Consider the following 72,089-nt stretch of genomic DNA (forward strand, 5'->3'; position numbering starts at 1 on the left):
ATAAAGACAACTTATATAGCATAAATCATGAGTCTCAACACATGGTTTCTAGTTTTGTTCCATCATTCCTCTAGAATTAAGATTTAGTTCATAATAATAAAAATAAAACAACAACACATAAACATTAAACAAGACATATCAAAATAAGAGTAAAAATAAAGAAAGAACTTAGAACAAGAGTTTTGGAGTGTATGAAGTTTTTGTCCAAAGATGTGCAAGAACTTGTTGATGATGATCTTCTTGATCTTCAATCTTCTTCCTTGTAGCCTCCACCCTTTTCCTAGCTTCTCTCCATACCCTAGATGATGAAAAAGAGATCCCTTTTATAGTATAGACAAGATATCCCACGTAGCACACCATTCTCCCCTCCTTTTCCTCAAAGTCTACAAAGTTTCACAATTTCCGGAGGAATGTTTGTGCATGACCGCGGGTGCGGTAGTGTAAGCACCGCGGGTGCGGTGTCTTTTCGCCAAAAATTCTGTTGCTGCATAGGTGACACCGCGGGTGCGGCGCTTGCATGACCGCGGGTGCGGTCATGCCTCGGCAGTTGGCGCGGGTGCGGTAGCATAGGCAGCGCGGGTGCACTGTTGCTTCGTGTATCTTTGTCCTTTGCACCTTCTAATTCATCACTATATCACTCCAAACTCTCATTTCTAAGCTTCCAAACTACAATAACAAAAACAACAACATATCAAATAAAATCTGCTCAAGAATCACAAAATTCCAAGTTAAAAACAAGTAATAAAAGTACAATAAATTGCACTTATCAAACTCCCCCAAACTTAAGATTTTGCTAGTCCAGAGCAAAATAAAACAACAAAAACAAACAAACAAACAAATAAGTCATGAAATATTTTAAAGAACTTGGCCTCAATATAAATTCAAAATCCACCATGCATTTACAATTCAAATCAATTCAACCACTTGTTCATCCAGATAAAATCATATGATTGGTTCGTTCTCTAACTTCAAATCTCTCAACCATGTTTCAAATCATTATCAATTGATTTCAAATTTTTACAAACACATATCACAAGGTCTTTTTCGGTAAAAATTGGGTTCAAAGCAATATTCATTCAAGAAATGGATACCCAATAAATATTTGATGCAATGAGGTGTGTGAAAAATTGATCAAAATTCTTATTCAATGACAGTGTTTATCGATTGTCCATAGGCTAGATCCTCCCAATCACTCTCCACTAGTATATTGGACAACTATGACTAGGTTAATAGGATTTTCAATGGTTATAATGTTAGGCCTCGGTTCATGGCTACAAATAAAGTTTAGGAGTTCAAATAAGGGGGTTCTTTTGATCTCCATTTTTTTTCTTTTTCTTTTTCTTTATTCATCTCATCTCTTTTTCTCCCTTTTTTCTCCAATCTTCAACAATGTATCATTATTCATTTTTTCTTTTGTAGGAGAAAATCAATTTCTTTCGAATTCTTACTCCCTTGAGAAGGTAGAAATTAATTGTATAAGATATTCAAAAGGTTGGTAATTGTGGGATTCTTGAAAAAAATATTTGAATGGGGGTCTTTTTTACACATATTTACGTGTGCCATTCAAATTCATATAAGCTCAAAGAGGTGACAAATGATAAATTAATTTATTTGGTAGCTTGAAAGGCTCAATCGATCCAAAAATGCACATACACTGGGCAACGACCGTCAGTGGTCATTGCCATCATCCTCATCATCGTCATCGTGGTGGGGTGGTTGGAACTCTGGCGGGTGGTAAACAGGTGGCCACTGTGGAGGAGGTGGAAACGGATGCCCAGTGTATGTGCATTTTCCTATTTATCATGCTTATTCACATCGAGGACGATGCACATGTTTAAGTTTGGGGGAGATTTATTTTATTTTATTTGGTTTGTGTTTTATTTTATTTTATTTGGAGTTTTTATTTGTTTTCGTGTGTTTATTTATTTAGTGTATTTTTGTGTGTTTAAATTTTTGATTTATTTTGTGTGTTTGTAGTATTTTAGTCATGAAATTTTTAATGAATTGGCCAATGATGAAAATATTTTTATGAAAAAGAAATGTCATGCATTAAATTCATGTTAATTGATCACTTTGAAAAATTTAGAGAATAATCATGAGATTTGGTGAGTTTGAGACTTACAATTTCTATAAAACTTTGTGATTTTTATTTGACATTGAAATAAAATTTTTGCAAACACATAAATGATTGAGGCAATCTTTGAATTTATTTGGGCCATGTATATTATTCATAAACATTCATTTGAAGCCCTTTTGAGCCTATAAGAGAAAAGAGTTGTGTTTTTGAAATTCCTTGGAAGCCAAGCACATTTCTTTTTGAATATATATGTATTTGGTTGATGCATTGAGACACCATTTTCACGATGATTAGATTCTAATTTTTGATGGTGAATTGAGATTTTGTCTAGAACTATCCAAACATCACTCGAGGCGAAATACAGACAATTTATGATTTAGGAATGATTTAGGTGATTTTTTGGATCGATTGAGCCTTTCAAGCTACCAAATAAATTAATTTATCATTTGTCACCTCTTTGAGCTTATATGAATTTGAATGGCACACGTAAATATGTGTAAAAAAGACCCCCATTCAAATATTTTTTTCAAGAATCCCACAATTACCAACCTTTTGAATATCTTATACAATTAATTCCTACCTTCTCAAGGAAGTAAGAATTCGAAAGAAATTGATTTTCTCCTACAAAAGAAAAAATGAATAATGATACATTGTTGAAGATTGGAGAAAAAAGGGAGAAAAAGAGATGAGATGAATAAAGAAAAAGAAAAAGAAAAAAAATGGAGATCAAAAGAACCCCCTTATTTGAACTCCTAAACTTTATTTGTAGCCATGAACCGAGGCCTAACATTATAACCATTAAAAATCCTATTAACCTAGTCATAGTTGTCCAATATACTAGTGGAGAGTGATTGGGAGGATCTAGCCTATGGACAATCGATAAACACTGTCATTGAATAAGAATTTTGATCAATTTTTCACACACCTCATTGCATCAAATATTTATTGGGTATCCATTTCTTGAATGAATATTGCTTTGAACCCAATTTTTACCGAAAAAGACCTAGTGATATGTGTTTGTAAAAATTTGAAATCAATTGATAATGATTTGAAACATGGTTGAGAGATTTGAAGTTAGAGAACGAACCAATCATATGATTTTATCTGGATGAACAAGTGGTTGAATTGATTTGAATTGTAAATGCATGGTGGATTTTGAATTTATATTGAGGCCAAGTTCTTTAAAATATTTCATGACTTATTTGTTTGTTTGTTTGTTTTTGTTGTTTTATTTTGCTCTGGACTAGCAAAATCTTAAGTTTGGGGGAGTTTGATAAGTGCAATTTATTGTACTTTTATTACTTGTTTTTAACTTGGAATTTTGTGATTCTTGAGCAGATTTTATTTGATATTTTGTTGTTTTTGTTATTGTAGTTTGGAAGCTTAGAAATGAGAGTTTGGAGTGATATAGTGATGAATTAGAAGGTGCAAAGGACAAAGATACACGAAGCAACAGTGCACCCGCGCTGCCTATGCTACCGCACCCGCGCCAACTGCCAAGGCATGACCGCACCCGCGGTCATGCAAGCGCCGCACCCGCGGTGTCACCTATGCAGCAACAGAATTTTTGGCGAAAAGACACCGCACCCGCGGTGCTTACACTACCGCACCCGCGGTCATGCACAAACATTCCTCCGGAAATTGTGAAACTTTGTAGACTTTGAGGAAAAGGAGGGGAGAATGGTGTGCTACGTGGGATATCTTGTCTATACTATAAAAGGGATCTCTTTTTCATCATCTAGGGTATGGAGAGAAGCTAGGAAAAGGGTGGAGGCTACAAGGAAGAAGATTGAAGATCAAGAAGATCACCATCAACAAGTTCTTGCACATCTTTGGACAAAAACTTCATACACTCCAAAACTCTTGTTCTAAGTTCTTTCTTTATTTTTACTCTTATTTTGATATGTCTTGTTTAATGTTTATGTGTTGTTGTTTTATTTTTATTATTATGAACTAAATCTTAATTCTAGAGGAATGATGGAACAAAACTAGAAACCATGTGTTGAGACTCATGATTTATGCTATATAAGTTGTCTTTATTGTTCATTTGTGTTGTTCCAATCTTAATGCTTTCATTTTATTGGCCATATCTTGAATGATTTGTATGTTTATAAATTATCACTTGAAAAAGGGAATTTATAATCAAGAAAGGGAAAAATACATCGATGGTATTTATATAGTTCGAGAGCACATATATTGCTATGGAATCCATTAAAAGAATTTAGCGCTTGTTGTGTTATTTAATTATCGATTGTTGACGGAGACGTTGCAATCCTTTGTTAGATAATTAGTATCTACTTAGCACTCGAGAGAGGGAGTAGATAATTATGGAATTCTTGGTTAATGAATAAGAAGGACAATTATAATATAGCTACACAAAATAACACATGGTGGATAGTTGCGTGAAATCGGACCTCTAGATCTTTTATTCCATTGTTGTTCAACTCTATTTGGTATTAAAATTAAATTTATTTACAATTCAGTCATTGATACGAACAAATCTGTTATTTGATTATTCTAAATAAAATCGAGACTATTCTAATTACAAGCATTAATATAAATTTAGAAATTACATTCCTCGTGGGATCGATACTTGTACTCATAATTACATTTTACTATAACTCGACGCCGTGCGCTTGCGAGCATTAAAAAAACACGCAACAAGTTTTTGAAAAATTCCAAAGGTAAATGAAAAGCTTTCCCAAAGACCAACCTATAAGGTGACATCCCGATAGGTGTCTTGTATGCAGTCCTGTATGCCCATAAAGCGTCATCTAGCTTGATTGCCCAATCCTTCCGGTTTGTCTTCACTGTCTTTTCCAATATTTGCTTAATCTCCCGGTTGGATATTTCTGCTTGCCCATTAGCTTGCGGGTGGTATGCCAGTGTCACCCTGTGCTTCACATCATACTTGGCCAATAGTGAATTAAAAAATTTTGTTACAGAAATGTGTACCTTCATCACTGATAATGGCTCTAGGTGTTCCAAATCTCGTGAAGATGTTCCTGTGGACAAACTTAACAACAACTCGAGCATCATTAGTTTTGGTGGCAATTGCTTCCACCCACTTTGACACATAATCAACAGCAAGTAAAATGTAAGATTGACCAAAAGAGGATGAGAATGGACCCATAAAGTCAATACCCCAGACATCAAATAGTTCCACCTCCAAAATATTTGTTAGTGGTAATTCATGTCGTCTAGAAATATTGCCAACTCTTTGGCATTTATCACATGACTTTACTAAGGTATAGCTGTCTTTAAACAAACTGGGCCAATAAAAACCGGATTGCAATACCTTAGCCGCTGTTCGTGACGCTCCAAAGTGTCCACCATAAAGTGAGGAATGACACTGCTCTAGAATTATACCCGCTTCTTCCTCAGCTACACATCGTCTGATTATCTGATCAGCGCATCTCTTAAACAAGAACGGATCGTCCCACAGGTAAAACTTAGCATCATGAAGAAATTTCTTCTTTTGATGATACGTTAAATCTGAAGGCAATTCTCCTGCAGCAAGGAAATTAGCTATATCTGCAAACCACGGATGTGTAACACTTACCTTGAAAAGTTGCTCATCTGGGAATGACTCGTTGATAGCTCCACCTTCAGTTCGTTCTTCCAGCTCTAGTCGTGACAGGTGATCAGCCACCTGGTTCTCACAACCTTTTTTATCTTTGACTTCAAAGTCAAATTCTTGAAGTAGGAGTATCCATCGTATCAATCTGGGCTTTGCATCCTTTTTGGCAAACAAGTATCGAAGAGCTGCATGATCAGTAAAAACGGTTACCTTGGTGCCAATGAGATATGTTCTGAACTTGTCAAATGCAAACACCACTGCTAGCATCTCTTTTTCAGTAGTTGTGTAATTATGTTGGGCTGCATTGAGTGTACGACTTGCATAGTAGATAGCTTTAAACATCTTGTCTCGTCTTTGTCCCAATGCTGCTCCTACAGCATAGTGGCTAGCATCACACATGAGCTCAAAGGGCTCCTTCCAATCAGATACTATCATGATGGGTGCTGAAATCAGTGCTTTCTTGATCCTGTTAAATGCCTGCAAGCAATCATCGTCGAAAATAAATATCGAATCTTTCTCTAACAAATTACATAAAGGTCTTGTAATTTTAGAAAAATCTTTAATATAACGACGATAAAACCCGGCATGTCCCAAGAAGCTTCTGATTCCTTTCACATTTTTCGGCGGTGGAAGATTTTCAATTGCCACAACTTTGGCCCTGTCAACTTCTATTCCTTTAGCTGAAATTTTGTGGCCAAGCACAATACCTTCGGGAACCATGAAGTGACATTTTTCCCAATTCAGAACTAGATTCTTAGCTTGACATCTCTGCAAAACGAGCATTAAATTTTGCAAACAATGATCAAAAGATGTACCAAATACAGAAATGTCATCCATAAAAACCTCCATTATTTCCTCAACCATGTCAGAAAATATGGCCATCATACACCTCTGAAAAGTAGCAGGTGCATTGCATAGTCCAAATGGCATTCTCCTGAAAGAAAATGTACCGTAAGGGCAAGTGAAAGTAGTCTTCTCCTGATCCTCCGGTGCTATGACAATCTGATTGTAACCTGAATAACCATCTAGGAAGCAATAATAATGATAACCACCAACTCTATCAAGCATCTGGTCAATAAATGGAAGTGGGAAATGATCTTTCCTAGTCGCATCATTCAGTTTCCTGTAGTCTATGCATACTCGCCAACCAGTCACTGGACGAGTTGAAATCAATTCATTGTTCTCATTTTTCACTACAGTTATTCCTCCCTTCTTAGGCACTACTTGTACTGGTGAAACCCATGAGCTATCAGATATAGCATAAATAACACCAGCATTTAACAATTTTAACACCTCAGCCCTCACAACCTCTTTCATTGCAGGATTAAGCCTTCTCTGATGATCAACATAAGGTGAATATGATTCCTGCATCAAAATTTTATGCATACAAACAGTAGGGCTAATTCCCCTTATATCAGCAATTGTCCATGAGCAGATTTAAATTCTCTCAACACCCTCAACAATTTTTCTTTTTCAGTACAAGTACGAAAAGAAGAGATGATTACCGGATATGTTGAATTTTCACCTAAAAATGCATAACAGAGGTGACTTGGAAGTTCCTTTAATTCAGGGGATACTTTTGGTACCTCTATAATTGGATCTTCAAGTAGTTCTACATTATGCACATCAATCTTTTCTTTAGGCAATGTATCGAGAGCAAGTAACTCCTCTTGCACGTCTCAATCATCTTCATCCAATATAGACGCCGATTCCAACAAGCATCTTTCGTCAATCTACCTGCACCAACATGATATACACATGAATCAATTACATCAATACTATTACAAGTACTTACCTCATTTGGTTCCTTGATTGTGTTGTAGATGTTGAACATGACTTCTTCTCCACCTACTCTCAATGTAAGCTCACCCTTGTGCACATCGATCAAAGCTTTTCCAGTGGCCAAAAATGGCCTTCCAAAGATAAGTGGGGTGTCCTGATCTTCTTCCATATCTAGAATGACAAAATCAGCAGGAAATATAAATTTGTCTACCTTTACCAGAACATCCTCCACTATACCCCGTGGATATGTAAGTGATCTATCCGCCAGCTGCAGGGTAATAGTGCTAGGCTTCACCTCGCCAAGCTCTAAAGTCCTGTAAATGGAAAAAGGCATTAAATTAATACTGGCACCCAAATCACATAAAGCTTTATTTATTCTAGAACCACCAATAACACAAGGGATAGTAAAACTCCCTGGATCTTTGAGTTTCTGTGGTAGTTTCCTTTGAAGTATGGCGCTACACTCTTCTGTCAATTTCACTGTCTCAAACTCATGCAACTTTCTCTTCTTTGACATCACATCTTTTATAAACTTTGCATAGTTTGGCATTTGCTCTAAAGCATCAGCAAATGGAATGTTGATGTGAATCTTCTTGAAGATCTCCAAAAATTTGGCAAATTGCTCATCCAATTTCTTCTTTTTAAACCTCTGCGGATATGGAAGTATTGGCTGAAATACCGGAGGTTGTTCAATTTCAGCTTCAGCTTTGGAACCCTCAGTTTCGACTTCTTCAACAGTTACCTCCTTTTCATCCTTATCATTGGAATTTTTACCATCAAGTTCTTTTCCACTCCTCAAAGTTACTGCCTTGCACTGCTCTTTTGGGTTCACCTCTGTGTTACTGGGAAATTGCCCTTTGTTCTGATCTTTTAGAGCGTTGGCCAACTGTCCGATTTGCGTTTCCAAAGATTTCATTGTGGCACCCATGTTTCCCATGTGAGTCTCCATATTGTCAAGACGAGATTCAGTTCTCGCCATCCTTTTTCCAGATTAGCAACAAATGTACCTACCAAATCTTCAAATGAAGGCTTTCCCTCCCCCTTTGATGTATTGAACCCCGGTGGAGGATTCAACACATTCTTATTATTAGCATATGAAAAATTTTCATGATTTCTCAAACCAGGATGATACGTGTTAGAGGGAGGGTTACCTCGATATCCTCCGTATCCACCAAAATTCCTATTGTTGATATAATGAGCCTCATCAGGAATATGTGGTTCTTCGGTGACAACAGATGCATTTTCAACCTCTGATGAACTAGCCTTGTTCATTGCTGCAATTTGAGTTGTTAAAGCTGAAACTTGAGCTGTGAGTGATGTAATAGGATCTATGGCATAAATTCCAGCTTGCTTCTTCACTCTTGATCTTTCAGTCGGCCACTGATAACTGTTAATGGTCATCTGTTCAAGCAAATCATATGCTTGATCGGGTGATTTGGCAAATATTGTGCCACCAGCTGCTGCATCAACAGTACCTCTTGTTTGTCCATTCAAACCATTGTAAAATAATTCAATCTGTACCCAATCTTCAAAACCATGGTTTGGACATCTCCTCAACAATTCCTTATACCGTTCCCATGCCTCATATAGTTGCTCAAAATCAGTCTGCCTAAAAGTACTTATCTCGATTTTCAACTGTGCAGACTTCGCAGGTGGGAAATATTTTGCAAAAAACTTAGTTGCTAAATCCTGCCAGGTAGTGATACTCCCCAAAGGAAGCGATTGGAGCCATCCTCTTTCTTGGTCCCTAAGAGAAAAAGGAAACAAACGCAATCGAATTATATCATCAGAAACACCATTTATTTTTACCGTGTCAGTAATTTCAAGGAATGTTCTGAGATGTAAATGAGGATCTGCAGTAGCGGCTCCCCCAAACTGATTCTGTTGAACCATGTTTATCAACGCAGGCTTGAGCTCAAAGTTGTTTGCATTAATCGTTCCTCGTGCTATACCAGAATAATGAGCATTCAATACTGGCCTAAAATGATCTCGGATGGGTATTGCAGGGGGTGGATTTTCATTGTCTCTGTTTTCAGCCATTGCTAGAATCTCTTCTCTTCTTGCCTTTCTTAACCTTCTTGCGGTTCTTTCGATCTCAGGATCAAAGATAAGCAAGTCAAGATTTTGCGATCTTCGCATGCACTGTCAAACAAAAACAATAAACAAATCAGTGTTTAATGTGGTATAATAAAAATAGCTCTAAATTAAAATCTAGACTAATTGGTAACAATACTAATATAAATTCAAATTTTACAGTCCCCGGCAACGGCGCCAAAAACTTGTTGCGTGTTTTTTTTAATGCTCGCAAGCGCACGGCGTCAAGTTATAGTAAAATGTAATTATGAGTACAAGTATCGATCCCACGAGGAATGTAATTTCTAAATTTATATTAATGATTGTAATTAGAATAGTCTCGATTTTATTTAGAATAATCAAATAACAGATTTGTTCGTAACAATGACTGAATTGTAAATAAATTTAATTTTAATACCAAATAGAGTTGAACAACAATAGAATAAAAGATCTAGAGGTCCGATTTCACGCAACTATCCACCATGTGTTATTTTGTGTAGCTATATTATAATTGTCCTTCTTATTCATTAACCAAGAATTCCATAATTATCTACTCCCTCTCTCGAGTGCTAAGTAGATACTAATTATCTAACAAAGGATTGCAACGTCTCCGTCAACAATCGATAATTAAATAACACAACAAGCGCTAAATTCTTTTAATGGATTCCATAGCAATATATGTGCTCTCGAATTATATAAATACCATCGATGTATTTTTCCCTTTCTTGATTATAAATTCCCTTTTTCAAGTGATAATTTATAAACATACAAATCATTCAAGATATGGCCAATAAAATGAAAGCATTAAGATTGGAAAAACACAAATGAACAATAAAGACAACTTATATAGCATAAATCATGAGTCTCAACACATGGTTTCTAGTTTTGTTCCATCATTCCTCTAGAATTAAGATTTAGTTCATAATAATAAAAATAAAACAACAACACATAAACATTAAACAAGACATATCAAAATAAGAGTAAAAATAAAGAAAGAACTTAGAACAAGAGTTTTGGAGTGTATGAAGTTTTTGTCCAAAGATGTGCAAGAACTTGTTGATGATGATCTTCTTGATCTTCAATCTTCTTCCTTGTAGCCTCCACCATTTTCCTAGCTTCTCTCCATACCCTAGATGATGAAAAAGAGATCCCTTTTATAGTATAGACAAGATATCCCACGTAGCACACCATTCTCCCCTCCTTTTCCTCAAAGTCTACAAAGTTTCACAATTTCCGGAGGAATGTTTGTGCATGACCGCGGGTGCGGTAGTGTAAGCACCGCGGGTGCGGTGTCTTTTCGCCAAAAATTCTGTTGCTGCATAGGTGACACCGCGGGTGCGGCGCTTGCATGACCGCGAGTGCGGCGCTTGCATGACCGCGGGTGCGGTCATGCCTCGGCAGTTGGCGCGGGTGCGGTAGCATAGGCAGCGCGGGTGCACTGTTGCTTCGTGTATCTTTGTCCTTTGCACCTTCTAATTCATCACTATATCACTCCAAACTCTCATTTCTAAGCTTCCAAACTACAATAACAAAAACAACAACATATCAAATAAAATCTGCTCAAGAATCACAAAATTCAAAGTTAAAAACAAGTAATAAAAGTACAATAAATTGCACTTATCAACTGTCGAACGAATTAAGTAATTGACGAGGAGTAGGTGAACCAAGATTCCCAAATTAATTTCTCATTGAACTTTAATCAACCATTATAGCTTATTTATTCCATCATTTAATTCTTGAACTATTTCATTGAGCTTTTATTTAAATATTAAAGTAGTAAACAATCATCCAAATTTTCGTTGCTAAAAACTTTAACAAATGAGAATAAAAATTACGAAATACAGTCTCTAGTGGAACGAAACTCGTACTCTGGTACACTATATTATTAATTGACATCGTACACTTGCAATTATTTCGAGCTTGAATTTTATAAATTTTACTAAAGATTTTACAGTGCAAGTTTTGCTCGATCACATATGTCCGATTTTTCTGTACCGTAACACTGTTAAATTTTTTTCTTGAACCAATCGATGCAACGCCTAATCCCCGCCTCTTTTGTGTTTTCCCAAAAGTACTTACAGATTTACAACAACTTTTTGTACTTTCATAACCACAAGCGCGTCCTTCACAATTTTAATGATCTCATTCTCGATACGATTTTTTGCACCTGATATCCTCCAATTGCCATAAGGACAAAAGATTTTTTTTCAAGCCCCTTCATATGTCGTATCTCTTGTATGGTACGAAGAGTGCCATCAAATAATTTTTATTTTGATGGTACCAACACCAGCGATTTTTCAATGCATGATCATTTCTTATGAATATAGAACCTCCTAAGATTGGTTAATACTGATCGAGTCTTCTCTCCGAGACTTCATGTGCCACGTCACTCTTGACTTTGGTCTACCTCGTCATCGGTTAAGCGTATGCATTCTTCAAAGTTACCAACATATCTTCCTTATTCTTGCGTCGAATTTCTTCTCCAAGAACCGGAGTTAAGACATCGTCGAAGTTTAAAAAATATGTGAGGATGTTGTTTGTTAAATTGATGATAAGTTGATCATATGAAGTTGGTAGACTTTGAAGTAGAAGTTTCACACGTCCTTTTTCCTCTATTTATGTCTCCATGGAGGTGAATTGGACAAATGAAGTATTTAGAATGTTGATATGATCGGTCATTGATGATGATTCCACCATCCAAAGAGTATAAAATTTTCTCTTAAGAAAAATCGTATTATGTAGAGAATTGACTTCGTACATTTTTGTTAGAGTATCCCAGATATTTTTTGCCGTCTTTATTTCAGATATACTTGACAGTACTTTGTTTGATATAGCCAAATATAAATTGATAACAACATTATCATTCAAATTCTTCCACTTTCTATCGCCTATAATTTTCCTCAGTCTATCTCGAATAGCTGCCAAGTAATTTTTCTTTCTTAAAACTGGTTGTATCTTTATTTTCCACATCACAAAATTGCTCCCATTCAACCTTGATATCTCTACATACCGGCCATTATGTCTACAATAATTTAGTAGACTTAACAAAATAATCCTGCCATAATAAAAAAAAAACTTTTTAAAAAAATTCTGATATGAAGATCAATTTAGGCTGCAACTACAGAGCATACTCAGAATTTATAGAAATTTTAAACCAAAGTTCCGATAATACTTGTTGTTCTCGGGTGCTTCATCTTGAAGATACAAATACGAAAACAAAAAATAAAATTGGACATCGAGATTTAAGTGAAAACCCTTAAAAATTATTAGAGTAAAAACTACGTAAAAAATGAAAAGAATTTCATTATAATATTCTATAGATTACAACCTTTCAATGTGCTTCCAAATAAAACATATTATTTAGTACATAAGGACAAACACTTCACTAATATTATATTATATAATAAAAAACTCAGATAAGAATGTTATGAGATGGAAGAAGAATTTTAAACCAGATGTACTCTACTGATGGAGGATGGCTTGTGAACCTGAGAAGGAAATTCTCAATTTAATTTGCCTTTACATTTTACTAATGTGAAGTCTTTCAAGCTCACTAAATGCACCGAAAGAATATTCTCCATTCATATTCAATTTGTCAACACGTTCGAGATGAATTCCTAGAGAAAAATACCCGAGTATTGTAAAAAACATTAATTCTAATTTATGAGAAAATATTTCAAGAAAATCCGAACTTCAAATATTATTTTTGAGAAAAAAAGTAAAAATTTGATTTTTATTTCATGGTTAAATCTTCTCAACTGGTGTGTGAAAAAAAAAAAAAGAAGCTACGCAAAGATGTGTATTATTTCGGGAGAATGTCAACCTAATATGAATATTTGGTTTTCCGATTTGAAATATTCTAATGTTATTTTCGTTTTAAAACATTTTTCAAAATATTTAGCTTCAAGTCCCTTAGAACAGAGAGTTAATACTTGGCTTATTGCATTTATATTTTACCAATGTTTTGCTGGTTCAGATCTTTAAAGTATTTGGACAGCATGTGTAAATTTTAAAATTTGGGCAGAACAAGTATTTTATTCCGGCCGTATCACATAGTTGTGAGAATGATGAAAAAAATTTAAGATTTTTTTATGATTTATGGCGAAGTTATGACTAATATTACATGCTTTGGATATCGGTCTTTGAGTAGGAGTGTCTCTACCAACTTGACTGATTAAAAGGGTATGAGGATGTCGGTCTTTGGGACGAGGTGTCATGTCGAATATGGATCTTTGTATGTTGATCAAGTGATTATTACTGATGATTGTATAAAAAATTTTGAAAAAAAATTATATGTTAAAAGTTTTGAGGAAAATGTTTAATACATGTCATGTTTTATTATGTATTATTTTGTATCTCTGGAACTACTTGTTGGGCTTTTAGGCTCATCAAATTTCATCGATGCAGGTAAGAATGATTGATATGATTCTGTTTGGCTAGGATGAGTGTTCGTAGTCGAGAGCACTTAACTGAGCCTTTTAATTCTTCGCAAAATAATTGATTTTTATGGATTTTCATGATGAGTTGATTTTTGCTAACTAGATTTTTATTGATTTTTTGGGTTGAGATTATAAATTTTTATGCAGAAATATTATTAGATTTTGTTGGTTAAACTCGAGGTTAGGTTGAAAAATAATATTATTATTATTTTATTGTAAATGATGATGTATTTTATTTATGATAGAGGAGATGAAAATTTCAAAAGTTATGTTAAGCTAAAATTTATTATTCAATTTTTATATTCTTTTGAGATTAAATTTTCGGTCTCTTTATTTAAAAAACGATGTAATTTTATGAAAAAATTTAGAACGTTTTAATACAAGTATTATTTATTTGTTTTCCATGCATATCACTTCTTTTTAACTAAATGCAAGTAATTATGAATGACTAGTGATTTCAAAAACTAAAATGGAGGAAACAAAAATTCCTTTCTCCGAGGTGAGAAAAATGAGAACCGGAAAAACCCTATTCCATCCTAATATGAAAATCCATCCATTTTTTTAGAACCATTTTTAAAAAATACATATATGGTCTAAGGAGAATTATATTTATGTGATTTTTTAGTTTTATGGTTCTTTTATGTGTGATTTTTATATAAAGTGTAATTTTAAGTACAATAAGGTTTTGTATAACCTGTAATTATGATAAATAATTTTTTTTCAATAAAATATATTTTACCAAAAGTTATAGTTGATAGTAATGATGTAACTCAAATATTTTGAATTATACAACAATTAAAGTGTCACACTTAGAATTTCTTCTCCAGCTGGACCAACTGGATAACTATTGTATTTCAACAATTCATCTCTCAGTAATTATACTACTTGCAATCTATGCGAATAGAAAAATATGACATTGACTATGATAATAATTAAACATCAAACATTTGTCACTTTATAAAAAATTATAGCTAGTGATAATGATACTGCTCAAATATCTTAAAACTAACTAATTTTTTGTGTCATTGTATGTTTTAATAATTATATATATTATTAAAGTGTTTAAATTTTAATATAAGTCATATGTAGCTCAGCGGATAAAATTTTTGTTTTCTAATAAATAAGCTGTAGGTCCAATTCTTACTTGGTCTTTTTTGTTTTTCCTTTATTTTTCATATTTATTTTTTAATTCATATATGAAAAATACAATGTAGTCCCGACAATTTCTTACGATTATATTTTTGATATTCATTTAAATATAAACCAAATTAATTATAGTGTTGCATGCATCGGTATATTAGTTATTATTTAAGTGCTAGGTCTTCCGACTAAAAAATTCATTGCTTGCCAATAAAATAATTTTTTTTAATAAAAAATAATATAATGTATTTGTTGGTTATATTTATATATAGATAGGTATGGATATTCAACCACGACCAACAAAAGTTCCATCCGTTTCCATGGCCATCTGCTTCTCCTATGCTTCACTCCCGATCCTCAAAAAGCGGAGCTTCACCAAATCAACTCCAAGAATCCTCCCAACGAAGAAACAGCTTCTCATAAGCTGCCAGTCTGGGAGTGATCCCGATGAGGTATTTGGTACACCTTATGTTAAGACAATCGCCAAATTTCATCTAAAAACGTTGGTGGTTTTTATTTTTCGCATTGCTAAAATTGACTGGTTGTAGGGCTATTTGTTGGATGCTCCAGCTTCAGTGGGAGATGGGTTTTCCTTTAGTGGAGGTTACAAGTTCTTATCCATGGAGATTTTCTTTGTTTTGACATTTATTTATGGGTTAATCTGTAAATTGAAGTTTACTTTGTTTGGGACAGGTAAATATTCAGATGAACCAAGTCCTGCTGACCAATGGTTTGAGCAAGGGAAGATTGTACGTTTCTTGATCTTCTCTTTGTTCCTTCAGTGTATATGAAGGAATGCTATGTTCTGTGTTATTTAAGTTTAAACATCTGATTGTAAGTCTCTTGTGAGCCAAGATTGTTTTGCCTTTTTTGATCGGTCCAAGATTGTTTTGCTTGAAGTGAAATGAGGTCAATATTTCTTTAAAATGATTCCTTTTTTTTTGTTCCTTCACCAGAAATCCCGGATCAAAAAGTACTAAAAATATCTTTTCTTAAATTTGAAATCCGAGTATTTTGATGAATTTGAACTTATTCTCTTTCGGTAATTGAAAATTTTCATTCGTGAAGGTAAAAGCGCATTCAGTTGCTGGTGGCAGTGGGGAGAAAGCCAAAGAACCGATTTTCGGACTTGCTTTGGCTAGTTCTTCACAGACCTCATCTGATTTGTTCAGGTAATTAGTGTAAAGGTTACAGATTTTTGAGGTGGCGACAGAGTTACCAGTTGTGATTTCAGATATTGAGGATGCATTATTTGCAGGGATTGCCAATTGAAACATGCTCATTTTGGTTAATAGATGGTTTTATGTTGAAAGCGGAAGCCCTAGCAATCCTCCAATTGTTTTAATTCACGGTTTCCCATCACAAGTAAGAATGTAAGATCTTTCAGTAGCAACTGTTAGTCCTATGTGCGGAATTTGAGATAATAAAACCCGAAAATAAATAATAAACTGGACACCGATATTTACAGTGGAAAACCCTCTAAAAAATATTAGGGTAAAAACCACGGGAAAGATGAAAAGAATTCTACTATAATATTTTGTGGTATACAACTCACTCACTGTGTTTCCAAAGAGAGCACACTCTCTTAATACAGGAGAATAAAACACCTCACAAATATTATAGAACTAAGCACTCAAATGCTTATAAGATGATAGAAAACTCGAAGAAGAGATGATTTCAAAATGATGGGGGAGCTTTATTTATAGAGCCACTTGACCGTGTGAATACGCTTATAAAAACGCGTATTCATTCTACGAAATTGCCAACCCACGTTTTGCTGCCTGCTGCCTTTCTTGACTGGCCCTACCTTCTTTGAATACTCTTGCCGACATTTCTCCCACTTGGATATTTGATTGAGAATCAAACACATCTCTACACATCTTTTCAATCTTGTCATTCCCTGCTGCTTACGTTACGCTAGACCACTTGAGGATCTACACCACTCAAACTTATTAGTGTTTACTGGCTTGGTCAGAAAATCTACTCCTGGTTATGTGTTTACACTTGCAGGAGGAGCAGTAAGCTGGGTTTCAAAGCTGCAGACAGTTGTGGCGTTATCTACAACAGAGGCAGAATATATGGCAGCTACTCAAGCTTGCAAGGAGGCAATATGGATTGAAAGGTTGTTGGAGGAGATCGGGCACAAACAAGAAAATGTTTCTTTATTTTGTGACAGTCAGAGTGCCTTGCACATTGCAAGGAATCCAGCTTTTCATTCCAGGACTAAACACATTGGAGTACAATTTCACTTTGTGCGGGAAGTAGTAGAAGAAAAAAGCGTGGATACGCGAATCAAATCTCCAAGTGGGAGAAATGTCGGCAAGAGTTTTCAAAGAAGGTGGGGCCAGTCAAGAAAGGCAGCAGACAACAAAACGTGGGTTGGCAATTTCGTGGAAATATGAATACGCGTTTTTAACGCGTATTCACACGGTCAAAGGGCTCTATAAATAGAGCTCCCCTCATCATTCTGAAATCATCCCTTCTTCGAGTTTTCTCTTATCTTATAAGCATTTGAGTGCTTAGTTCTATAATATTTGTGAGGTGTTTTGTTCTCCTGTATTAAGAGAGTGTGTGTTTCCACAAAATATTATAGTGGAATTCTTTTCATCTTGCCCGTGTTTTTTACCCTAATAATTTTTAGGGGTTTTCCACGTAAATATCGGTGTCCAGTTTATTCTTTATTTTCGGGTTTTATTATCTCAAATTCTGCACGTTGGACCAACAACAATGACTATTCTTTTATGGTTTTAAAAGTATATTTCGAAAATGTGAACATTTTATTGGAGTTTTAGGGAAGTATGGCTGTGCTGTAAGATAATAAAGCTTAGGATAAATCATCGACTCTGTCAAAATACAGGACTTTGTTTGATCTTTTGAATGATGTTTGGTGGGTCTTTGATTCTTCTCCAAAATAATTTATAAGCTACTGAAATAATACTATTTTGAAGATTTCAAGTTCATTCCCTTGATATTTTTTCAAGCACCCCACATTGACTTGTAATCTACCTCATCAGTAACTTACAAGCTAAGTTCGTCATATGCAAAGAAACTTAAGCGAGTGCTGTCTTCATATCCAAATGGGACTTGCTAAACTTGTTTTTTTTTACGCTGAAAAACAGGGCTATTGATTTCATTCAGATCTAAATGAGACTTGCTAAACATATAGACAAGTTTGATTGGTACTTCGCAATGGCCTTGAGTTAGGTGCTGAATATGATGAAATATGAAGAAAAGGACCAATATGCTAAATTGTTAGATGGTTCGCAGGTCCAGTCAAGGTTAATGAAAAGTAGTAAAATATGAATAGCGTACTTCCGTGCTCGATGTGAGTTCGTGATTAGTCCAAGGACTAAATAACAATTCAAGACACATGTATCACTTTGAAAGATGTTAATTATCGAAAAAATTTCTTGCATTTTTTTCCAGTATAAATTTCTATGGTTTATCAGACAATTAACTACTGCCCACAATTTAACATGAGAAATAGGGAAATATTTTCATTATGTTTTTTCGTTGCTGTAACGAGAATAGAGCAATAATGCTGTTCCATTTTCTTTATTAGGCATATTCCTATCGCAATGTTCTACCTATACTCTCAAAGACTAACCGTGCTATTGCTTTTGATTGGCTAGGTAAGATTTATCCACTATTGTTGATAACACTTGTAGTTACCTCATGGTTGTGGTCAGACCGAAGGATTTTGTTATATATTTGAAGTTATTTTTTGTTCCATTGTTCCATTAATGAAACATATAAACGTTTCATGGAAATAAAGTTATGTGGAGAAAAATTATCAGTGCCTGAGTAAATTGCTGGTATTATGATAAAAGATTAGGACTTTTGACTGGCTTTGAATTTTTCTTCTAATTTCTATAATGACATCTTGCTCGTGGTTTGATGTACTCATAATCCCCATGTTGCATTCTCTGTCATTTGGTGGTTTAAACTAACATTGTGAAGTTCTGTTTCCTAAGGGTTTGGATTTTCAGATAAACCTCAACCAAAATACGGATTTGACTACACTTTGGATGGTATGATGCACTTACCCTGCATAATAGTGTATGAAGTTGTTATGCCAATTTTGTGGAAAAAGAAGAATATTTTCAATACCAGAAATTGTCGTCTGATTTTCAGAATATGTGGCATCGTTAGAGTCTGTTATCAATGAATTCTCGAAAGATAAGGTTACCCTTGTTGTCCAGGTACATGCGTTTTAATTATTTTCAATAAATCAAAGTTTTCTGCCTTGTGTCATGAGATGGTGAATAATAATTTCGGTTTATGATATTCTGTAAAGGGATATTTCTCTCCGGTTGTGGTCAAATATGCAAGCAATCATCAAGAAAAGTTAGATAATGTCATTCTCCTGAATCCTCCGGTATGCTCGCGAACTTCACAATTATGCGTATATTTTTTCCGCTCTCATTTTGATATTTTATCTCAGATCCAGATTTACCTTTATGTTGAGCATTAAATGTGCCTAAATTTTGTTTAAATCTTGTTGCTACAGCTGACAGCAAAACATGCCGAACTTCCATCGACGTTGGCTATATTCAGCAACTTTTTGTTGGGGGAAATTTTTTCTCAGGTGGAAATTGTGTCTTTTACACTACCAAATTTGTAGATCTCAACTATCTTTCGTTATTTCACATCACTTCTAAGCACTTAACTTTTTGGTTTTCTCCCCATTGATTTGAATTTCACCTACATCAGGATCCTTTAAGAGCCAGTGATAAAGCCCTGACTAGCTGTGGTCCTTACAAGATCAAGGAAGAAGTCGCAATGGTTTACAGAAGACCGTACCTCACTTCCGGTTCTGCCGGTTTTGCTCTTAATGCAATTAGTAGATCGATGAAGAAGGAACTAAAGGTACTACTTTCTGTAAAGATGAGGAATTAATAGTTGCATCACATCTGAACATTATCTGTTTTAAGTGCCTACTAATAGTTTTAAATGAATAGTAGTTTTTCATAGTTGGTTAAAGTAAATTCACAAGAAATGCAGATACATGTTGAGTTACAAAACCATGTATTTTTTTAGCTCGAATATCGTTTCCTATCCTAAACCACTTACTCTAAGTTTCTGAAATTTCATTATTTTCATTTATTTGGCAGGGCTGTGTGGAAGAGATGAGAAAAATACTCATGGGAGCAAATTGGAAAGTTGAGACTACTATTTGTTGGGGTCAAAGAGACCGCTGGTTAAGCTATGACGGTGTCGAAGATTTCTGCAATGAATCTAAACATCGATTGATCACACTTCCTACGGTGATCTTAGCTTATCTAACAACTCATTTGCGTTCAAAAAAGAAATAACTATCATCATCCATTGCTGCTGAGTACTAAGTCGTGCAAATTATCTCATAAAGAACAGTTTTAACTAATCATGTTCAACATATCATCAAGGAATTTATTGCATTGGAATATTTTTTAATATGCACGTATTAAAACCAGGCTGCATTGCTGATGTTTTTTCAGGCAGGGCATCATGTGCAGGAGGATTGCAGCGAAGAAGTAGGAAATCTCATTGCTGGAATCGTTAGCACACGAGGGCGTACATGATATTATTTCCATAATGGTTCACCATTCGATCAAGTGCCATGATGTGGTTCTTGCTGATCGAATGTAGCAATTTTTTCTTTTGGTCATATTATCATTTTTACCATCTTTATAAAGACGGATTTTCACAAATAATGAAAGTAACTACAATTTGTAACCTTTTACGATGAATTGTCAAATTTCTTGCTTCATCGAAATTTCTGCGATAGGATATAGATTTCTCCCATACATCGACTGTCAGTGAACTTTATAGTTCAATCAAGTAAAACGATGGTCTCAAACAAGTGCTCATCCACTGATAACCAAGACCGCAGCAAAGTCACTACAAACTAATCTTTTTTGTGGCTTGACAAAACTCAGGCTCAAAATTAACTTAAAACAACTACATTGAAGCAACCTTGTAGACTCAAAAAGAAGCAGAAATGAGGCTCGACCAACACATTTCAGCCAAGAAATTGTTCATAGACGCCCAAAATATTTAACATCAGTCATCAGTACACTATTAGGCATTGATATTCTCAATGGAAGCACCTTTATCCATCCTTTTTACGATACCAGCTATAACCTGATCATTATCAACAAATGTCTCAGAAGAAACAAAGAGCTTTTTAGCACTAAGCAAAATTCTTCATGGTAATGACTCGTACCTTTCCAGGTCCTAATTCGTAGCTCTTTGCCAATCCACTGCTTAATAGAGTCTTCATTGTCGTCTCCCATTGAACAGGAGAAGTCACCTGAAGATGCAGAATAAAAAGGAATAATTCGGATAGAATCCAGCTCCTAGGCTCAACAGAACAATATCCATAGGTGCAAAAACCAATTTGAGATTTTTTGCACCAGTGAGGAGTGGGGAGGCGAGGGACAAACTGCACTACTCATCAATAAAATAAACAAAATTGTTTTTACTGAGTAGGGGTGGGTTCATCTCTGAAGTTGCCAGTTTACCTGACGAGCAAGTATTTTCTTTATTGTTTCAGGATCTGCATGTGGTTCTGCATCAACGTTAGATATGACTGGTATTCTGGGAATGCGAATTTCTGTAGATGCCAAAGCAGCTTCTAGTCTTGATACAGCTGGTTCCATAAATCCAGTGTGGAAAGCACCAGCTACAGCTAATCGGACCTGTTAAAGGAAAACTTATGTGGTCAGACATTAAGAGACTAAAATTATCTAAAGAAAAATATGTCGAGGTAACTAAGAGAGAATTTACCGCCATTCTAGCCTTGAATGATTTTGCTTTGCTTCCACAGCTTCAATTCCTTTAAGTCCTCCAGATACAGCATAATTTCCCTATGAGGACAATGCATCTTAAATAATCATGTAATACATTCCACGGGATCAAATTAAGAAAGTATCAGTCTAAAATTATTGCATAGCCAAATATATGCAGTCTGATGAGATCCAAAAGTGGATTCCAACTTACAGTACACAAGAAATTTGCGATTCTAACTTTGTTTGCTTCATCTACTTCCTCATTGGCAGCATCACAAAGCTCTTGCACCTTCGCAGAGTCTAGACCAACAATACTAACCATTGAACCTTTAACAGCATCAGAAGCATCCTGAAGATGGCAAAAGAAGTGGCATTTCAGAGAGTTCTTCAATACATTTGTTCACATATAGATGAATGGGATATTTTTAGAAGTACCTGCATGGCTTCACCCCTTAATTTAACCAGTTTCAGCCCATCCTCAAAGCTGCATCATGAAAACAAACCATCAGAAACAAACTTCATCATAAGTTATTGCGATGTTGCCATAAAGTATATGAAAACCAATCCAAGGCTGTATCCACAATGCAATCATCACAAATTCGAGCTTTAACATAACATTCCTCAGAAATTTCACCTGTAAGCTCCAGCAAATGCAAGAGCAGTGTATTCTCCCAAACTCAATCCGCATGTCACATCCACAGAGTCAATTATTTCCTGCCCACCATCACGAGCTCGGAGCACCTCAACTGCAGCTAAACTTGTGACATAAATAGCTGGCTGAGCAAATGGATAAAAAAAAGAGTCAATTATAACTTAACTTTTATATAACCAGAATTATGTCCGCAGTTTGACAGGTATAATTATGAGGATGAATTTCCAAAGCAAAATGTCTATGATCATACAAAAGTGGACTGGTGTTTGTGTTTAAATGAAGGGGGTTCAAGAATCACATCAGATAGGACTATATCATGCAACTAAATTTGAAAAAATCATACTGCATAAGAATATTTCTTCAAAAAGTGTTAATTAAATGCCATTTTACTTTTATAACTAAAACCAAATGTTTCACGACATCATTTTCCAGTAATTTTCTGATCAAAAGTAACTCAACTTAATTGGATTAAAATTTAGAATTTTATATGTAGGAAACTATAGTATATTTCCATAGTTACTTCATACTAACAGAGCTTTTCTATTGTTTGTTGCACTTTTTGAAAATGCATGATAGGGTTTTACGAAAAGCATGACAATTCCCATAATGGAGGCATACCTGGCTTAGAACAGTGCTGTCAAGCTTTTCCTTTGGTCCATTGATGCAAATATCTAAAATGTCGAACCTTGACATGATATAACAGTTAATTACAAATGCATATTAAAACTACATATAAAACACCTCACTACAATTCAATTGAATTTTGCTTTAAAATGTATCAAAAAAATATATATTTGCTTTAAAAAGAAATGCTATAGCCTATATGTAAATAAATGAAAGGATTAATCCACAGTCTAACAGCCTGGGAGTGTAGATTTATTCCATGAGCTGATTAAGGGAGTTCTATCAATGCTGTGTCTTAAGGCACACTATTATTACCACCTATACATCTCCTACAAATGGAAATTCATGATGAGTGCAGATTTCTCAGAAAGAGAATAGATTGAGCTCAAGATGTTAAACAATGAAAGATTAAACAGATGTCTTATTCTTTGATTTCCTAAAGATATGCAGGACTATCAGAAGTTATGAGCTCTTATACTCCACATTTCATATTTTCTTAAAGCATCAGGATTTGAATTTTAAAAAGAGTTCATAACAAGAAGTATGATATACCCCAAAATATCATTTGCTCTTTTGTACAGTTCAGCAGCAGCAGGCACTTTTTGAGCCTCCACACCCATTCCAACTGCTTGTGCACCCTTCACAGATGAAATATAGATACAATTAATCATGTCATACAGTCTACAGCCAATGCGATCAATTATTATATCTTACTAGGTGTCGACTCCGAGTTCAAAATTCAAGAAAATAATATCATACTTTCACATTTCCAAATTTAAAAACCTGACAATCGTAAAATTCACTCTTCCAAGAGATGAAACATTTTGATTCTTTTTCGCCATTTGAATCAAATTCTTTCATAAATTACGAATAAATGATCAAAAATCATAAAAGTGCGCAAATTTCCAAATTGTCAGCAACTAAGATGGACTTCATTTCCTATGTCGACTTGGATAAAAACAACACATACTTAAAAAAGAGATTTCTAAGCTAAACATTATTATCCAGTCATTCTACAAGGAAACAAAATCCAAATTTGGAAAATATAAGATATGTAAAACAAAAATGATATCTTGTTCTGCCTTATCCACTATAAAAGTGGCAATTCAATCAGAATCATTGAAAAAGTATATAAAGCTTCCACATTAATCCGTGATCAGCACATAATCAAACATCAATTGTACAAAAATATGTAATAATACAATTCAATTAGCACTAAAAAGTTTACGAGGCTTTAAAAAAAAATTAACCAAGCAAAACGCAATAACGTGCCATGCCATAGGCAACCTCGATCCACCAAAAATATAAATTGTTCAAAAATGTAATCAAAACATACCTTGTTGAAAGAGAGCAAGAAATAAAGACTGGAAAATTTTCATTCAATTCTGCAATGTCTGTACAAAATGAAAAGGAAGCACATATATACATCTCTATCCTCCTAACCACTACAAACTAAAAAAACCGCTTATAAAATGCAACTTCTTTACACTCCCCCTCAAGCTTGGTATAGATTTATCGCACCAAGCTTGCTCAATAAATATCCATGTTGGCTCTTCCCAAAGCTTTTGTGAATATGTCCGCCTGCTGCTCTCCTGTGCGAGTGCGAAGTTTTCACCAGTTTTGTTGATTTTTTTTCTCTTATCAAGTGACAATCTATCTCTATATGCTTGGTACGCTCGTGATAGATTGGATTTGTGGTTATGTGAAGTGCAGCTCTATTATCACAAAAAAATTTACTGGCTCCAGTAGCTCTATTCCCATTTCCTGTAAGATTCCAACAATCCAAACTATCTCACATACTGTGGTGGCCATTGCTCTATACTCCGCCTCCGCAGATGATCGTGACGCTGTGCTTTGCTTCTTTTTCTCCATGAAATCAGAACAACACCCTGTGATAGATCTTCGGAACCTGGGACAAGTTCCCCAATCTGAATCACAAAAAGCTTCCAAACTGAATGCACCTTTAGAAGACAGTAAAATTCCCATCCATGGTGTAGCTTTCAAATATCTCAAAATCAGCTTCCATGTGCGAGTTTTGGTGCATGCATAAACTCGCTCAGATTCTGCACAGCATAGCAAAAATCTGGTTTGTTATAGTTAGGTATATAAGTCTTCCCAATTAATCTTCTATACACTCCAGCATCTGGAAGCAGGGCATCATTTACAGTTTCTTCTCCCAGACTCACATCATATTCTTTAGAAGTTAGTCTCATGTTTTGTTCCATTGGAGTGTCACACGGCCTTGCTCCTGATACAGCTCCCTCTAACAACTCCGCCAATGCTTATTTCCTTTGGTTTAGATAAATTCCTAACTTGGATCGAGCCACTTCAATGCCAAGAAAGAATTTCAAAGTTCCCAAATCTTTAACTCGTATAACAGAATGTAAGTGATCTTTCAACGCTATTATGGAGTCCATGTTATTCCCTGTGATTACTATATCATGCACATAAACCAGTGACAATGTGATTTATATCCCATCCCTTTTTACAAACAGGGAGTGGTCATGCTTAGATTGCTCAAAACCACCTAGCATGATAATGTGAGCAAATTTTTTGTTCCATTGGCGTGAAGCTTGCTTTAGCCCATACAAGGATTTGAGTAATCGACATGCCTTAGACTCCCCCTGAATACCAAATCCTTGTGGAAGAACCATATAAATTTCCTCATCCAACTCCCCCTGCAAAAATGCATTATTGACATCCACTTGAAAGAAAGGCCAATATCTGAGAGCTGCAACACCAAGAAGGCTGATCACGGTAACAATCTTAGCAACAGAAGAAAATGTGTCATGATACTCGAGATCTTCTGCCTGTGTATAACCTTTAGCAACTATCCTAGCCTTGAATCGATCTAGACTGCCATCAGCATGGTATTTCACTTTGTAAACACACTTATTACCTGTAGCCTTCTTTCCAGCTGGTAAGTCAACCATTTGCCAAGTTTTGTTGGCCTCTAAAGCCTCAAATTCTTGATGCATAGCTAATTTCCAACTAGGATAAGTTACTGCCTCTTGGTAAGTTGTAGGCTCCTTGATGGCTGAAATAAAGGTTAAGAAGGCCTGGTAGGGGGTCGACATATGGGAATAGGTGATAAAATTTGATAAAGGATGAGAAGTAGAGGCCAAGGGAAAAGAAATGGTTGGACAAATATAAACTCGAGACCAAGAGGGAGGCAAGTGATTACGAAGAGACCTTCTGGGGATTTGAGTCGGAGGGATCACAGGAATTAGAGGAGATGAACCTGTGGATGGAATATTTGCTGGTAGAGGATCAAAAATATTTTGAGAAGGTGGAGGGAGAAATACAGAAGATTGGGAAGGGGTAAGGGAAAAAGGGAAGATGGTTTCATGAAATGTGACATCTCGAGAGACAAATCTGCGCTTGTGGATGGGATCGAGAAGATGATATCCTTTTTGAGAAGGAGAATAACCAAGTAGGACACAAGCAGTAGCCTGAGTGGAGAAATGATCAACCTTGGGCAACAATGAAGCATAACAAAGACAGCCTATGATGAGAAGGTGATTGTCAGGAGGTTGGCCAAAAAGCATTGCAAAAGCAGTTTTATTTGATAATAGAGGAGTAGGAGTTCGTTTGATTAAGTAGCTAGCTGTGAGAATGCAATCGCCCCAATATACTTTTGGGAACTGAGCTTGAAACACAAGGGACCTGGCAACATTCAAGATATGAAGATGCTTACGTTCCACAACCCCATTTTGTTGTGGAGTATATCAGTATAAGCACAAGAACTTTGATGAAGAATGCCTAAGGTTGAGAAGAACACTGTACATTCTGATTTGAAAAAATCAAGCACAATGCCAGTGTGAATGATTTTAATGTGGACTGAAAATTGATTTTTAACAAGGATCGCAAAGTTCTTGATCATTGGCAGAACACCAAGTTTGGACTGCATATGATACACCCAAGTTATGCGTGTGTAATCATTGACGATAGTGAGAAAATACTCACCATGGTGTAGGAGCATGGAATGGACCCCAAATGTCCATGAGAAGTAATTGAAAAGGGGTAGTAGAAGTTGAAACACTCTTAGAAGGGAATGGCAACCTGGTATGCTTAGATTGTGGACAGATTTGGCAATGAGACAAAGTCAAAGTTTTTTGAGAAAAAAGGTAGCATTTGCATTCGTGAAAAAGAAATATCTCCAAGCCTTTTGTGCCAAACATTACAGTCAGTTTCATTTGCAGCAGAAGACAAAGTATTACAAGAAGTGGTGTTACAATTGCTCAAGGAAGAAGAACAAACAGTACCATTTGAACGAAAATTGAGAGACTCAAGATGATACAAACCATTTCACTCCTTACAAATCCCCATTATCCTCCCACTCAATTGGTCCTGAAAAAGGTAAAAAAGAGGGGAAAATGTGATTGTTCAGTGGTGTTCTATAGTAAATTTGGAGATCGAAAGTAAGTTTGAATCAAAGATAGGAATATGAAGAACATCGTGCAAAGCAAGTTTATCAGTAAAATCAACTGAGCATAAAGCCGTTACACTTTGTTGGAACATTTTATGTTTGTAATCTTGATTTTGATGTTAACAAAACTTGTTATTTTGTTTCTAACAAGCTTATCTAGTGCACAGAAAAGCTGAAACTAATCACGTCCTGAACTGATCAGTTCCTGAGCCAAAAATGAAGCTATCGAGACGCCAACTGATTGTCAAAACTAAATCAGTCCAAACTCGAGTTCACCATACCAGTTCAGAACATCAGTTGTAACTGATCAATTCGCATATCATAACAAGAATATCAAATGGAATCCAGCTAAGCATGAATATACAAGGTACAAGCTACAAGCTACTTCACAGACGAAAGTACAATAATGGACATTGCAGCAGAGCTAAAAGAGGAAAGCTTCCAAAACAGTTGTCAAAATGAAGAAACATATAATATGGAAGCGCATGCAAATACAACGCACTTTATTATTGAGTCTTCATGCACGGTCAGCTAAGCAACTATAGATACCAGATCAAGACCATCGAAGAAATGAGAGGAACTACAACAAAATACTAGTGTGTGAGAACACATTCGTGTTGTATTGATTAGATCAGTCTCACACATTCACACACAATCACTCACATATACAGAGAGTTGAGCTTATTGTTTAGCTGAGTGAGTCTTCACACAAAAACATTAAACATTGTGTTTGTATTCTTGGCATAAGAGACGTTAAACATTATACGGATTGTCAGGTGCTGCCTGCAATCTTGAGTGCTAAGAGTTCTAGTTGGGTACTGCCCTTCTGGAGTGGGTTTGTCAAAGGTGTTGTATAAATCAAAGTCTTCTAGTGGATCCTACCCGAAATGGTAGAAGGGGTGACGTATGAGCAGTTAAAGTCTCCAAACATCCATAAACATATCTTGTGTCTTTAACTGTTTAGCTATTGTTTTAAAACTGAATTGATCAGTTTGACTGATATCAGTTCAGTTCTTCCATTATTGAACTGATACAAGCCCAGTTATTCAGTTTACACAAGCTAAAAGCTTTAAACTGTTCAGTTCTCTTAACGAATGATTATTTCGAGTGTCTTCTGCTTGGTTTGAAAACCAAACTCGATTTAATTCATCGGTATATTCATTCTCAGAACACAAGCTATTGCGGCTTATGGAGAATATTGTGTTTGAAGCACTTCCAAAGGTGTCAAAACCGATCCTTCAATTGGTATCAGAGCTAACTATTCTAAGAAGTACATTTGAAAACTGATTAAAATTTGTTTTTTTAAAAAATATTTAAATATGTTATTTAAAAGTAGAAACGTCCACTACTTTTTAACTTTAAAATCCTGCTGAAATATTTTTTTCTTTTTGAAACATAAAATTTCGAACATCCCATTTAAATTAACTCAACATTTCCATAACCAAAAACTTAATTTAACATTTAAAATCTCAAGTGCATAAAATCCCTAAATCGTCAATTAACAAAAACCTACGTCAACTTTTAAATGATCAAAACTAAACTTCACTGAACTCACTCTAGACCATCTTGCCTTACTTTTCAAATTTTGCAAAAACTTTAGCTCGTCTCCTCCTCCTAAACTATCACCATCTTCTTTTAGTCCTTGATTTTGATTATCGTAGATTGAAGCTAAAATCGAAGAATAAGTGTATATTTACGAATCTAAGTATAAGGTATCCTACTCACCAACCCATCAGAGAATCACTGCCTCCTACCGCATCGCTTGGGTCTAGGACGAAGGTGTTAGAGTAGGTGCGTAGCTAGCCAACTTGTGGTTTGAGCTTTATTGACTTTATGTAAAAACGACCATTATTTTCATAATGTTTTACAATTTTATCTAATTATGACATTTACTTTATCTGTATACCAATGCAAGCTACATAGATAAAGTACTTGAATATATAATAGGTAGAACGAGGTATATCTCTCAACGTAAAACCATAAAACTAATTAGGAAGTGCATCACATATTCTAAATAAGTTTCTAGTCGAATCAGCCTTCTAAACAAGGATAAATGTCGCTTGATCTTGAGGCTAACATCTGTGATATAAGTGTCATATTTCATTGGTAAAGGCATGGAGATGTCCATTGACACGAGTGATCATTTGACGATTCACTAAACAACTTTCCCTCGGACTATCCAAGTGATTATTACTTGTGGAGTGGAATAGTCCGCGGTTATGGTCGAACAACATTAGTCCTTTGACCCGGTACAATGTAGAGGTTCTACGTAATAGCATGCAATTTGATCCATTTACTGACCCTATAAAGGTCATCAGGTGGCGAGATTGAGTGTATTTTCGAAATATGTAGGAGTAAATTCATTGTAGTCGGGGATTCATAGTTTGCCTAATGGTGAAAATATCATGTGTGATCTGATGAGTTAACAGTTCAAGGAGTCTCTGGCCAGAGCAAGAAATGTGTTTTAGGCAAAGGTGTTTTTCTAATTGCACATACGATGTTACTATTATTACTTAAAGATACATCATATCGCTATCGAATTCATATGCAACTCTCGATATACCAATGGTTGCAGATTCGATCGGGATATATATAAGTTAAAGGGACAGTATTGTACGCTAATCATGACTTAAGATTCTTGCAGGCACTGTCAGTGACACCTAGGGGGATCAAGGAGCGATGCTACTAGACGCTTTTACCATGATCCAATGAGTGTTCCATAAGATAGAAGAATGAAAGTTAGCTTAACTGTTAATTGAGGAAGGAGAGTGGAAATGCCTGTTTTTTTAAAAGAGTTCACAAAACTGACAGCTGCCAAATATGAACATTGAAAGTCTTCAAAATTTTCAATTTTCATAATATGAACAAGTTTTTTTATCATTGATACATAGCCGTTGTCAGATCGTCGATTGTGGTTATAATGAGTTCACAGTTATTTATTTAGTGAATTTGGAATTTATTAATTAAATGATGAAATTAAAAGTGGTGACTAGTAATGTGTACAAAATTCTCATGAAATATTCTAAAAGAGTCTATAACTAATTAACTAATAAGTTAATTAAAGAAATTAAATAATGGTTATTTAATTTTAATTAAAGTGTCTATGCATATAGTGTTTGTACATGTGTAGATGTATTAATATATGTACACATATATTTTATATGGAGATATAAAGATGTTTATGTAAAATAAATATATCATGCATTATCAAAAGTTGATTAATGCATGATATAATAATAATAGGACAATTTTAATTAATGAAATTAAGAATCTAATAACATTAAGATTAGGAATTCTAGTGATATAGGACTTGTATATTTTAAATAAATATGTTATCAAAGGTTAATAACACATAAATTTTACACACAACATAAAACACACACAATCCTCTCCTCACAAAAATCAACCTCTCAGCCACTTGAAATAGTTCCACAGTGCTGTCGCCGCAGCGACTCCGGATTTCTGAAATTCGAGTGTCTTATTTCTCAACGCAGAAATTGTTTGTGATTTTTAGTGCATTCTAAACAAAGAACAAAGTCTCCGATCGTGAACTTAATTTTTTGATATATCAAAAGCGGGAGGTTCGTTTGAAGAAATACATAAGAAAGACCAACTGCATTAAACCCGGACTGGTTTGTATCCAGCGTTAAATATATGATGGTAATAATTCTAAACACTCTATGATGTTTAAATTCATACTACCCTCAAAGAAAGTTTGGAGCATCAAAACTAAAAGTTTAAAATTTTCGTTGCGCATTAGGTGCGAGAATACGGCACTCCGACATGGTTCTGCCGGCAACTGAATAGGCGAAACACGGACATTCTCTAGCCGAGATCTGCACCAGCCTCCACAACGTGTAACAGTTACTCCAAGCTGGCATTCAAAACTGGTGGTAAAACAAACATATCCTTTCTTGGGCATGGCTCAGATTTGGGTTTGAGATTTGCTTGTTTGTGAATTATCGGATATGGCTTTGTGAAGTGCTGGAAGAAGAGCATGGAAATATTTAGGCCGCGGCCCGTGAGGCTGTTGAGGAGGCAGTGGCGCCTAAGAGAGTGGCGGTTCGAAAAAGCTCAAATTAGAGCTTTGTTCAAATTGGATTCGAATAAAAAATAATGAAAGTTCCATCTTCGAATCCAACTTTGAATAAATCGAATACTAAAATTTTATTAAAGTTCAGCTCGATTCGATTCCATTACAGCCCTACTCCTAACCGCTAATAAAATGCGACTTCTTTACATACCTGACCAGGAAAGAGGAAAGCAGTAGAAGGCTTGTAGTCTCTGAAGAGCGCATCATCAACAGCAGTCTGAGATCCGACCGCCACGCTCATGAAAACCCTTGATTTTCCCAAATTCAACCGAGAAATCCTCTGAATCTCATTCTTGAAACCCAGATGCCTGTAGCTTCTGCAGGATTCGGGACCTCCAAAAGCGCATTTCTTGAGAGAAATCGAAGGGAGAACCATGGAGGAAGTCATTGGGGATAGAGATGACTGACCGAAACGAATGAGATCAAGTGGGAATCGATGGCAGTGGTGGAGAAATGCATGCATTAGCAAGCAGAGTTTGCATTTATTTTAGAGCATAATATAGTACAGGGCGGAATTTACAAAGAAATGGCTTCAAATTTCTCGTCAGACTACATATCCTCTTCCTCTCATTTATTTTCACTTTATTTTCTCCAAAGGCAACTATCTCAACTTCTACGTTTGGTTTTTCTAAGATTGATTTGGAGGATAAAATAAATTAATGATTAGCATATAAATGATAAAAAAAATGATTGTGATAGAAATGTAATATATAACGTAAAATTGTATTATGTTTGGTATGATTTTTAAGAGTGGGATAATTTTGAATTTTTTGATGAAATGACAAAATTGTCTTTTTTTTTTTCCTTCTTTACTCCGGCGGCGGCATCGGTGTTTTTATCACATCTTATACAACCTAATCATTTATAGGAGGGATTGATTTGGTTAAATAAAAATCGTATCAAACGTTTGACTAGGTGGGTTTAACAATCATAAACACACCTAATCCCATGAACCAAACGCCCCCCTATAGAGTTTTACGAGAGAGTGAATATATCTATTTATTATTTTGAAGCGTTAAAAGTGAAATATGAAGATTATAAAACGTTTGATATTTTACCAAAAAATTATTAATGAAGATAATTGTGTAATTTAATTTTTTTCAACGTTCAATAATTTAAACATCATGTTTTCATTTATCTCTTCACCTGAAACAATTATTGTTTCCTTACATATAGGGTGATAGGTGAAAAATTAAAGAAAGTTTGTTAGTGTGTTATATAGCTCCCGGTAGCAGGGCGGACTACCCTAACCTCACCTAATTTTTTTTTAAAAAATGATAGTAGTTTTAATTTTTGAGTGTGTTTTTTTAGCCTTGATGCAAGAGGACTTTTTTAACTATAAAGAATTTTTAAAAATGATCTTCGACAAATATCTATAATCAAATAGACTTTTGTCGCATTTCAATTAAAGAGTTTAAGGACTTAATATAAATTAAATTTTAAGTTTCAAATATATTGTTTAGATATTTTTACATTAACATACAAATATTTTAAATTGAGTTAATATAAAGTTATTACCTCTTTTATTATATTTTTATTTAATTTTTATTGATAATAAAAGTTTTATAGAATTTTAAATTTGTAGTATGAATTAATGCATATTTATAAAGATTAATTTTGAGAAAATTAAGGTAAATAACCTTTCAAAATTTCGATGCATATCATAGTATATGTGTTATTCTATGATTTGAATTTTGAATATAATTGTTTGAAAGATGTACTGAGATTTTTGCTTCCTATTATTGTTCTTATTATTTAATGTTTGTCATTGTTCAAATCTATGCATAAATTTTTTTAAACCGTTGGCTTTAAAAACTAACGTGATCTTGTTCTAGTCTTTGACTAAATAATTCAGAATGGTTAAAAAAAATTGAAAAACCCATTTTGGATTCAAGATAATGGCAAATACAATTCAATCGATCTATAGTTGAGCAAAATAACATTTTCAACAAAAATAACCCATCCCTGTGAATTATTTTTAAAAATCGATTCAGTTTATTTGGAAGTTCGATTTTAATTTTTTAAAATATCGATTAGTTTGGTTTCATTTCAGGTTATAATATAAAACTTCGGCTAATAAAACAAACCGAACTTTTATAAAAAAAAATTAAAAAATTTAATATATTATTAAATTTTACAATAAAATTATTATAATATAAATATTATAAATTTCTAATAAAATCTTATTGGACAATAAAACTAGAGTTAATAATATATATTAGAGGCCCTTGCCCAGAATTTGACTGACAGCTTTCCCCGTACTAGATATTTTGCACACGCGATGTGTGTACAGTTTTTTTTATAATTATCTATGGACTAAAATGAAATTTGATATATTATCGAAGGACTAAAGTGCTATTTGAATTGTTGTAATTTTAAAAAAAACAAAAATATTTTTTGAAATTTGGAAAAAAATAAAAACAAAAATGTAAATTTGATATCAAATGAGGGTAAAATTGGTAAAACAAAAAACAGACCAACTGTGTGTCTCTATTAGGAAATTTTTTAATAATAGTAATAGATAGATAAAATCCTTCAAACTTTTTTAAGAAGTAATAGGGATAAATTAAAACTCCATGGTTCTATAGCTATAATACATATCTCCGCGGCTTCAGGAAATGTGTTGAAACTGGTTATTTGCTAGCACTTTTAGTTTCAAACCAGCAACCCTCCAAAGTTGGTTGATGGTGTCCACAATCGTTGTTTTGTTTACAAGTCTCGACGTTAGAAGCTTTCCTACAAATCCAATCGGACGTCTACCTTTCTCCACCGCTTCATCATTGGAAATAAGCTGGGAGGAGACCTCCTCTGGTGTGAGATGGAAAGAGGTCCACTGGTTTAACAGTTCAACAATGGTATCGTCGCCGGCCGAGCCATCGGCTGAGGAAGAAATGTATCGGAGACGATGATATCAAAGCGACAGAGGAAGCTTCGATCACCGATTTTCATGTCAATGAAATGTTAAACCGGCAGAGAACCACGTTCTTGGCGGCCATTGTTTTGATGTCTTTATGGTTTGAACTTATCTAAAAAAACATTATTTTTTTTAATACTAATTGTACAACTGTGAGCTAATCAAACAATTAATGATTTATTTTGAGTATTTGTATAATATTTTTTATAATTTATTTTATTTATATTTAAATGATGATCAAAATATAATTATAAGACTACACTGAAATTTTGATATATGAATTTTAAAAATAAATAGAAAAAAAGAAAAGGAAAAAATTCAAGTAGAAATTGGACCTACAAATGCTTAGAAAATAAAGACTACATCCTCTGAACTACGTGTGACTTACATTAAAATTTTAACACTTTATTAATATATATAATTATTTAAACAGACAATGACACCAAAAGAATGTTTCAAACTTAATAATATAATATAGATTTAGTGATTAAATTACAAAATAATATTAATAAAAATCTTCCAAAAATGACTATTCCTCAAGATGAGGATGATCTGGTATTATATATCGATGCTAGTGATCATTGGTGCTCTGCAGTGTTAACAAAGCTCACACCCGATGGAGAACAACCATGCAGGTATTGTAGTGGGTTATTCTCAGATGCAGAAGCCAAAAGATGGCATATCAATGAAAAAGAATTTTATGCAGTAAAAAAGGCTTTTGAAAAATGGCCATTATTTTTACTTGCAAAAAAAATTCAATTTGAAAGTTGATAACACACAGATGAAAGCTTTCTTAAGAAATATAATTGAATCTAAACCTGAGACGGACAGATTATTAAGATGGCAAGCTCTATGTCAGAATTATATTTTTGATATTGTGATAATAAAATCTCATGAAAATATTCTTGCAAATTTTTTAACAAGAGATAGACAGCGATGATATCGATGCCATTATCAAGATGCAGAGGCATTTGAGAGAACATCTTGAAATGCTTCAAAACGAGTTTAACATGCTGGTCTTAAACGCAGAAGTTGCGGGAAGACTACAACAAGCCGATAAGAGAGTTGTCTCTGATCTAATTACATAATTTTTACAGGCTTATACTCAGTTATGGTCTGTAACACAAAGGTCTATCCTCCAAGGCATTGAGAAGCCATTGGTTTCCCAAATGGAGAGTTTTCGAGGACATGCTTCTATACCTGGAGCAGGGGATTCAAATACTCCTAGCACAAGTGTTAAGTCGGGATCATCTCCAGATGAGTCGGCTGAAACAAAAATCTTGAGTCCTCAAGTCCACCCTTCACCTCGAGGATTGAAGAAAGAGAGATCAAACTTAGGCCTCGTACTGACAAAAGAAAATCTAAGGTTGGTACTAATGAAGTTACAATTTCTCCATTTCAGGTTTACCAACAGAATTGAGAGAAATTAAAAACAATAATTGACATTAACCCAGCTACCAATAGGGTTGATGTTTCAGGGAAATATCCTAGGATATGGATGAAACCTAATTCATATCCCAAGGAGGTCAAAGCCTGGTATGAATACGGGGCTCTTGCATCAGTTTATACCACATCACCCAGCTTTTCAGAAATTTCAGGACTACCTAAATGGATTCGGGAAGCTGTTCATGAAACTTAGGCGAATAACGATTATTTTTCCAGAGGAGATGTTTTGGAGCTATACTTTTTCAGTGCAGCACCAGAACCAGCAGAGAAAGGCTCACAGGAAGCCTTTCATTTCATCAAGTTAAGGAGGCCAGATACAAACATTCAGAAATTTATCAAGGACCCTCCGACAGAAGAAACACCTCTTGTTGCTTCAATAACTGAAGACGATATTTCAACCAGAAGAGCGTGAGGTTTATGGGTCTGTCTCACTGAGATGGACAAAGTTAAGTTCCATTTAAGTTTTATAAAAATTCTTTAAATGGATCGTTCCTGTTAAATACAATGACAGGAAAAACCACAAGTTTTGCAGAAGATCTATTCCAAAAGAAAAGAAATCTTATGTGGAATAACAAGCTTCCGGGGAGTAAAGAAACTCGTTAGAAATTCTGTAATATGACACATGTTGGAAGATGGTAAAAAAAACATCTGCCCAGAGTGCATAAACCAGAAGGAACCAAGATTTGGCAAGGGCTTCAAACCTCGAGAAGACATGAAGCATCTTGTAGAAACAGGACCAAGAGGGGAAGGACCACAAGCACATTTTCCTCGGGGATACAAAAAGCAAAAGATTCTCCGACAGAGTTAAAAAGAACATCTGATCATTCTCCACTGAGAAAAGAATGACCACCATGTGAAAAACCATGTGAGTGGAATTCAAGGACCACCAATAATCGGTGGTAAAAGAACAAGGACCACAAATAATAGGTGGAAAAAGACAAAGAACATTGGATTCCTTATTTTTAAAGATAAAGAAAATCTGATAAACGGACAAGAAAACTGGACCCAAAATTCATACTATAAATAAGAGTAAATAAGAATCAGTAAAACATACCAGAAAAAAAACATAAAGAAAATGTATTCCACATATCTGAAGGTTTTAAAAAGCAGGATCAAGTATAAGAGAAATCAGATAAAAGCTCTTAGTGAGCTAGTAAAACATTTCCAAGAAAAAAGAAATGAGATTACAGCGGATCTCTTACAGACTCATCTCTACTGGTATTACGGAGAGATAAAAGAAGATGAAAAGTTGATTTTTATATTGATAATCTAGAAAAAAAACGTTTCAAGAAAGTGGAGGGACCATCTTAAAAGGACCATTCAACCACTATATGGTCCCAAGGCAAGCTGTAAAGGCTTATTAAGATTTGGAATCCGAGTTTCAAATCCGAAGAAGCCTTCTATAAATAAGGAAATGAAGATCATCGAACATTTTCCTCATTTCTTTCAATAAATAAATTGTAATATTTATCTTTTTAGTTTATGTGATTTTCAAGTTCGGCTATTATAGGTAGCTAAACAAGTTTCTACTCCTCTACAGGAGGTTTCAATTAATAATAAATGTTTGTGTTTGAATAAAGAGATCTTAGCTCTTACACCTAAGGTAGGAAACGAATTAGGGTTGTGCCAAGTACTGCTGAAGGAATCTGCGTCAGTAACCATCGGTTGCGATCGCGTGGTTGTACTGTGAGGAGCATTTCGAAAAATATGGTGGATATAATCCGGTGGTACTCCGGTCAAAGAGGTAAAAGATTTAATTTATTTTATGCAAGCATGATGGGCAATTATTCAAAAAAGGAAAATCAATTATTAAAATATAGGTTTGAGAGGTATTTTGGAAAATTAGGTATCAAAACCAAATTTGATAAAAAGTGGGTACTGAACCACAAGTTACCGAAAGATTAGCCCAACTGCCCTGCAATACCTCCAACGAAGAATCAATCAATCGCCAAAGATTTCCTAACCGACAAATTACCATCAAATAAATACATGTGGTATTTATTAAAATGGGAGTATTTATTACAATTAACTCATTTACAAAATCAAGTCCTACTCAAACACTATTTTTTATTGGATATATAAACTGAGTCGACCTGAAGACCTACTCATTATTAACTCGAAAGTAAATATAACTAGTAAAATTTTAAGGGGAATTTGCCAAAAAAATCCCTATTCCCATTCTCAACTTTTTCTTTACTCCCCACCCCACTAAAACTTTGTTTCAACTCCCCATATCTTTAAAATTTCCAAATTTTTCCTAATATATTTTTATTTTAAATAATTGATTTTTCTTTTGTAAATAATGGTTAATCATGCTTCCGTAAAATAAATTAAATCTTTTACCTTTTTGACTAAGTACCACCGGGTTATATCCACCGTATTTTACGAACTGCTCCTCACAGTCCAACCACGCGATCTCAACCGATGGTTACCGATGCAGATTCCTTCAGCAGCACTTGACACAATCCTAATTTGTTGCCTACCTTAGGGTGTACAATAAAAGATAGAATTTTGAAAATAATACATGAGAGAGGCTAAGAGCAAAGATCTCTTTATTCAAACACAAACATTTATTATTACATTGAAACCTCCTGGAGATGAGGAGAAACTTGTTTAGCAACTTATAGTAGTAAAACTTGAAAAACACATAAACTAGAAATATTACAATTTATTAATTGAAAGAAATGAGGAAAATGTTCGATGATCTTCATTTCTTTCTTCCTTCCTTATTTATAGAAGGCTTTTTCGGCTTTGAAACTTGGATTCCAAATCTTAATAAGCCCTTACAGCTTGCCTTGGGACCATGTAGTGGTTGAGTGGTCCTTTAAGATGGTCCATCCACTTTCTTGAAGCGTATTTTTCTAGATTATCAATCTAGAAATCAACTTCTCATCTTCTTTTATCTCTCTGCAATACCAGTAGAGATGAGTCTGTAAGAGATCCGCTGTAATTTCATTTCTTTTTTCTTGGAAATGTTTGACTAGCTCACTAAGAGTTTTTATCAGATTTCTCTTATACTTGATCCTTCTTTTTAAAACCTTCAGATATGTGGAATACATTTTCTTTAGGTTTCTTTCTGGTGTGTTTTACTGGTTCCTATTTACCCTTATTTATAGTATGAATTTTGAGTCCAGTTTTCTTGTCTTTTTTTCATATTTTTTTTAAAGATAAGGAATCCAATGTTCTTTGTCATTTCCCACCGATTATTGGTGGTCCTTGTTCTTTTACCACCGATTATTGGTGGTCCTTGAATTACACTCATATGATTTTTCACATCGCGGTCCTTCTTTTTCTCAGTGGGATGATCACATGTTCCTTTTAGCTTTGTCGGGGAATCTTTGGCTTTCTATATCCCCGAGAAAAACATGCTTATGGTCCTTTCCCACTTGGTCTTGTTTTTGCAAGATGCTACTTGTCTGCTCAAGGTTTGAAGCCCTTGCCAAATTCTGGTTCCTTTTGGTTTATGCACTCCGGGCAGATGTTTTCTGACCATCTTCCCACATGTGTCATATTACAGAATTTTCGACAAGTTTCTTTACTCCCCGGAAGCTTGCTATTCCACATAAGATTTTTTTTCTTTTCGAATAGATCTTCTGCAAAACTTGTGGTTTTTCCTGTCATTGTATTTAACAGGAACGATCCATTTAAAGAATTTTAATAAAACTTAAATGGAACTTAACTTTGTCCATCTCAGTGAGACAGACCCATACACCCCACGCTCTTCTGGTTGAAATATCGTTTTCAGTTATTGAAGCAACAAGAGGTGTTTCTTTTGTCGGAGGGTCCTTGATAAATTTCTGAATGTTTGTATCTGGCCTCTTTAACTTGATGAAATGAAAGGCTTCCTGTGAGCCTTTCTCTGCTGGTTCTGGTGCTGCACTGAAAAAGTATAGCTCCAAAACATCTCCTCTGGAAAAATAATCGTTATTCGCCTAAGTTTCATGAACAGCTTCCCGAATCCATTTAGGTAGTCCTGAAATTTCTGAAAAGCTGGGTGATGTGGTATAAACTGATGCAAGAGCCCCGTATTCATACCAGGCTTTGACCTCCTTGGGATATGAATTAGGTTTCATCCATATCCTAGGATATTTCCCTGAAACATCAACCCTATTGGTAGCTGGGTTAATGCCAACTCTTGTTTTTAATTTCTCCCAGTTCTGTTGGTAAACCTGAAATGGAGAAATTGTAACTTCATTAGTACCAACCTTAGATTTGCCTTGTCAGTACGAGGCCTAAGGTTGATCTCTCCCTCTTCAATCTCCGAGGTGAAGGGTTGACTTGAGGACTCAAGATAAGGATCAGGAGTCTCAATTTTTGTTCCAGCCCCCGACTTAACACTTGTGCTAGGGGTATTTGAATCTCCTGCTCCAGGTATAGAGTCATGTACTCGAAAACTCTCTATTTGGGAAACCAATGGCTTCTCAATGTCTTGGAGGATAGGCCTTTGTGTTACATACCATAACTGAGTATAAGCATGTAAACATCATGTAATTCGATCAGAGACAACTCTCTTATCGGCTTGTTGTAGTCTTCCCTCAACTTCTGTGTTTAAGACCAGTATGTTAAACTCGTTTTGAAGCATTTCAAGGTGTTCCCTCAAATTCTTCTGCATCTTGATGATGACATCGATATCACCGTTGTCCATCTCTTGTTAAATAATCTACAAGAATATTTTCATGAGATTTTATTATCATAATATCAAAAATATAATTCTGACATAGAGCTCGTCATCTTAATAATCTGACTTTCTCAGGTTAGATTCAATTCTATTCCTTAAGAAAGCTTTCACATGTGTGTTATCAACTTTCAAAGTGAATTTCTTTGCAAGTAAAACAAATGGTCATTTTTCAAAAGCCCTTTTTATTGCATAAAATTCTTTTTCGTTGATATGTCATCTTATGCCTTCTGCATCCGAGAATAAACCACTACAATACATGCATGGTTGTTCTCCATCGGGTGTGAGCTTTGCTAGCACTGCAGCCCACCAATGATCACTGGCATCGGCATACAATACCAGATCATCTTCATCTTGAAGAATAGCCATTTTTGGAAGATTTTTACGAATCTCCTTTAAATAGACAAGTCTTTCCGTGTGTTCTTTTGTTTATATAAATCTTGCATCTTTTTTCAACAATGGACTAAACACTTTCCTGTGTTTTGCTAAGTTTTTAATAAACATCTCAGCAAAATTAACAACTTCCAAAAAACTTTGAAGTTGTTTTTTTTTCTTTTAACTCGTTTGGAAACTTTTGCACATTTTCTACAATATGGTCTTGCAAAATTATTTCAGACTCATCGATTTCTATTCCTAGAAATTCGATTTTTCTGGTGGCAATGACTGAAGATCATTTTTGGGTTCAGAAGTTTTCCTTCATCACCACGCTTGCTGCGAAACTGGATTGGCAATATTCTATAAAATGCCTCTCGTAGTCTCCGGACTATGATTTTGTGATCACATGGTGTAGTGAACACTAATCGTCTAGTCTCATTTTCTTGAGTATAGGATTTAAACATTTGTAGGAAATTATTTCCTAGCAATATGTCAGCTCATGTATCATGAAAATAAATTGGTGGTGCTTTTACCTTGTACCAAGGTGTTTGTCCAGCACCGCCAATCATGATTTCAGTCATCTTAATCCTTTTACATAAGATTAAGATTCTTCTGGAAAAATCTCTTCTAGCAATCTTGGGTAATTCTTCTTCCAAATTGTTTGGAAAAACTCCACATTTTGCTGTACAGATTTCAGCACTTGAATCAATATAAGCAGCAAAATATGCTGCCTTATATTGTTCATATAACATTCATACTGGAATGTATATGAAAAATAGAATTGTGGTCATTGGATTTTCCACATCTTATTCTCTGTCATAAACTCCATTCCATACTCTAGACGTTTCCAAGGTTTGTATTTCTCGAGAAACTATAGTCCAAGAATCAGTCGATCTGATTCTTTCCCTGGAATTCCTTGAATATGAACTTCCATTTCTCTGATTTGAATCATTCATTGGTAAGTACCTATCATGGGTTGTTCCAATAGTAGATGGTATTACAAGGAAATTGATTCTTTTGTTTTGTAATATCAAATACTATTTCTACTTTTTTCTACTCTTCTGGGCATCTAAGCTTTCTTATTGTAGAAAAAAAAATTAGCTCATGTTGGGTTTCTATGACATGCGTTTTTCTCCACCTGTAACTTGCAATTCTATCTCCTTGGAAAGATAGTCTTCTTGATTCCAATCTAAGACTTTGATTCCTTTGTAGAATCGGTTTGTCTTGTATTTTGAATATATGTTTCCTGTATTCTTTCTGGATAAATTACCTGGGCAACTTTTCCGAATATCTCAGGGATTTCAATAAATTCTATCTCCAAGGACTTGGCATTTTTGCGAAGAAAAGCTGCATAGCTATATCTTCTTCGACTCCTAAATTCCATCTATATTTAGTGAATAACATAATGTATTCATCCACCAAACATATTTCATGTAATTCAAAACTATACAGAGCTTGAGTATATTTCTTCCCCTTCTCTGTATCTTGACTGTTAAAATAGTTTACCCCTATAAATTATGCTTTCAATAGGGTAGCCATTTTTCCCGCGATCTCACTGATAGATTCACCAGCTCGGACTGACTCTTTAGTTTCTAATGAATTCATGTCCCAAGCAATTTTCACTGATTCCATAAGACTCATTTCGAAAAGTTTAATGAATCCTTCTCTGTTGAGATCAAGTGTTCATGCTGCGATTCTCATAGCAGATGTCCAGTCATCTATGAGATCCTCTCTGTTTTTAAAATCTAATACATCAAGGTTAAGCATAACCCCGTAAGGATGTATAGGATCTAGAACAGTTTTCCCATAGGATGTTTGGTGCAAGAGAATTTGACTTCTCATTGTCCTTGTTCCCGCTAGGTGTGATCCTCCACCAGGATGGAAATCGGGTTGAGATTCTCTCATGTTAACATTCTGAGATCCAACACTTTTCCTTGGTGGTTCCTGAGAAGATGACCATGTTATAGCAGGTGTTTCTGCTTTGTTCATCTTCAGATCTACAACTTTGAGATTTGGGAAGGATTCCGCAACCTCTTGTAGATCCTCCAGACCAATCTTTTCTAATGTTGTCATCAGATTAATTTCTTTTCTGAGACAAATTTAATCAGATTGATCATCTTTTCTTCTTCAGTCAAAGTTTTTGACACCACTCTGGCCTTACCTTGTTGATGTAACAAAGGTACCAAATGATGGTAGTAACCAACCTCCTGAAGTTCGTTTACTAGAACTTGGTTGTTGTTATAGTTTCTGAATTCTTGTTTGAATATCCTTTAATATTCCAAGAATTTCTTCCTTATTTTCAAGAATTTTCTCAACTCGTGAGGTACAAAATATAGCATATTGCCATAATTTTGGACTGTCTTCTGGTTTCCCTAAGATCTAAAGAGAGCTTAGAAGAATCTGATACTATCTCCAGAAACGTATTTGTTTGAATCATATGTTTACCTGAGGGTGCAATAGCTTCCCTGGTTGCTCCTGATATCTAACCAAGGTAGATAAACTTGTGTATATTCCAATATCTTGGAATAATTCTTGTAAATTATTTTTCTCGAACCTGAATTCGGATTCATAATTTTTCCAAAATTTTCCTCCTCAAACATTTCGTTTCTTTATAATAATAAATCATGTGTTTGAAATAAATCTATCTAAGGCTCTGATAGCATTTTTTAAAGCACGGGGATCGACTAAAATAAAATAGGGAATAAGGGTAATTTTGTCAATTTTATTGTATTAGGGAGTTTAAAGAAAGTTTTTGATGTGCAAGGAGTTTGAGAAAAGTTAAGTTTGAGTTTGGGGAATTATGAGCAATTTACCCAAATTTTAATATAATTAATATTTTGATGACACAAATCATAAAATAGAAAATTATAGAACTTTTAGGCTCCGTTTGGTATGTGTGATGGGATAAGTAAAATGATTAGTTATTAGAGTGATTAAAAAATGAGAGATATGGATTAATAGTATGGTGAGATAAATAACATGGTGTTTAGTATGATTGTAAAATGATTGATTAATTTTGTAAAATTTATTGTAATGACCAAAATGCCCCAATTGTTAATTAAATATATATTCTTAAAATAATTAAATAAATAATTAAATATTTATAATTAAAATTTATATTTATTAAAATTAATTTAAATATATTTATTAAAAATATATTTGAAAATATTACGGTAATCATTAAACAAAATAAATTAAAATTTAATAAATATATATTTTCATAAAAAAATTAATTAACAAGATTATAAATTTAAAAAAAATTAATTTAAGATAGATTTGAATTACCATTTATTTTCTTTAAAATGATTGAAAATAATAAAAATATATGATATTTATTTATAAAAAAATATAATAAAAATTTAAATATTAAATTAATTATTAAATTTTCACTAATTTTAATTTTCATATTATATTGAAGAAGATAATTCAAGGGTATTATGGTCAATATAAAATCTTATCATGATCACTATTCAATAATTATAAATTATCACACCTTTTTAGAGGGATATTTAATCACACAAATAACATGAATGGTGAGGACTTTCAAGTATAATCAAGGACCTATAGATTAAATAAAAAATAAACCAAACGTAATATAAGAGGTGATTATTTAAGAATCATTCCTTATCATGACTATCAAACATAGCCTTAGGGTTTAAGGTAATAAAGACATATCGGATTAATTGGGTATGAAAATAATATCAATGGTTTTTTTTACTAAATTTCATTTTATTATCTTAGAGATTGCATGGCCTAACAATTGATTTTAGGGGAAAACAAACAGAGAATCTTTTTTTATTGATGCACTATAACAATACCTTTAACTCGACTGATATTTGATAAAATTGAGCCTTTTGTACTGAGTTCAAAAGCTACCATTATATGGGCTCCAGTGCAAGCTTGCGTGGTGAGATTCGTGTTTTTGTTTTTGGTCGAGGCACAACTAAGGAGCCGCTTACTCGAGCTCGACTCTATTGCTCATCAGTATAAACTGAAAGACGAGATTTATTGAGATAGTTGGCTGACTAAACATGGATATAGAGATATAGCAAGTACAAAAGAAAAAAACTTTCGAGCAAGCATGTTCAAGCAATTCCAAATATATGAAATATTTTTGGAAATAAACAGTGCTATAAAATTAGCATCAATAAGGTTATTGAGTTCTGGATAAAAGGAGCACACACCAAATTTAGCAGTCAGAACCTAACCGGTTTTCGCCTTTCTCTGTTCTTGAAACTTGACTGCACCACAAATCTTCTTCCAGCAATGGATGACAATGATGGTAGGTATAATAACCCACCATATGTTAGCCATAATGTAATAAGCAAAATAATAAAATGGACTTGCAGCAAAGTTATCTCCTTCTAATATAGATGTAATAAAATACACTGCAGTTCCATAAAGCTGCCCCAGACAAATGGCCACTTGGAGTATGTAGCTATATGTTTTCTTTGTAGCTATAGCATACCTGCCAAAATCCAAGACGGATGGTAATGTAAGAGCCACAATAGTTTTGCGCAGATTTTTCCGAGCCATTACAGAGCTGGGAATAGAAATGCGGCACTCGGTTTAAGAGAGTCGAAAGAAATATATAAAAGGACCCTCACAAAAAATATCAAGTTGGTTAAATGGTTGAACACATAGTGGAAAGGCATGTTCATATTCATCATGAAATCGCTTTCAGTTTTAAACTGTATAACACTCATTCTGTCGACTTTCAATCGTGCCATAGGCAGCCACATGGGATAGCGGGAGCAGCGTCCCAGGAAATTCTATACATCGAAGCTTATGTCTACATATCACGTGGTAACTATTAAGGAAATACATGAATATTATCATGGTAGACAGCTGTAAATCTATCATAACTTGAAGGGGTGCAATGGCCCGAATGTAAAAAGGTCTCTTTCCAGTCAAACAACAAATAAGATTAAATTCCAAAGAAAGGGAAAAAAAACAGAGATACATTGTTAATTTGATGCATACACTGCAAGGAGACAAGCTGGACCCTCTAAAACAGCTGTGATTCCTTCAACAGCGATTACTCCAGAATCCCGTCCTGCATACCTTGAATCACCTTTGCTGTATTCTTTCCCTGCCAGACATAAATTGCATCCTTATGGAAATAAACGTACAATTTTAGAAAAAATACCCATGATGAAATAGTAGAACTAGAACTTACAAACTTCAGCAAGGTAATGTGGAGTCGTTTTTTTGTAAAATTCTGGAGAGAAGACAAAATATCCCTCCAGAATAAGGTGGGTAAGGCCCGTGAATATCCACCAGCACATAAGCACTCTATTAACTTTTGACTTCTTATGAAACAGCCCTAACATAAAGAAAAATATAAATCCTTTAAAGTTGTCATCCCACAAGTCAGATATCATGACAAGAATAAAAGAGATTTCCCAAATCAGATTTACGAAAATAGCCGAAAACCATAGCATACACGCCAGATTGCGAAGCTGGAAATGTTGCCTGGATTACTGGCACGAATTGCATCATTTCAAAATCCAATTTATATTTGGCGTTCACAAAGGATGGGAAAAATTCATATACTCTTACTGGTCATTCCTTCCAACCTGATAAAAAGGGCTCATCCTCAGCTGATTGACTTTTTCTTCAAATCAAAATCTAAGGTAAACTTTCATTTGCATTGAGGTGGATTCAGTGCTCGAGAGATAGATGTTTATACACTGAGAAGGGATGTATGCATTCTTGAGACGTGAGGTCTTTCGTATCTAAATTAGATAATGTAGTACATCCTAAATATGGTTAGGGTCTTTTGCTAGAAAAAAAGCCAAAAGATGAAGAACTGGGTGGCAAGCCAGGGACAACCAAGAAGGTTGATAAACTAATTGAGGGTTCATATTGTAAAACTTTCTCTAGATTTATCAATGGTTACAATTCTTTTTCCAAGAAATCTTTTATGCATTTTCTAGGATATTATTAAGGATTTCATCAAACACTTACAGCAGCTTGTCAAACAAAAGCTTAAAGTTATATTTAAAACAAGAGGTATACAGGCATAGCATTTACAATTGGATAAAGAAAAGAGTTCAGGCAATTCTATTAAGAAAAAACTATATGAAGAAAGCACAAAGTTAATATAAATCCAGATTAAACTAATTATATTAAGCACATATAGATATTTTTTTAGCCCTCGGTGATAATTGCATTTTGATCGCTTTATCTACTCAAAGCAATTCACGTGAGGGGCTCTCCCAAGCAGAACACTAGTGCAAGGTCAGAACTAGTATTGATAGCTGACCATTTTTGGAATACGAGTAGGTCATCTAGGTGGTGGAGACAAACCAAAGAGAGAGCAAAAGGAAGGTTGGGTGCTTGTGAGGCGAGGCCACCCGACCTCAAATTTGAATGGAGGAGAGGGTTTAACTCTGGATCCTCCCTAGTTGAATCAAATAATTATAGATGAACCTACAAAAATTAATGTACTACATGATAGAAGACAACAATCTCAGTAACTTTAGTTTCTCAATGTTAGAGTAGATGTCCTGCAAGCGAACGTTTGACTATGTATTTATTGACTCAAGTGTAATATACAATTTTTATTTTAATATAATTTAACTTTTTATGGTTTTAATTACTTTATCTGTATACCCATGCAATCTGCATAGATAAAGTCATTGATTATACTTTAATACAAATGAATCGTAATTCGATCTTGAAACTTATTTTTAAATTTGTTCCTAGTCGATTCAGCCGGCTAAAATAAGGATAAAGGCCGTTTAAGCTTGAGACTAGCATCTGTGATGTTGTGTACCGTGTTTCATGGTAAGGGCATAGAGATGTCCAATCATGCAGATGGGTAACCATACGATGATTGTACCGAACAACACTCCATCGGACTTTTGAAGTGGTTATCATTCATTGAGAGGAAAAGTATGTGGCTGTGATTGTGCATGATTAGTCTTTACGACCCGGGACAACACTGAGGCTCTACATACTAGGATTGAGCTTTGACTCGTTTACCGACTCCGCGGGGGTCACAAGGTGGCGAGGTTGGGTGCAATTGCGAAATGTGTAGGAGCCAGTGCATTGTAATCGGGAATTCACCACTCACCTATGGGTGTGGATATCCTATGTGATCTAACGAAATAATAGTGAATGAAATCTCTGGCCAGAGTGTGGGATGTACATTAGGGAAAGAGTTTTCTAGTTGTACATGCGATAACACTATTAATGTTTCATGATTGTATCACATATCTATCAAATTAATATACAACCCTCGATGAACCAATGGTTGCAGATTCGATCGGGATATATGAGATGAAGTGACCGTACTGTACGCTAATCATAACAGACTGGTTCTTGCAAGCACTATCAGTGATACCTAGGGAATCATCAGGCGATGCTACTAGACCATCATACCATGATTCGATGAGTTTAATCAGAAAAAAATAATTTCTGACATTCTCGTGACCAAATGTGGATTCATGGAATGAGGCAAATTAGGGTAAGCCCATATAAAGGAAAATTTCCTGAACGGCTAGCTATATCCCTGAGTCATTGATGGTCACATAAGCACTAGTTTATTTGTTCCTGTTAAGATAATAAATTCAATGAATTGAATTTATAAGAAATAAGTTTGATATGATCAATAAGCATATAAATAAAGTTTATAAAAGCATATAGAAATTTTGAAAGTATGACTACTAAAACAGTCAAAGTGAGTTCACATGCCTTATTTAGACATTAGTGATCTCGAAATTAAAGTGTGCATCATAATAACAAACAAGCTAAAATTGTCATATCGATGATATTTGATCACTGATCGGGATTATGATGAGATTAATATAATGGGAACATATATCATTGGCTTGTAAGAGTATAAGCCCATCATACTAATTTATTAAAGTTCAAATGGATTTAATAATTAAATTATATTTTAATTGAGTTCAAATATAGCTCATTAAGTTTTTATAAAATATGGTATTGATTTATGTAACATGAAAATATTCATGATACCATAATTTTAGTAACTTGCACACAAAGCAAAATAAATTAATGCATCATATTCTTGAAAAGATATATGCATTTTTAGTCGAGATTGACTATGATTTGGGCATGGATTTTAGAATATTTAGTTAATTATATTAATTAAGTAAATGGTGGATTAAAGAAATAATAAGAATTGATTCTTCTTATTGCACAAGCATCATTCAAAACTTTTTGGAATTTTGAAAGAAAAACTTTCAGCTCTCGAAATCCCAATTTTGCAAGAAAAATTTTGCTTATAGTATTGAGTCGATTTCTTCTTCGTGTTTCATCTCTACACAAAATATCTTCTAATTTTCTAGTACAAATTAGAATAGGAACAAGTAATCCGGTCTTGGATCTGATTCGAAGATTAAAGAAGGAGATTTGAAGAAAGTTCATAAGGATTTTCAACAAGAACTATGTCCGCTAACACTGGAATAGTTAGAGCCGAGTGAATTAATTCACTAAAGATACATTAACAACTCCCTGTGAATGTTTATGTTTAATTTAAACCATACGAGTGTCCAAATATTTTGAATGTCAAATTAAAATTTTAAAACTTTCGCTGCGATTTGGACACGAGAAAAACGATTACCCAACCGTCAACCCATACAGGCAAGACTTCGCTACTTCTCAATATTAATTTAGTATTGACAGCATAGGAGCCAGGAGCACCTGCGCTGGGATTTCATTTCATATAGATTGCTAAAGACACGTTTTTTCCCCGAAGAAATCATATATCCGTTGACTAAAACAAAGAAATAACAATAGATGAAAGTGTGAAACAATTTGAAGCAGCACTTACCAGACAAAATCCACATGAAGAAAACAACAAGCACAGAAGAGATGCCATATACGGCAAGAATGGTCGATTGTGGAAGGAACCCAGGCACGAATCCGGGCAACTTCAGATCTCTTGGAACATAAGGGTGGTTCACCACATCTGCCATTCCCGTATTTCCTGGTTACGTAGCGTGTTCATCATACAAAAACAATAAGAAAGAATCTAGTCTCAAGTTTTTTGGCCTTTTTGGCTCTAAAAAAGGCTAAAACATCATAATCAAAACATAGCTATTACTTTTAGCAATAAGATCTAATCAGGAACTATCTCAACTTGTGAATTCAGAATGACAACGTTGGTGTAGAAAACAACATTTCAGCGAAATTAAACGAAACCAAGTGAATAAACAGAAGTGCTACCAAATCAATACACCAAAACCTAACTTTCCAACTATTAAACATTCCCACTACACTAGATTTGCTTTTCCACACAAGAAAACCCATGCTGAAGTAAAGAAGCAGCAAATTCATTAGCCAAATAGTGTTTCGAGCTCCAGATTCGAGACCAATCTGAGCAAGAGGAAAGGGAAGCAACATTGGAAGTAGAATGAATACTCACAGATTAAAACCTTGAAGATAAATCGAGTCTACGTCAAATGTGTGAGTAATTATTGGATGTATGAATAAATTGAGAGACTTCCGGCGTCCGTTTTGATTGAGCCGTGTTTGGATGGTTAAAAGATAGATTTGGATTCAAATTAAGAATTGGATTTGGAATTGGATTTTGAAATTAGGGATTTGGAATTTGTTTGGTGTTTGATTTGAAATTTAAAAATAGTGTTTAGAAATCTTTGGAGAAAAAAAATTTTGAATTTAAAAATGTAAAATTTTACTAAAATAACATTTGATCTTTTACGTAAATCATTTTTTAAATCATATTATTCACATTATTAAAAACCCAAAAATTTAAAATTACTATTATCATATATTTTCAGTTATATAGTTATGTTATACAAATTATATAAAGTTTTATATAAATAATTATTAGTGAAAACAAAATAAATCATTAAAATTAAATAATCAAACATAAAATCTAAATATTCAAATTTAAATTTAACGAATAAATTATTTCAAAATTAAATATTCAATCATATCTTAATTTTATAAATAAAAAAACAATTTATTATTATTAAATAAAGGATCATTCAATCTTCCAGACAATTATAAAAATAGATCTTAAGGATCAAATATGCAAATATAAAACTAATAAATTCAACATGGCCATTATTATATCTTAAGTTGAACTGTCTATTTTCCATGATAGCCACCAATTGGCGGCCATCATGTGGAAGTCCTAAGAAAAATTCAATTATAATTGGATTTGATATTAAAAAATCATTTGCTGCAAAAACAAAATTTTTATCAACTCCACTCAGTTTTTTCAATTTAATGTATACCTCTTGGAAGCGAGGTTTGTTCTGTTCAGCGACATCCATCGTTTTAGTAATTTTCGAGAGTAATTTGCGAGAGTGTAGCATTCAAACTATAAAGTTTCTCGTTCAGATCATCAGATTTTGATACTTTTTTCTTGTCACCCTTAGATTAACAATTGTAGATGATGAATGAAGAATGAAAGTTTGTTGAAATTTCTTCTTCCTGAAATCATCCAAACTTTCCAAATGTATCTCTTGCTCAACTACTAATTGGTCGGTCTCTTCTATTCTTGAAAATTCACCACGACTTCATTCTCTCGTCCAACGACGTGTCTTCTCTTTTCTAGTTTCTGCTCCTTTTCCAGCGGCTCTATCTTTTTTAAATAGTTCTCGAAGCACAAGAAAAGAAGGAATAACAATATTTCGGACAAGTTTAGCATCATGATATACTTACTCAATATTACAATATTTTGGACAAGTTTAAAATCAGGAAATACTTATTCAATTTTCATTAATAGGTTAAGACAATGCATCCCAAACCTCTTCCCGTGCATCAAATTTTTTGTTATGTCGTTCCAACCAAATCCACTACCTCTTTTAAAAACTTCTACAACAATAGTTATTTCAACATCTTGAGCCTCGGTATTCATTTCCTAACATGTAATAAATAAAAAACTGAAATACAAATGAATAAACTATTTAAAATAGTAAAATAGACAATGACTTCATAAGAAAAAATAATCGAACATAAAAATCACAAAACAAACAAATAGAATAAAATAAAACATATTAGATACAAATCAAACCAACTGTACATTATTATTAAAATAATATGACATAAAAAAAATATTCTAATTACCACCGTTCGTATAATCATCCCATATATGTTGCGATATCATGTTCTTTATAGATGTTCCAGGCCTACCACATTCATGTGTGCGACGGGAAGAAGTAAAATCTTCATTTCTCACTCCTTCATTTATAAGTTGATCGTCAATTGCAGCAATCAATTGTTCATTGGGATCTACTCCCATTAAAAAGTTATGTAATATGCAACATGCTACTATAATCTCTGAATTGGTCTCTATGTTATACTTAGGCTCAACACCACTAGCTAAAATTGAAAAGCTTTTCTTTAAGATACCAAAGGCTCTTTCAATTGCATTCTTCAAATATACAAGTCTGTGATTAAAATTTCTTTTTGCGATTCTGGACCACGACTGCTATATTCTGTTAGATGATATCGTGTTCCTCTATGAGGAGCGATAAATCCATCTCTTAACATAAATCCAGCATCAACAAGATAAATTTACGTACACAAATATTTGTAGATTAAAATATATTGTTGTCATTTATTTTCAACGACTAATATTGTTGGAAACCTAATTTCGGTTGTTTGACAAACTAAGAGATTAATTTATTGGATTAAGCTGATCAAACTTAAATCAACTGACAGTTGCCTAACTGAAGATTGATGCTCAGGTTATTAAAGGAAACCGAAACAGCCGAACTGATTTTACAGAGTCAACTGACTGATCAGTTGGAAACTGATCAGTTGAGATATTCAGTTGTGAGCTTACCAATGTCTACATATCAGCTGAACACGTCATCAGTTGAAAAGGACATTCAACCGACAATAGTACAAGAAGCCTGCAACTTGTAGTGGAACGCCGCATTCAGAACTTGCATTGTACGAATGTCAGAAGAATATTGACGTGGCAATCAACGGATATAAAGATTCAAATATTATTTAATGTTACCGTTGAAGAGAAGCCTATAAATAGGTGAGAAGAGCAGTTGAGAACCAACTCTTATCAACACGATTCATCTATTCTCTCAAGCTTCCTGTTACCCTACTGAATTTATTACTCTCATTTGAGATTCAAAAAGCTCACATTTATCAGAATTATTCGTAGCATTTGAGGCTACTTTTCGAGCTTACTAGCACAAAACATTTCATCCAAACTTCCCATTCCCAAATTATTGTAACATTTTTATGTTCAAAATCTTGATTTTGATGTTAACAGAACTTGTTATTTTGTTTCTAGCAGGCTTATCTAGTGCGCAGAAATCTGAAACTGATCATGTCCCGAATCGATCAGTATCCGAGCCAAAACTGAAGCTTTCGAGATGCCAACTGAAAAGAGTCAACCGATTGCCAAATGAACCAGTGCAACTGGTTGTGCAGCTAATAGGTGGTTCAACGAAAGACCTTCAGAAGCCCGGCCAGCTGATTAAAAGTCCAACTGATGAAGAACCCAGTTGAACAAAACAATTAGTACAGACTGATTTCACCAGACCAGTTCAGAGCATCGGTTGTAACTGATGAATTCGCATATCACGACAAGACTATCAAATAGAATTCAGCTAAGCACGTATATACAAGGTACAAGTTACTTCACAGATGAAGGTACAATAATGTATGTTGCAGCAGAGCTAAAAGAGGAAAACTTCCAGAACAGTAGTCAGAATGAAGAGACGTATAATAAGGAAGCACATGCAAATACAACAGACATGATTATTGAGTTTTCATGTACGACAACTAAGCGACTACAAATACCAGATCAGGACCATTGAAAAAGTAGCGGAACTACAACAAAATACTAGTGTGTGAAGAAAACATAGGGCACACTCATCTCATATCAGCTTACTAGAAAAAATTAGCCCAATTTTGTGAGAACACCTTCGTGTTTTATTGATTAGATCATTTCTCACACATTCACACACATTAACTCACATATACAGAGAGTTGAGCTTATTGTTTAGCTGAGTGAGTCTTCACACAAAGACATTAAACATTGTGTTTTTAGTCTTGGCATAAGAGATGTTAAACATTATGAAGATTGCAAGGTGTTTCCTGCAATCTTGAGTGTTAGGAGTTCTAGTTAGGTAATGTCCTTCTGGAGTGAGTTTGTACAAAGTGTTGTATAAATCAAAATCTTTTAGTGGAACCTACCTGAGGTGGTAGAAGGGGTGACATAGGAGCAGTTGAAGTCACCGAACATCCATAAACATATCTTATGTCTTTAACTGCTTAAATATTGGTTTTCAACTGACTTGATCAGTTCAGCTGACATCAGTTCAGTTCTTCCCATAACTGGGCTGATACAAGTCTGAACTGATCCCCCTTATTTCAGTTATTCAGTTTACATAAGATAAAAGTTTTGAATTATTCAGTTTTCTTAATGAATGATTATTTTGAGTATATTCTGCTTGGTTTGAAAACCAAACTCGATTTAATTAATCGGTGTATTCATTCTTAGAACACAAGCTATTGCAGCTTATGGAGAATATTGTGTTCGAAGTACTTTCAAAGGTGTTAAAACCAATCCTTCACAAACCAAAAGTCCTAGCCTCAAATATTTTCATATCGATCGTCAAAATCCTTATCACCTTCTTTTGTTTTAGTTTCTTTCATTTTGAACATAGGCAGCGGCTAGAGGAGCCATTGCAGTTTCCAGAGACAACGTTTTCCAATGAAGTGCATTTTCTTTTAAAAGAAGAACATGATGACAAAAGAGGCTTCTCGGCAAAATTCTAAACCTGAGAAAGACTATTGATTAATATAAAAAATGTTTTTTTATTAAGGTTTTGTATAATATTTTATAGTTTAAATTGTATTAAATATTTATGTTTTACAATAACTTGTATAAAAAATAAATGTGTTGTATAATTGCATTGTTTTAGTTATTTTTACAGGTTCAGAAAAACAAGAAAAATTTTGGATAGAAAAATGAGAATGAGATGATACTTAAATTTGTATAAAATTGATTTCTACTGGGTGCAATAATTGTCCCTGCTTGGTAGAGCGATCGAACCGTGGTGCTTGAGTTGTTGTGCGGTTTTAAAAAGATTTGAGTTGCACCATTACCACTAGTTATAGCTATTGGTAAAGCGGTAAGCACTCGGTCCTACAATTGGTATCAGAGTCAAGGTCACGTGTTCGATTCCCATTGATTACAAGGAGTGCAATTATTGAGAGGAAGATTGTTGGGTGCAATAATTGTCCCTGCTTGGTAGAGCGATCGAACCGTGGTGCTTGAGTTGTTGTGCGGTTTTAAAAAGATTTGAGTTGCACCATTACCACTAGTTATAGCTATTGGTAAAGCGGTAAGCACTCGGTCCTACAATTTCAATTCCATAATATTGATGAAAAAGTTGAGATAAAATTCTTCTCACAATTGAAGTTAAATTGAGCAACAAGTGAAAGTGATACTAATGTGATTACAATTTTACCAAGCTGGAGTATTTTTTCCATATCTGTCAAAATACTTAGTAAAAAAATATATGAAAATTTACCAAAATTCAGAAACCTCAATTATGAAAAATATTTTTTTTTACGTGGGAGAATCAAATCTATCAGCAAGATTGTCAAAGATGGAATGCAAGATGCAACAAAGACTTGAACCATTCATGAAGAAAAAATTGCACCAATTATATGTAGAAAATAATATTTTATTTTATTTTGTCTCCCCAAATTGACCTATAAATAGGAGTGTATTGTGATGAAAGAAATCATCTAATATTTTATGAACAAAACTTTGAGTTCATAATTTTTCTTTTTTTTAATATTATTATCATGCTAATTATATATTTCAAGTTCTTCATTTCAATCATGAGTAGATAATCTTCCAAAGTCGAGATGAAAATGTAATACTCTTGGTATAATAATAAAGTAATAATACTTAATTATTTAATCATTATTTATTATTTATGTTATTTAGTTTATTTTATTTAAGCATTTTTATACCCTAATTATAAGTGGTTTTTTTTTATCTATTGGTGCAATATGTTACACCAAATTCTTTGTACCACTTAAATATTAGTTTGGTATTACTAACATTTTAAAGTGGTTACGTTGATTTACTATATATGAATATTACATAATATTGAATTCTTGATACTATTTAAATGTTAGTTTGGTATCACCAATAATTTAATGTGGTTATCTTGATTTGGTGTTTACAAATATATAGCTCAATAAATATTTGACAACATTTATAAGTTTTAGTGTATATAATAATGAATAAGAGAATAATATATAACAATAATATAAATAATGATTATTTAATATATTAGAACCATTTTATTAAGTGGATTCTAATTATGTTTATTTATTTTAACTTTATTTAAATATCAAGAGTGAATCCTCTAATATTGACTATTTAATTTAAACATATAAAAATCATCATCTAAGGTTAAAATATTTTAAAATAAAAGCAAAAATACATTATAGTGGACTTGTAATTACCTTAGCTTCCCTGTGGATACAACATTCAAACTCACTAAATTATACTACTTGTTGACAACCTGTTCTTGAGAGTGCAACAATCAAAGTTGGTGAAATCACCCAAATATTAGTTGGAAGAATGATAATGCTTCACAATTTTCACAACCACATTTCCAAAATCAACAAAAATTTCAAAGTTATACACATTTTGTTCCTCCACTTAATTTTTTTTTGAAGATACATTGCACTCTTTAATTGTAAAGCAAGATTGAATCAATACTCAAACTTGCTCAAACCATGATAGATTTAAAAAATAATTTTGCAAAATTTGCATCTGCACTTAATGTTCATGAAAAAAGTAATTTTCCTTCACAACCACAACTAATCCCAAGGACTATCATTCACAAAGTGGAAATTCTGGAACTCAATCGATGGTTCGGGTAAAATCTGTTATTATTCTTCGCAGTGGTAAGGTTGTTGAAAATCCATTCTTGAAATTTGTAAATATGATGATGATAAATCTAATACAAGAGATAAGGTAGTGGAACTCATCTCATACCTTGCAAAGAGGAAGTTCAACAGACATTGACACCACCATTTTCTCATGCGTTGAAAAATACAAAAAAATCAAATTTGAATTCTGATATATATGAAATTTTTAAACAAGTAAAAATCAATATTCCATTATTAGATGCAAATAAAACAGGTGTCATCTTATGCCAAATTTTTGAAAGACACCGTGAAAATAAAATTGAATTTGAAGAAGAAATCATTTTTAGCCAAACAAGTAAATGCAATCATTCAAAATAATAATACTTTGAAATATAAAGACCCGAATTGTCCTATTATTTCGTGTATTATTGGAGAAAGAAAGATTAAAAGTCTTTCTTGATCTTGGAGTTAGCGTGAATTTACTTCGATATTCAGTTTATCAAGAACTCGATCTAGGCGAGTTAAAACCTACTTCGATAACACTTTTACTTGCTGATAGATCTATTAAAGTGCCACGAGGTATGGTAGAAGATGTGTAATTCCAAGTTGATAAATTTGTATACCCAGTTGATTTCATAGTTTTGGATAGACAACCTATCGAAGCCTGTAATACAATTCCAGTAATTGAGGGTCGTTTATTTTTAGTAAATTATGATGCTTTGGTAAATTGCAGGAACGGAATAATGAAGTTATCATTTGGAAACATAACTTTGGAGCTTAATGTTTTTAACCTTTGCAAGCAACCACGTGACAAAGATAATGAAAGTGAAGAGAAAATCTTATTGAAACTCTTGTAGAAGAAAACACTAAAGAAGGGAGTACTCGTGACCAATTTAATATTTTTTCAATTGATACTTTAAACAAAATATTGAAATTAATTTTGATGGTTTTGACATGTATCACTCATTTTTAGGATCAGAGAAAGAAGTGGAGGCAAGAGATGAGGAAAAATGAACAACCCATATTAAAGTTAAATCCCTTGCCAAGATCATATGCATTTCGTGGAGAAGATGAAACATATTCGGTGATAATTTCTTTTAAATTTGCAAGTGATCAAGAAGGTAAATTAGTTGATATGCTTAAAAGGCATAAAAATGCTATTGGTTGAACACTAAAAGATATCAAGGTCATTAATCCACCAATTTATACTCACAAAATTCATTTAGAAGAAAATTCCAAGACATCCCAACAACCACAAAGAAGACTAAACTCACATATGAAAGATGTTGTGAAAACTGAAATTCTCAAACCACTTGATGTTGAAATTATCTATCATATTTCTGATAGTAATTGGGTAAGCCCAACACAAGTTGTTCAAAAAATATATGGCATTACAGTGATAAAAAATGACAAGGGAGAATTGTTAACAAGTTGAGTTCCTTCTAGTTGGCGTATGTGAATTGATGCCACTAGAAAATATCATTTTATTACCATTTTTGGATCAAATTTTAGAAAGAGTAGCAGGTCATTCCTAATATTGTTTTCTTGATGAATATTCAATCTATTATCAAATTCTCATTGCACTTGAAGATCAAGAAAAACCACTTTCACATGTCCTTTTGGTACATGTGCATTTAGAAGGATGCTATTTGGTTTATGCAATGCCCCAACAACATTTCAAAGATGTATGATCGAGTAAAACTTGCACTATAAAATCCCTAGTAAAAATTTATAAAAATCAAGTTCAAAATAATCGCAAGTGCACGATGTCAAGTAATAATATAGTGTACGAGAGTACGAGTATTGTTCCTCTGGTGACTGTATTTCGCAATAGTTTGGTAGGATACTACATGAAATTTATTCAGGGATTTTCCTCGATTGCAGTGCCACTCACTTCATTAACTAAGAAGAATGCTAAATATGTATGGAATGAAGGATGTCGGAAGAGCTTTAATACTTTGAATCAAGCTCTGATCACAACGTCAGTGTTAGCCATGCCATCAGGGCAAGGTAATTTTGTGTTATACACCGATGCTTCCGAGCTCGGTTTAGGCGTAGTAATGATGCAACATGGTCGGGTTATAGCTTATGCCTCCAGACAGTTGAAAGTGCATGAGAAGAACTATCCGAATCATGATCTCGAGTTAGCTGTTGTTGTCTTCGCGTTGAAGATATGGAGATATTATTTGTACGGAGAGAAATACCAGATATTTACTGATCACAAGAGTCTCAAATACTTCTTCACGCAGAAAGACCTGAACATGAGACAAAGACGGTGGTTGAAGTTAGTAAAATACTACGATTGTGAAATTAGCTACGACCCAGGGAAAGCTAATGTTGTGGCAGATGCTTTGAGCAGGAAGGTAGCAGTCGTAGTGCAGCTGTCAGCGCATAGATCTCTTCAGTCAGAGATTCAGAGGTGTGGCCTAGAAGTTTATCCTAAGGACAGAGCTCCCAAGTTGTCTAATAGTCCAGTCTTCTTTGCTAGACCGAATCCGTAGAGGTCAGTCTTTAGATGAACAGTTGCAAAAATGGTGACTGAAAGATGAAGCCAAGGAAAATGTACTCTACGCAGTGTCCGATGATATTGTGAAGTACAGAGGAAGGATGTCGGTGCCTAGTGTTGATTCGATCAGAGAGAATATTCGGACAGAGGCACATGCATCTCTGTATTCCGTTCATCCAGGGGGTACCAAGATGTACAAGGATTTGCAGATGCTATATTGGTGGCCAGGTATGAATCGAGACATCCGCCGATTGTATCTGAATGTCTCACTTGCCAGCAAGTGAAAGCAGAGCATCAGAGGCCAGCAGGAATGCTTAAGCCGCTCTATATCCCCGAGTGAAAATGAGAGAATATCACCATGGATTTCATTGTTGGTTTTCCGAGGTAAGTCGGAGGATCCAATGCCATTTAGGTTATAGTAGATCGACCTACTAAATCGGCACATTTCTTCCCGGTGAAACCAACTTTCTCCATGACTCAATATGCAGAGCTCTATATTCGGGAGATAGTCAGATTGCACGGGATCCCAGTTTCTATTGTGTCTGACAGGGATCCGCGATTCACATCGTCTTTTGGAAGAGTTTACATGCAGCTATGGGGATGGAGTTGGTATATAGTACGGCATTCCACCCTCATACAAATGGCTTGTCTGAGCGGGTGATTCATATTTTGGAAGATTTTTTGCGAGCATGTGTGATCGATTCATAGGAATTGGGAATCGAAACTACCTATAGTGGAGTTAACCTACAACAACAGTTTTCAATCATCTATAGGTATGGCTCCCTACGAAGCACTGTATGGAAGAAAGTGCAGATCGCCGATTCATTGGGATGAAGTCGGTGAGAGAGATTGTTCAGCAGACTGCAGATGTGGTGGTCAATATCCGAGACAGGATGAAGACCGCCCAGAGTCGCCAAAAGAGTTATGCTGACAAGAGGAGAATGGATCTCGAATTTGCCACAAGAGATCTCGTATTTGTGAATATAGCACCCATGAAGGGTGTTATAAGGTTTGGGAAGAGAGGCAAGTTGAGTCCGAGATTCATTGGACTATTCGAAATTCTTGACAGAGTTGAGACACTTGCTTATCGTGCAGCTCTACCGTCGAATCTAGCTGGAGTACACAATATAATCCATCTTTCGATGTTGAGGAAGTATATGGAAATCCTTCGTATGTTTTGAGTTATGAGTCGTTGCAGCTTGCTCCAGATCTGTCATATGAGGAAAGACTTGTCCAAATTCTTGACAGACAGGAGTTGAGACTTCGGAACAAAGTGACCAAGTTGGTCAAAGTCTAGTGGCTGTATCAATCAGTGGAGAAGGACACTTGGGAGGCCGAAGTAGATATGAGAAGTTGCTACCCGGAATTATTTGGTAAAATTTAATTTCGAGGACGAAATTTATTTAAGTGGGGGAAAAATTGTAAGCCCAAAATCAGTACACGTAAACCCATGCATTTATCAAATTGTTAAATTATTTATTTAATTTTTAAATGATTTTAGTGATGCATGATTTATAATTTGCATTATTTTAGATTGTTACATGTTTATTTGATGCATATTAAAACGTTTTCTTGAGTTTATGTTTCAGGCGAATATTCGATACGGGATCGGGAAAATAGACTGGTGACGATTTAGGTGATTAATAAAAATGTGGTATTTTATTTCAAGTTATGAAAATGATATTTTAAATGATTTATGAGATTTTAAGCACTTCAAAGCCTAATTTTTATTTATTAGGTAATTTTAAAATTTTAAACATTTCAAATACTAATTTGATCATTTGGAGTTTTTAATATTGAAAAATTGGTACTTAACTATTTTTATTAAATATTTGAGTGGGATTAAGTAATTAGATTAGTAATATTTTATCATTATTTATTTAACTAAGTATTTTATTAACTCCTACTTAACTCCCTAATTACTCCACTCACACACACTCTCACACGACGCACACACACACTCTCACACACTCTTTTTATTCTTTTTGTGAAGGATCTAGGGTTCTTAGAGTTACAGCAGCAGCCATCCCTTTCTCTTGCAAATTTATGGTTATTTACACCTTTTTTTCGAGCAAGAATCGTGTAGCAAGTGTCTCCCGGTCATCTCCCGTAATCCACCGCGTCGGTATTCGTTATCTTCGAGCGTTTAGACGCAAAGACATGTATATTATTTTTTTTCTTTGCATCGATCTTGTCGTAGTAATTATTTTGATGCGTATTGTATGCAAAATCCGTGTAAGTTGTGCAAAAGTTTGAGCAAAAATGTTTTGAAAAGATTTTGAATCAAAATTTTGGATCTAAAAAGAGAGTCTGCTGTCATTTCGAGTACTGTGAATTTTAGGTCGACTTTCTAGAAAAACTTTCAATATATAAAACGTAGTACTTTTTGATATATTTGATTTGACAGTAAATTCGTGATTTTTTGACAAGGAATGAGTGAGTTATGATCATTTTTGTGTGATTACTCAAAACTGTGATGTTTAAACGAATTTTAGATCTCAAAAATCGAATCGACTGTCATTTCAAATTTTATGAATTTTTGGACGGTTTTCTGGAAACACTTTCAACATATAAAACGTAGTACCTTTTGATATCTTCGATTTGATAGTACATTCGTATTTTTTGGACAAGAGATCAGTGAGTTATGATGATTCTCAAGTGACTGCTCAACTGTGTTGGTTTTCAAAAAATTTCGCCCAGGGCCGCGCTCGAGCGGTAATCGAGCGAGAGATCTTACCGCTCGAGCGCCAGATCTTCTGGAGTGGGCGCGCTCGAGCGGTAAGATTTTACCGCCCCAGCGCCAAGCATTTTGGAATTTTTTTTTTACATTTTTGTCTTGGGCAGTCATGAAAAATGTATTAGTATGTTCGACGTGCAGAGAAAATATTTATATTTTTGAGGTATGCTAAATGTCTTGTGATCAAATATGAACGGGTTTGGAAGCCGGTGAACGTGGCCGAGAACCTCTCCACCCTGGTAAAGCATGACTGAGTTTAGATCAGGATTGGAAAGCGGTAAAGCATGACCGGAGATCTCATGTATGTGGTAGTGGATATCCCTGCCAGCCCAGTACTATGATTTAGTTTGATCAGGCGCATTTATGTATTGGTCACTTGATTTGAAACATATCTCTACACAAAATGATGATGATTATGTATGTTCACGTATGAAATGATGCAAGTACGTTTATGAAAATGTTTATGAAAGGTTTTACGATATGATGACGCGTCTATGTTTATGTAAGTACGTTCAAGTTTAAGTATGTACGCTCTACTTTAAAATGCATGTAGTTTTATTACGTATTATTTGTTATTCTCAGTTTATATATGTTGAGTCTTTAGACTCACTAGATTTGATCGATGCAGGTGAGGATGAGTTTGTGGAGGCGAGAAGTGGGGAGCAGTGAGTCGGCTCAGACTGCACGGAGGCTAAACCCGAGCACCGCCTATGTTTTCAAGAATTTTCAAGCATGTTAATTTAGTTACTCTGATTTTATGAAACTATTTCACGACGTTTAAATGAGTACCTTTTTGCCAAACTTTGTTTGTAATTGTTTTTATTTCAAATATTTTAGACGAGCAGTTTATTTTTATCGCAATTTGAAATATTATTATTTATTTAAGAAAATTTTTATTTTTGCAAATTTTAAGTAATTCAAAATACGGTACGTTACAAAATTAATGCAATAAAACACGTAAAAATAACACTTATCAATGTATGCTAAGCATTTTTAACGACATGATTGAAATTTGTTTGGAGATTTTTACGGATGAATTTTAACAATGTTTGGAAATGCATTTGATAATTGTCTTGAAAATTTAGAAAAAGTTGTAAAAAGATGTATGTAAAAAAGTTTTATTTTAAATTGAGAAAAATGTCATTACATGGTTACTTCTGAAATTGTTTTGGGACATGTTGTGTCATCTTATGAAATTGAAGTTGATAAAGAGAAATTCGCTCATTTTTAGGACATGCTGGATTTTATAAGAGGTTTATAAAGGATTTAGCTTAATTTCTAAAATCATGTGTAACCTCTTAACAAAAGACACTACATCTGAGTGGACTAAAAAATTTCAAAATGCTTTTGATAAAATCATTAGACATGTAACATCAGCTCTTATCATACAACCTCTTGATTGGTTTTTACCATTTGAAATCATGTGTGGCGCAAGTAATTTTGCAGTCGGTTCAATATTGAGTCAAAGAATGAATGGTAAACCTTATATAATATATTATGCAAGTAAAACTTTAAATAATGATCAAATGAATTATTGAACAACTGACAAAGAACTACTTGTTGTAATATTTGTATTAGATAAATTTTGTTCTTATTTGATTGGATCAACGACAATTGTGTTTACTGATCATTCTCTAATAAATATTTATTGACAAACAAAATACAAAGCCACGACTAATCCGATGGATTTTGTTGCTCCAAGAATTTGAAAAAGAACTGAGAATTTTGTAGAGGATCACTTATCGAGACTAGTAGCAAGATCATCTTTTGAATTCACACCAATCAATGATAATTTTCCTGATGAACAATTATTTTCTATTGTCGAATCTTCAATCAATCAATCTCTACAAGAAGTTTCACTGATTCCCCCACAACAATAAGAAGCCTTAGCATCTCCACAAGTTAGGACGATTTCTTTTGCAAAAGCTGTAGAGTCCATTGCACAACAACATGAGGACGATGAAGTGTTCATGGGCGATATACATTCATTATCTCTTATCATCGAAATAGAAGTTCCGTATATCGTACAAGTTACCAAATTTCCATAATAAGAGCTGATCCTATCTGAAGATGAATAAGTGTTCGAAGAAGAAGTTGTGCAGAAGGAAAAAGTATTTCCTGAGCCAATAGAGGCGGTACAAGTGGTTGTGATGATTGACGCAGTAGTATCTCTATCGGAAACTATTAAAACAGATGAAATGAAGATGGTTGATCCAGAAATTTTAATGATTGAACAAGCATACCATTCCACCAATCAAGCTCCAAATCTTACACTAGTTGTTACTCCTCCGCTGACTGGATCAAATGAAATTTCAAAGAGCATGCCAATGTCAGTTGAATTATATACAAAAGAAAACACCTCAGATCATATCAATGCCAGTTTGACCTCTATTTTCAAGCCTAAAATTTTTCAAAAAGGTTAGCTTAACATTGTCGAGTTTGTGGACAACTTCAAGAACAAAATGATAAAGAAGCATCTACATTATCCAAAAATGTGCTTGAAATATTTATGATGTTAGAGTACCCAAGAAAGAACATGCTGCCACTACATCTCTTGGTGGAAAAATTCAAGTGATTCATTTTTAGTTGTAAGAGCCAAGATCTTGATTCTGTTAATCTGAGATTTTGATTTTATTAATATGAGATTATTGAATTTAAATAGATATAATTATAGCGGGCTATTACGAGACCAGATTGGCCAAAGCTTATGAAGGGTAAAATATGTAGACAGAACTGTTGGCGCCCGAGCGGTAGGAAATGACTGTCCGAGCGCCAGTGTTCAGCAAGAAAAGTGCTCGGACAGAAAGTATGGCGCTCGAGCGGTAGAATATTACCGCCCGAGCCCCAGTGGATAACAAATGTAAGTCACGGATAGAGGGTTCCGCGCTCGAGCGGTAAAGATCGACCGCCCGAGCGTCGACTGAAAGTTAAGAAAAACGAGACACGTTTCTTTGTCATGCAAGTGGAGATATATATACATGTATATCCTTCAAATTCCGTGAGATGAAAATAAAGAATCGAGAAAGGTTTCTCGGATGGTGTTGAAAATCCTTACGCCTTTATATTTCGATCCGTCCGTCTGATTTGTAATCCGACTTCGACACCGTATTCCTAGCAACGACGGCTACTACATGACGTAAGTTTTGTTACATTTTGTTAAGGTTTGAAATTATGCTATGTCCAGAATTAGATATGATTGATATATGGTGTTCTTGACATAGTAGACATCGTAGAATCGAAGTCAGATTAAGAAACATATTGATTATGGAATTGTTATGAATTTCATAGTTAAATTGACTAAGATGTGATGTCAGATTTGCACTGTGGCTGATTATAAGTTATTAGAATTCGTATATACTGGTGTGGTATCACCGATATCGCAAGAGTGTACTGTTGTAGCGTCAGAATTTGATAAGACAGAGATGTCTTGATTTAAATATAATATTGATACAGTATATTGATATTGTCATTGACAGACTTTGAGTCGAGAATTCGATTGTATCAGAGCGACAGAACGAAAGGTATAAATAAATGTTGATTCGGGATTGCACAACTCGAGTCAGGTTTGACTTGAGTTTCCCAAATTCACATACTTTATTTTATTGCATTGATATTTGCAGATTATCAGATTGATATTTTTATTCTATTGAATTATAGCAGAGCAAGAATTTGAGTCTAGGGCAGATCAACCTAGCTAAGGCAGAACCGCCAGGTCTTTGACAGAACTGCTAAGACCCTAGACTTACGGTGTATCGATGAGCTTAGATGTAGATCGACGTCTATTGTAGACATTCGATACAGCATGCCAAAATCTAAATTAGATCGAGATCCCTAGATTAGAAATGAGTCCTTGATTTAGGTACAGATTTGTATTGATTCATGTGGTGAGATTGGATACATGTTTTGATGTTTATTATGCTTTTATTTATGTTTTATATGATTGCATTGATACATTGTTTATACTGGGATTTTATTCTCACCGGAGTTATCCGGCTGTTGTCGTGTTTGTATGTGTGCGTGGCAACAGGTGGGACAGGTTCAGGGTCACAGAGGTGAAGAAAGATCGAGATTAGAGTGGAGACTACGGACTTGGACTAGAGATAGGGTTTAAACACTTGATAGTTAGTTGTTGAACCTGAGATGTGAATGATTGTATGTTGTATCAGATTTATACTTTTATACTGATATGTATAGGAGTTTGATTCCATTACGTTCCGCATTTTAAAAAAAATTGAGACCCTGTTTATTATAATTGATTAAATTAGTCTCAATGACGATTAAGAAGATGATTAGCATCCGGGTCCCCACTTTAATTATCCTCAAAAATTGATGTTACGAATTCAAATCTGAATGAGAAGATTGATAGTGTCAGTAATCAAATTAATGTTGTTCTCAACTTCCTAAAATCCTTGAGTGGTATTGGGAAAAAAAAAGGTGAGCAATAGCAAGAAGAAAACTGAATCCATCAGTTAGACTCAAAAGAAAGAGCAGCCGCAACTGAAGTCAGCTCAGCACTCTAGATCGCTCTACAAATATAATAAGAAATAGTTCTTCTGTGTATCAGTCTAACAGTTTTGTAGATTTTTTTAGTTCTTTCATATTTTATATAAATTCAATTTTTCTTTAAGTACACAGTTTGTCAATCAACAAAAAAAAAGAACATTGTTGGATCAATTAAGTTTTTATGAAAGAGGTATGCTATTTAAAGAAAATTTATAGAGCCTAGACAAACTGGAAACTGCTCATTCATGCATAAAGTTTTCCTGAAACAAAACTGATATTTCAGAATCCAACAGCTCTTTAAGCATAACTAATGGAAGTTAACTAATAGAAAGGATACTTGTAGAGGTTCCTGACCATTTTGCATTACTGAATGAGTCAGATTGTTCGTTGGACATTCTCTAAAGATCTCCAAAATATTCTTTGAAGAGAATAACCAAGTTGATATTGGAAAAAATCTTCAAAATATCTTTATCGGTCCGTTAGAATGTCAGAATCCATGCACACTAACCAAATTATACGATTTGTCAAAAAGAACGATGACATGACTACAACGATATATGTATTTAGAAATGACTACCCGATTCGAAAAGACGACCTTTGCAATAAAATTTTATAAATAGATCAATTGGGTGGACTTTCAAAAATCTATAATCCTCTAATCTTCGGATCTTATTAAGTGAATTTTGAGTATCAAGTCTTTGAGAGCCTAAACGACCGAGTAGTTATTCAAGCACATGCTAAAGTTTCATACTCTGATAAGGATCATATGTGCTTTGAAGTTTTTAATTGTAAAATACTTGTAAGTGTCTATAAGAAGTCTTACTGATAATCTTGATTAAGTTGTGAATATATTAAGAGTTTCAGTTAGATAGTGGCAAGTCCTAATGAAAGGATTATTTCGAGTGTTTTCTGCTTGATTTAAATACCAAACTCAATCTAATTCATCGGTGTAAACATTCTTAGAACACGAGCTATTGTAGCTCTGGGAGAATATTTTGTTTAAAGCACATCAATGTGCTAAGAAAACGATCCTTCAATTGGTATCAAAGCTAGCTGTTCTAAGAAGATAATTTGAAAACTGATATTTTAAAATATGTTTCAAAATGTTATTTAAAATGGATTTCAAAATCCTCTTAAATATTTTATGTGTTTGCCATGAGAAGAGAGAAGGTTCTTGGCTCTGCAAATAACATTATAGCCACTTCTCTTGACTCGTTAACTTTGTTGTTTTAAGTAGCTTGCATGGTTTTGAGTTCAGCTGACAGCAGTTCAGCTAAACTGCTCAACAGACAAAATTTCAGTTGCAAGTCTACCAGTCCAACTGATTAACAGATGAAACCCAACTACCAGCAGTAAATGATGAGTTAAGTGGAACTTAATCATCAGAAGTGTCGCCGCTTCATTGCCTTATCAGATCAATATAGATGGTCAACGCGGTTCAGCATCAGTTGAGTCCAGTTTGAGTCAGCTCGACTAGTTAGCCAGCAAAAAAATCAAGACCAAGGCAAATTAGCTGATCCATTGTCAAAAGAGACTCAAAATCTATGCAGCATTCAAAGCATTCAAGGCGAACATTTGTTAGTATATTCAGTTCTATTATGTGTAAACTAACTGATGTTTGATGTTATTTAAAGTCTGCTAGTCGAGTAGCATTTTCCCTTGCAATTTTTGGTGTGCGTAAATGTACAATACAAGGGACGCTTATTTGGTTAAATAAGCATCTTGTTCATCCAGTTAGCCTCCACATAACTGAACTGCTATCTTAAGATTTGTTGCCTAAAGTGCTTAATTGATACTAAAACCTCAATAATCGCGTAATTGTTTATATTTTTAAGGAGAGTTTTTAATTCAGTTTCTGAGGGGGAGTTTTATTTGGAATTATCCCTCAAACTGAAAACTATTTTCAAATTATTTCATTCATTTTTTGAGGGGGGGCTTTAATTTCTGCTATCCCTCAAGCTGAAAATTTTGTTTAATTTGTTTTAACTGTTCAAGTTTTGTGATCATCAAAAAGAGGGAGATTGTTGGAAGATTTCATGTTCGTAATCTTGATTTTGATGTTAAAAAAACTTGATATTTTGTTTATAATGATTTATCTTAGTGCGCAGAAACTGGAACTGATCAGGTTTCAAACTGATCAGTTAAATGAGGTAAAACTGAAGCTATCGAGACTTTAACCGAAAAGCACCAACTGATCGACTAAACTGAATCAGTTCAACTGACAATTAAAGAACAATTCAACTGATTGTCCAGCTGATAGGTGGTTCAGCAGAAGACTTTCAGAAGCCCGACCAGCTGATGAAGAGTTCAACTGATGAAGAACACACCTGATCAGTTCAACTGAAAGAGTGAAATCAGTTCAACTGATTTCATCAAACCCAACTGAAGATCGGTTCAGATGACCAGTTAGGAATCATTCAGTTGCAGATCAAAACAAGATTATCTTAATGGATTCCAGCTACACACAAAGATACAAAACATCTGTACGTTCAAAGTAAATAATTTGAACATGAAGTTCCAAGTTTAAATCTCAAAATATGTTATTCGATCTTGTGTATAAAATCAGTTATAATATTTAGCTTCATTAATGTTTTAGTTGAACAATGTATACAACTCGTCTGAAGCGACGAATAACCCCTTTAAAGAAAATTAGTGAATATCTCAATGTCAAAAGAATAATGGAGGCTAGTCGTTATGAAAGAAATTAATGTAATGGAGGACATATCTTATATTACATGTTAGTAAACATAAAAAAAACGCTAAAAGCGTGATCGACCAAATATTTTAATGAATCCAATTTGGATGATGTTATTCATGAAGAATAACGGGTATATTAAAGACGAGATTTCACATATTATTTGGGATCAAAATGATATGATTATTAATGTATTTTTTCTATAATACAAAATGATGATTATCTTGAAATACAATTTGTAGTGATTGTCAATAAAAATAATTGACAATGTGAAATATGAGCACACTTTAGCTCAGAGTTTTTAACTCAAAGTCAGTTATGAAAAATATTTTCAGTTACCATGGATATGTTGATTTGACAATGATTTGTATAGAAAATCCTCTTAAGATTTGAGGTGCCAAATGGATTTGGATTCAACATCCAAAAAATATTATTTTAATAGAACATGTAATTAGACAAATTAAAATGATCATGGTACATGTGATACATTCAACTTAATATTTTTGAAGAGTTTACTAGAATAGACAAGTAATTTAAATATAAATTTGGATTAAAATACTTGAAAAAGATGAAATTCTGTATACGTTTATAGATCGAACATTTTCTAAAAGAATATATGCACATAAGTTATAGTACGAAGAAAATGTATGAAAATACTTTTATAAGTTGCATCAATTTGTGGTTATTTAACTATTTGATGTACAAAATATCATTTTTGCCAATTTGAAAGGTGAAGAAAAGCTATTTGGTGTTGAAGTACCATATGTAGGAATTTATACATCATAATATATCATAAATTACACTAGTGATGTATATATTTTCTCCAAAGAAGATAGGGACAATCAGAAAAGACACATGACTGGTTTTATTTGCAGTATCATACAGACTATTGATTTACATAAATAGATTATCAACAAATGAAGATAATATGACCGATCTTTTTACAAAATTATCACATGCATCCACTTTTGGCAAATCAGTGTACAAGTTTAGAATACGAAGAATTGATGATTTCAAGTGGTGCTTGCAATAGAGAGAGCAGTCAAAGTTAAACTATTTTTTCCTCGTCTATTTCTTTTCCTATGTGGCATTTCATGACAATGTTTTCAATGAGACAATTAACAATCAGAGAGAGATGTCGTATTCTTTTTCTTTCATTAAGATTTTGTCCCATTGGGTTTTTCTAACAAAATTTTAACGAGGCGCATCTATCATTGAGAAAACATCCAAACATTGAGTCCCGATAAAGTTTTTGAGCATCCATCTTGCCAATGAACATTTGTCAAATCAGTTGTTTGGCCAAATAATCATCTAAGAGAGAATGTTATAAATATATTTTTATTATAGATGATTATCTTATCTAGTTAGATTTGAAAGATTTGTAATCAATATAAATATGACAAGATAATATTGTAAAGATTTGTATATTGTAATATTCTCCCACAGATAAGTTGATTGTGTTCACTAAAAAAGCAAAAACTTGTGTGATACGGTCTCACGGGTCGTATTTGTGAGACAGATCTCTTATTTGGGTCATCCATGAAAAAATATTACTTTTTATTGTGAATGTGAGTAGGATTGACCCGTCTCACAGATTAAAATCCGTGAGACGGTCTCATATGAGACCCACTCCAATAAAAATTGCACATGAATATTGACTTATTCTATATTTTTTTAATGAATTATCTTTATTCATCTCCGTTTCTTTTATGATTTATAACAAAAACGTTTTTAAAATATTTATTCAAAATAAACCGAATGTCTAAAATTTTCACGCTCGATGTCAAGTTGTTCGATGGAAGAATGTGAAAACACGTACAATGACCATTAACCGTGTCATACTCCATAATCCCAGTCGACTCCAAGTCTCCGTTGAGAAAGATCCAAGCTTTTACATTTCAGCGTGATTAATCCTTCTTCAATTATTACATTTCTCACCACTTACTTTGTAAATATAGACTTCATTAGCTTGTGGCTATTGGGTTGTTTTCATTCTAGATGATATTTTTGGGGCTGACTTTGAAGTTTTTCCCCAAGACTTGAATTTTTGTTGGTTTGTTTTGCCTTTTTTTTTTTAATTTTATTTCTTGGAGGTGATTTGGAGTTATGGGCTTCTGATTTAGGGGACGGAGAATTTTGTGGTATCTCAGGTGGGTTTTTGTGCATCTTTTTTTTCCCTTTTTGCGTGATTATTTGGGTCATGTGAATTTATTTTGATTCATTAAGAGGCATAAATGGGTGAAGTCGAGTATATTTTTGTGATTTATTTGGCTATCTTCGTTTGATATGTTGTATCGTTGTTGGTGGACCAGCTTCTTGTTATCTGTTTTCTTGTATCCTTCCCCCCCTCCTTATTAGGGTTTCTTTCTTCTTGGGATAGAGGAAGTGTTAAGAGTTTTTTTTTTTTTGACGAGAGGAAGTGTTAGAGTTTAGTGAAGCCTTTATTTGATAATTTAATGTGAACCGTGTTAATGATATTTACTCCTTTGATAAAACTCTTGAAACACATACTATTCATATAGATATAGAAATTCTTTTCAGTAATTTGTGTACTTTATTATCTAAACATGCCTTTTTTTTTGCTGTGATTCCGGTCTTTGATCGTTGCCGTGCTTTTGTTCGAGGGATTGAATTTTTATGCAGATTACTGTTGAGTGAATTCTTATGGAGATTACTGTATAACATGAGGAATCAGTTATGTTAATT

The 72,089-nt window shown here is 34.1% G+C and overlaps 5 protein-coding genes across 6 annotated transcripts in view; 2 read left to right on the forward strand and 3 right to left on the reverse strand.

Moving 5' to 3' along the window:
• Positions 1-7,385: 7,385 nt before the first annotated feature.
• On the reverse strand, positions 7,386-8,367 carry LOC140835426 (uncharacterized). Its single transcript, XM_073200919.1, has 2 exons — positions 7,453-8,367; positions 7,386-7,394 (listed from the first exon to the last, which is right to left on the reverse strand). The coding sequence occupies exons 1-2, from the start codon at positions 8,365-8,367 to the stop codon at positions 7,386-7,388; spliced, it is 924 nt and encodes a 307-aa protein (XP_073057020.1).
• A 6,975-nt stretch (positions 8,368-15,342) lies between these two features.
• Positions 15,343-20,877, forward strand: LOC140833989 (uncharacterized). The gene is made up of 13 exons (XM_073198551.1): positions 15,343-15,543; positions 15,640-15,694; positions 15,785-15,840; positions 16,160-16,263; positions 16,387-16,456; positions 18,654-18,723; positions 19,066-19,122; positions 19,226-19,293; positions 19,389-19,469; positions 19,602-19,679; positions 19,805-19,960; positions 20,206-20,358; positions 20,569-20,877. Exons 1-13 carry the CDS (start codon positions 15,370-15,372, stop codon positions 20,650-20,652), a joined length of 1,206 nt encoding a protein of 401 aa, XP_073054652.1. The 5' UTR covers positions 15,343-15,369; the 3' UTR covers positions 20,653-20,877.
• Positions 20,878-20,920: 43 nt separating this feature from the next.
• Positions 20,921-32,264, reverse strand: LOC140833990 (uncharacterized). Its single transcript, XM_073198552.1, is given in 11 exon segments — positions 20,921-21,214; positions 21,297-21,383; positions 21,595-21,771; positions 21,860-21,891; positions 21,894-21,939; positions 22,073-22,210; positions 22,297-22,345; positions 22,496-22,638; positions 23,132-23,198; positions 23,690-23,775; positions 31,811-32,264. Coding segments are annotated over 11 exon segments (1,200 nt in total). The 5' UTR covers positions 32,123-32,264; the 3' UTR covers positions 20,921-21,151.
• Positions 32,265-45,056: 12,792 nt separating this feature from the next.
• On the reverse strand, positions 45,057-51,324 carry LOC140833988 (probable 3-beta-hydroxysteroid-Delta(8),Delta(7)-isomerase). Of its 2 annotated transcripts, none has more exons than XM_073198550.1 (5): positions 51,305-51,324; positions 49,873-50,028; positions 46,249-46,395; positions 46,053-46,161; positions 45,057-45,537 (listed from the first exon to the last, which is right to left on the reverse strand). In XM_073198550.1, exons 2-5 carry the CDS (start codon positions 50,015-50,017, stop codon positions 45,273-45,275), a joined length of 666 nt encoding a protein of 221 aa, XP_073054651.1. In that variant the 5' UTR covers positions 50,018-50,028; positions 51,305-51,324; the 3' UTR covers positions 45,057-45,272. The 2 variants fall into 2 exon arrangements, with proteins under 2 accessions (XP_073054651.1, XP_073054650.1); XM_073198549.1 differs by lacking the exon at positions 51,305-51,324 and adding an exon at positions 50,467-50,612.
• Positions 51,325-71,173: 19,849 nt separating this feature from the next.
• The window catches only part of LOC140833991 (probably inactive leucine-rich repeat receptor-like protein kinase At5g48380), a 3,386-nt gene continuing 2,470 nt past the window's right edge, over positions 71,174-72,089 (forward strand). Inside the window, exon 1 of the mRNA XM_073198553.1 lies at positions 71,174-71,533. The gene's annotated coding sequence lies outside the window, so the exon portion shown is untranslated. The remainder of the gene's footprint in view (positions 71,534-72,089) is intronic.

The sequence above is a fragment of the Primulina eburnea genome, chromosome 6 (genome assembly GCF_022965805.1).
Source record: "Primulina eburnea isolate SZY01 chromosome 6, ASM2296580v1, whole genome shotgun sequence".
Taxonomy (NCBI): domain Eukaryota; kingdom Viridiplantae; phylum Streptophyta; class Magnoliopsida; order Lamiales; family Gesneriaceae; genus Primulina; species Primulina eburnea.

What these genes read in the sequence shown, in the direction of transcription:
- LOC140833989 (XM_073198551.1), top strand. Translation starts at nt 15,370, where the DNA reads ATGGATATTCAACCACGACCAACAAAAGTTCCATCCGTTTCCATGGCC. An exon ending in CTGGGAGTGATCCCGATGAG is followed by an intron (nt 15,544 to 15,639) that starts GTATTTGGTACA and finishes GACTGGTTGTAG; the next exon opens with GGCTATTTGTTGGATGCTCC. An exon ending in TGGGGGAAATTTTTTCTCAG is followed by an intron (nt 19,680 to 19,804) that starts GTGGAAATTGTG and finishes CACCTACATCAG; the next exon opens with GATCCTTTAAGAGCCAGTGA.
- LOC140833988 (XM_073198550.1), bottom strand. Translation starts at nt 50,017, where the DNA reads ATGGCAGATGTGGTGAACCACCCTTATGTTCCAAGAGATCTGAAGTTG. An exon ending in CTTCATGTGGATTTTGTCTG is followed by an intron (nt 46,396 to 49,872) that starts GTAAGTGCTGCT and finishes TCTTTATGTTAG; the next exon opens with GGCTGTTTCATAAGAAGTCA. An exon ending in CCAGCTTGTCTCCTTGCAGT is followed by an intron (nt 45,538 to 46,052) that starts GTATGCATCAAA and finishes GGATTTTGGCAG; the next exon opens with GTATGCTATAGCTACAAAGA.
- LOC140835426 (XM_073200919.1), bottom strand. Translation starts at nt 8,367, where the DNA reads ATGGGTGCCACAATGAAATCTTTGGAAACGCAAATCGGACAGTTGGCC.